Source organism: Lagenorhynchus albirostris, chromosome 9 (genome assembly GCF_949774975.1).
Source record: "Lagenorhynchus albirostris chromosome 9, mLagAlb1.1, whole genome shotgun sequence".
NCBI lineage: Eukaryota > Metazoa > Chordata > Mammalia > Artiodactyla > Delphinidae > Lagenorhynchus > Lagenorhynchus albirostris.
Window position 1 is genome coordinate 87,790,889 of NC_083103.1, and position 72,089 is coordinate 87,862,977.

The window sequence follows — 72,089 nt, forward strand, 5'->3', positions numbered from 1 at the left end:
AAATGATACATTAAACAAGATGGACTTAATTGATATTTACAGGACATTCCATCCAAAGACAATAGAATATACTTTCTTCTCAACTGCTCATGGAACATTCCCAGAGATAAACCCATGCTCATATGGTCACCTTATTTTTGGTAAAGGAGGCAAGAATATACAATGGAGAAAAGACAGCCCCTTCAATAAGTGGTGCTGAGAAACCTGGACAGCCACGTGTAAAAGAATGACGTTAGAACACTCCTTAACACCATACACAAAAATAAACTCCAAATGGATTAAAGACCTAAATGTAAGGCCAGACACTATAAAACTCTTAGAGGAAAATATAGGCAGAACACTCTATGACATACATCACAGCAAGATCCTTTTTGACCCACCTCCTAGAGAAATGGAAATAAAAACGAAAATAAACAAATGGGACCTCATGAAACTTAAGAGCTTTTGCACAGCAAAGGAAACCATGAACAAGACGAAAAGACCACCCTCATAATGGGAGAAAATATTTGCTAATGAAGCAACTGACTAAGGATTAATTTTCAAAATTTACAAGCAGCTCTTGCAGCTCAATATCAAAAAAAACAAACAATCCAATCCAAAAATGGGCAGAAGACCTAAGTAGACATTTCTCCAAAGAAGATATACAGATTGCCAACAAACACATGAAAGAATTCTCGACATCATTAATCATTAGAGAAATGCAAATCAAAACTACAATGATATCACCTCACACCAGTCAGAATGGCCACCATCAAAAACTCTACAAACAGTAAATGCTGGAGAGGGTGTGGAGAAAAGGGAACCCTCTTGCTGGTAGGGTTCCTACTTGTTGGTAGGAATGTAAATTGATACAGCCACTATGGAGATCAGTTTGCAGGTTCCTTAAAAAACTAAAAATAGAACTACCATATGACCAAGCAATCCCACTACTGGGCATATACCCTGAGAAAACCATAATTCAAAATGAGTCATGTGGGCTTCCCTGGTGGCGCAGTGGTTGAGAGTCTGCCTGCCGATGCAGGGGACACGGGTTCGTGCCCCGGTCCGGGAAGAACCCACATGCCGTGGAGCGGCTAGGCCCGTGAGCCATGGCCGCTGAGCCTGCGCGTCCGGAGCCTGTGCTCCACAATGGGAGAGGTCACAACAGTGAGAGGCCTGCATACCGCAAAAAAAAAAAAAAAATGAGTCATGTACCACAATGTTCATTGCAGCTCTATTTACGATAGCCAGGACATGGAAGCAACCTAAGTGTCCATTGACAGATGAATCGATAAAGAAGATGTGGCAATATATACAATGGAATATTACTTGTCCATAGAAAGAGATGAAATTGAGTTATTCGTAGTGTGGTGGATGGACCTAGAGTCTGTCACGCAGAGTGAAGTAAGTCAGAAAGAGAAAAACACATACCGCATGTTAACACGTATACATGGAATTTAAGGGGGAAAAAATGGTCCTGAAGAACCTAGGGGCAGGACAGGAATAAAGACTCAGACCTACTAGAGAATGGACTTGAGGACACAGGGAAGGGGAAGGGTAAGCTGGGACAAAGTGAGAGTGGCATATACATATATACACTACCAAATGTAAAACCCATAGCTAGTGGGAAGCAGCCGCATAGCACAGGGAGATCAGCTCGGTGCTTTGTGACCACCTAGAGGGGTGGGATAGGGAGGGTGGGAGGGAGGGAGACACAAGAGGGAAGGAATATGAGGATATATATATAGCTGATTCACTTTGTTATGAAGCAGAAACTAACACACCATTGTTAAGCAACTATACTCCAATAAAGATGTTAAAAAAAAAAATCTTACTAACAGCAAAAAAAAAAAAAAAAAATGGGGCATAAAGTCAATATTTTGTAATATACGTAAATGGAGTATAACCTTTAAAAATTGTATATATAAAAAAAGAATCTGCCTGCTAATGTGGGGGACTGGGGTTCGATCCCTGGTCCAGGAAGATCCCACGTGCCGTGGAGCAACTAAGCCCGTGCGCCACAACTACTGAAGCCCGTGCGCCACAACTTCTGAAGCCCATGCGCCTAGAGCCTGTGCTCCACAACAAGAGAAGCCACCGCAATAAGAAGCCCGTGCACCGCAACGAAGAGTAACCCATACTTGAAGCAACTAGAGAAAGCTCACACACAGCATCAAAGACCCAACACAACCAAAAATAAATAAATAATTTAAAAGACTGGGAGCACACCATTGTAAAGCAATTATACTCCAATAAAGATGTTAAAAAAAAAAAAAAGACTGGGAGACAAAACCAAAATTAGGTTAAGCAGCAATAGTGGGTTAAGATAAATGATGGAAATATCAGAAAGTACCTCAAATTTGGTTTCTTTAAATTATGGTCTAAAGGAGTTCACACTGATAGTGCATCAAAAAAGACACTTTTAAAAAAAAAAATCAGAAAGTTTGTTTTAAAATATAGCTATCTGGGCCTCTACTTCAAAAGATTCTGAATTAGAATTGGCTGGGGGCTGGGCAAAGTTATTTTGAACAAGCTCCACTGGTGATTTTGATGTACTGCCAGGTTTAGGAACCTCTGCTATAGATCATATATTGATGTTTATATATAATAAAAAGTATATCCTATTGTATTAAAGTGACATTCATTTTGATTTTTATCCCTAAATAAAAAACCTTTCTGAATTCTATCTTTATCTGAAAGATAGACTAGCTTTTAAAAATCGTGTACTCATAATTACAGTATTAACAGCATAGTACCTATATTTCCTACTGGGAAATATGGCTTTTTCATACGTACTATTTTTTAAAACCTAACTCTATATTAAAAGGATAGAAAATGCCACTGCTATTCATAAAGCAAATAATGGATTCCTTGTTTCCATAATAAACGTTCAAGAGAGTTTGTTCCCAATGGAAACTCATTGTTGCTGACTAAAAATCCTCTTGGGGAGGAAAAAAGTACCTTCATATATAATCTACATTGAGGATGCAAATTGTAGAGAAACTGACACAAAAGTATTTGCATTTAATCAAATCTAAAGCAAGTCATTTCAGAAGCATCACTACCATGTACAGAAGCCGTTCCCATCAGCATCAGGCTGACCTTTCCAGGAGACCAGGCTCCCTTATCAAGCAAAATACACCATTCACCAGAAATCCTACATTGCCATTAAGAAGGAAATTCACCAGAACCATCCAGAATGGAACGTGGTGAGTCAATATCAATGATTTAAAACTTTTTTAAAACTTTAATAATCCTAATGTTTATTTTTAACGTCACAAATGCATAACATAAAGCAAAGGACAAGAAATATCCCTAAGTCCAGCTAGAACATATACCGTAAAAGTATAAAAACACAGACCAGAGACCAACAACTTTGAACTCTTGGTAACATTTTCATAATTCTGTTGCATTTAATTATTAATTGTTGGGTTTATTTTGCTGTTTCAAGTTCATGGAGGTATGGTTTCTGAAAGATCAATTCTATTGAACATTATTTTTATAAAATGAGAACTTGGATATTAAAGCATTCTTTTCCAGTGTAGCCAAATTTTATGTTAAAAGTAACAGCTTCCAGTAAGCCCTCAATTATAAAGAAAGTGCAGGAGAAGAATCCACATTTATATAGAACTTGAAATATCTTTTATTCATGCATCTTGCTTTTAAGATTAAGGATGAAGGGCTTTCCACATACACATGGTAAGGAAGAGCTGTTATTTCATGAATTCAAAGTATATATAGATCTTTCTCAGTGTGTTCACTCTGAGGATACAAATGTTAGTGTCAACATAGAGTAAACCCCTTTCAGGAACAAATTTTAGATTAAAAAGTTAGCATTTAAATGTTAATAAGTGATGATAGAAGAAATATTCTTTAAACACTTTGTAAAGTAGCTTGAAAGAAAAATTAATATTTTTTAAAACACCACAGCTCCTCAAAGATAAAAAGAGCCATAAGAGCATCTATCTTCTGCAGTATGGAACTGGTTATGACAGAAGTGCTAAGTGTTTGGATCCAGCTCTGAGGCTTAAAAAGTGGAAGAGGGGGGTGGCTATTGGGAGTGGCTTGTGGATGCCTATGGTATGGGCAAACCAAACTGCTAGAAAATCCTCACATGTTAACTAATTTAGCCCCACTTCTTTAAAAGTTTCCGTCTTTATTTCCAGTGTAAAATTTCCTAAGTAGTATATATTAATTAATATATTGAACATTTCAAGATTAATTGCTGAACTTTCCTTGTATTTCCTTGTCTTTCCTTGTCTTTCCTTGTATTCCCCTAGAGGCGTTGCATAATAAAACTAGTAATATCATCTCCCCAGATCAAAAGTGGAACGACAAATGCTGAGCATCTAGTGGGTATAGATCAAGCACTATATTCCTACGTAGGGATCTGCCTCCTCTTGGGGAGAGGGTTCTCAGCCTCAGCAAGACAGGCTGAGCTGGGTTGGTGGGGTAAGGAGAGGGGTACCTACAGTCTCAAGGCTGTCACCTGAGCCAGACGGTGGGCCAAAGCACTGTATTGCCACTGGCCTGTCCAGGACCTCATTCTTGGCACTTCCCTGACCGGCAGAGAAATGGAACAAACGTAGATGCTGTTCACCAATAATCCAGGATGTTTATTCTGCTCTTTCTTAAGTGAGAGTGTGCCTGTATTTCATACCATGAGGGACCACAATTCAGAGAGACATCATCTATTATCTTAATTTTACCATTGTCTAATGATGTAACTCAAAATATGAATTGTTTTCTAAAGTTATGGGATTGTTTTTGTTTTACTCTTTTTTGTTTGTTTGTTTCGAACTGTCTCTTTATTCCCTTACCTTATGTAACAAGCACCTGCTCAGACACTCTAAAGAACTTAAAAGCAAGAAAATGTATTACAGAAACTGTCATCAAAAGTAGTAAAATAAGGTGCTTCAAATGTCATAAATATATTTGATATTTCATAACTAAAAACAGTTGAGGAATCGCCTACATTTTAAATAGCCAATTTCAGAATGTATGAGTTTGATTTGATGGAGAAAAGATGTAATTTTCAGAAACAACATTAAAGCAACAGCATCATTAAATCTACTGTGGGCCAAATCCTTTTTCAAAGTGAACAGGAATGTGGAGAGGGCATGACTGAGACAGTTTGCTGCGTGTACACAGTCACGATACGACAGCATGAATTTTTTTCCCAAATTCGAAAGGATAAATGATTCTTATTAATAAATTTGCTTGTGCTTTCTCTGCAGAAACACACGTCTTTGTTTTCTCAACAACTGATCTGAATGCAAGTTTGTATCTAGGGTATTTGAATAAAACCTCTTAAGCATCTCCTCACTTATGCAGGTGTGGATTCTTTAAATAGACACAGTGCACAAGGGGAAATACATTTGGAAGTAGGAATACTAGCAACATTTTTAAACTCTAAATATCACTCCTCTTTAAAAAAGGAGGATAGGGTAGGTTAAGGAACTTTCAGAATTCCCAAAAATAGGAAGAATAATCCAGGTAATAGTTTAAAGAGTTTTTACTAGGTTCCATCTCTTAGTTAAAATGTATTTTTATCCACCTTATATGCTGTGTAAAATGCATTTGCTGTTTTGTGTCTACTCCAGAGCCTGGTTTATCTCCATTGTCCCTGTTTTCTTACCACCCATGCTGAAGCCCCAGAGAAAGGGTTTCTTCCCCACCTCTTATGAAACTGCTCTCTCCCACATTCTAAAGATCTCCAGTTTTCCAAACCCTATGATATTTCTATGTCTTCATTTTCCTCAAATTCTCTAAGGCACTTTCTTTACCCCACAAGTATTTACTGAGCACCTACTAGGTGCCAGATACTTGACATCACCTCTTTCTCCATGCCTAATGTCTACAAGGCCTTTCCCCCTCCATCATTATTCCTCTTTCTCTACACTCCGTCTTTCCTTCATTTCCCTGTTGCTACCACTCTGCTGTGTCATATACCTACATCTCTGCCCCTTCCTCCCCACTTCTGCCCTGACCTTCCCTGTCCCCTTACTTTCCCTGGGCATCAGAACTATAGCCTTTTCCCAGGGCCTCTACTCCTTTCTGCTACAAAGTCTTCCTTGGAGAACTTTATTTCCATAGCTCTAGTTATCATAGTTTTATAGATGTTTCTTAGATGTACAGTTCTAATGCTGGTCAAAGTTCTCGTCTATCTATAGGATGATTTCACTTGATTAAGCCACCACAACCTCAAAGTCAGCATATTCAAAACTGAACTCTTCTTTCCACATCAAAACCAGCCCTCTTCCCTGCCTTCTTGATTTCTCTTCTTAATCATGGTAGTCTTTTTTATTGTGTGTGTGCATGTGTGTGTGTTTGTGTTCTTTTGAAAGAGACTTTTAAGATTCCTTAAATCTGCCCTTCCCTTGTCATTTCCAATGTTTCTGGTTAGCTTCTCACTGTTTTATCATTTTCCATCCTCTCTTCTTCCTCATCCTCAACCCATCCTAAGATGGGCCCTCAGATTAATCTTCCAAAAAAAATTCCAAATCTTCCTAAATACGATAAAGTCATAATATAGCCCTGGTCAAAAAGATTAGTGGTTTCCATCACCTACAACATAAAGTATAAATTTTTACCACCTGGTTTTCAACACCTTCAACATTTCCATTATTCTCAACTAAAAAAAAAAAAGGATACTTTCAGCAAATATTTACTGAAGGCCTACTAAGTGCCAGACACTGTTCTAGGCATTGGCACTTAAGATGTTTCAGTGAGTAAAAACAAGCAAATATTCCTACCCTCATGGAACTTACATTCTAGCAAGGAAGAAACAGACAATAAACAATAAACTTAATAAATAAGGAAATTATATAGGACATTATAACAGACAAGTACTACGTAGAAATAAAAAGGAAAATAGGATAAAGGGGAATAGAGATGTTTTATGGGAAGGTGTAACTTTAAATATGTTCTCATTGAGAAAATGACTTTTGAGCCAAATTTTGAAGGAGACAAGGGCATTTAGTCATGTGGATAACTGGAGGAAGAATATTCCAGATAGAGTGGACAGCCAATGCAAAGTCCTAAGGTAGAAGTGGTGTGGTTGATGCATTTCAGAAACTGGCTGGAGTACAATAGAGTGTTATGAGATGAGATCAGAGGTGTCGTGGAACAAGGTTATGTAGGACCATTGTAAGGACCTTGGCTTTTACCCTGAGTTAAATGGGGAGCCACTGTATGGTTTTGAGAAGAGGAGTGAGGCAATTGGACTTTCTTTTTGAAAGAATCACTTTGGCTGCTGTGTTGAGATACACTGGGGATGGGGGAAGAGTGGAAGCAAAGAGATCAGTTGGAAGGCTACTGCAGTATCTACATGAGAGATGACAGTCGATTTTACCTGGATATCAGCAGTGGAGGTGGAGAAAAGTCAGCAGATTCTGGCTCTATTTTATAGGTGGCACCATCAGGAACTCCTAAAGGATGGGTTGTGAAGTATGAGAGAAAAGAGAGGAACTAAGAATGACTTTATAGCTTTGGGACTGGGCAAACAGAAGGATGGAGTTGCCAACAACTAATAGGAAGGTTTCAGAAAAGCAAATATAAAGGGAAGGACAGAGTTCAGATCTGGACATGTGGAGTTTGAAATGTCTACTAGACATCAAAGTGAAGATGGACATCCACATCTAAAGTCCAGGACAGGTCTGGTCTAGGGATATCCATCTGAACTTCATCTATATATTGATGGCATTTAAATCCATTAACTCCAGTTACCCTCATTCCTTTCCCTTCCTACACATGCCTTGCTCTTTCCGACCTCTGCTTTTGCTCATGCCATGCCTAATGTCTACAAGGCCTTTCTCCCTCCTCCTAACCTATCCACATCTATCTGAATCCAGACTAAATCCCATCCCTTCCCACAAAATTTTCATCAATAAAGTATACTCTTCCCCCTCCCTTAATCCCTCACATGTGCATGTCTTATTTCTCTCACTAAAAGAAGATGTCTTTAAGGACATCTGTTATATGTTCTAAACTTATTTTGCATCCACTGTGGCATATAGCCCCACATTTTGCACTAGAGTCTGTGCCAACTGGTACATAAGACTGATTGTTTTATGGCAAAACTTCAGAAGTTTTGATCTGCTTATTTGCCATCTCATGAACTTTATCCATTAGTCACCATGTGCTTATTTGTTAAACTTATTTAGAATAGGTATATTTCCTCTAGGCTTTTTGGCATACATATAAAGCATAAATGGATAATTCAGATTGAAACCACCAACTAAAAAGCCCTTCGGAAAAGTGAAACCAAGACTGTCTGCAAACACACAAAGGATCAACCTTTGGGACTGGGCAACTGGACCTCTTCAACGTCCACCCCAATCTCCTCTCAGACCTAAGTCCACATCCACCATCAATCAGCCAGCTAGGAATGCCTAGGTTAGAGTTGTCCCCCTCTTCCACAGGAGCCTTATAAAGTCCCTACTCTTATGCATATCTTTGGTTCTCAGACTACAGAGAACATCAGAATCACCTAAAGGGCTTGTTAAAACACAATTGCTGGGCCCACCCCTAAAGTTTCTGATTCAGTACATCTGGAGCAGCACCTGAAAATCTGCATTTTTAACACATTCCTAGCCGATGCTATTGTTCCTGGCCCAAGATTCACACTCTGAGGATCACTGGTGTGTATTCTTACTTGGACTTTTCTGTCTGGCCTTGACTCCTGCCTTGTTCTGACATTTAGTGCCTGTGTCACTCTCCTACTCCAGGCTGCTGGAACGAGCACTAGAGATGTCTTAGTCACTGACCATACGACTGGGCCACCACCCCTCCCCTGCCCTTCTTTATTCTGGGCTCAAAAGTTTGAGAGCCAACTTGTGTCCTTGACCCCAATTTCTCTCTAGCTCTTCAAGATCTCCTTTCATCATTTTCTCCCTCTTCCCTAAATCTTCAGTCCCTCCCTCTTCCTGTTCAAATATCCTCAAATATATCCTATCCACGAATTCATTAAATAGATGTAAAAACATAAGCAAACCTCTCCTTGTCCCTGTAATTGTCTCCAATGATCATTCAATCTCTTGCTTCCCTTCCTCATTCAAACTCCAAGAAGAAATAGTCTCCCTCCCTTTCTCCACCTCTGCCCTTGACGTTATCACCTGGCTTCTAGGTAATGCTTCCAAAATTACTCTTGCTAAGACAACACCAACCACTGAATTGAAAGCAATGGATGTTTTGCTGTCCTTATCTTCCTGAACAATTCTGTGGTATCTCACTCTTTTTCCTTCTTTCTTGAAATCCCTTCCCTTGAATTCTACCTCATTCTCCTGTTTTATTCTGATTCTTCTCCAACCACTTCTTCTTCATTAGGGTTCTCTCCTTCTCCTCAGACAAGCCTTCAAATGTGGATGTTCCCCAGGCTTCCATCTTTAACCATCTAGTCCAGAGCTTCCCAACCAGTGTGTCAGGAATCAGTATTGTAGGAGTTCCCAGGATATTGATCTCAGCCGTTGAGAGTAGCCTGGTCTATTTATCCTAATATGCCAGATGCATAAGTTTTCCCTCAATGCCATTGTTATGACTCTACCTTTCAAACATTCCAAGAGAGTTCATTCTCTTTCCTGGTTTCCTTACTATCAACATTATGATGTCTCTGAAACTTATATACCCAGACCAATCCCATGGTGGAAGCTTGAGAATCAGCCTTGAATCTTCCTGCTCCTTTCCCTCCTACGTCTAAATAATTTCCAGATCTGTCCTCTCCTTGCCCTCCTATCAACCACAACTCAGACCCCACTATCTCTTGCCTGAATTATCCTAGAATCTTCCTGACTGTTCTCCCTGTGGCTTTGTGATTCTTAAATCTAAATCCACCTTCATACAGCTGCTAGAAATGTCTGTCTAAAATACAAATCCAACCACACTACTACCATGCTTGGAAGCCTCCAATGGCTCACTGCACACAGGATGAAATCCAAACTCCTTCGCCTACAAGAAACTTCATGACTGCGCCCTGATCATTTCCTTTCCCCAGGCTCAGTTTCTCCCTCCTTCTGTTCTTACCTCCAGGACTTTGCCCATGCTGCCCTCTATACCTGGAATGTTCTTACTCATTTACCATCATACACACTGCTTACCTCCGCTATCACATTGCCTTCCCTAACTCCTTCCCCACCCTCAAGAGAAATTGACACGTTCTGTGTTTTTCTGAGTATTCTATTCAGGCCTACTTTTTGTTGTACTTTGCACATTTGCATTATAATTATTTTTAAGTATTTCTCTCCTCCCACTAGATGGCATGTTCTTTTGTATTACCAGCTCTGACACAATGCCTGACACATAAAGAATACTCAATAAATTATCGATGAATAAATGTAGCCTCAGGCTTTTCCCAAAAAATAAGGCATCACACACAATTCTAAGTGCAGCACTTAGATTCCTTTGGAACAAACATTAAGATCATTTAGCTTTAAATTTGAGGCTGATTTGAAAGAGATACTTAAGCCTCTTTAATTAAAAGATATATAGACCAAATCCTGTCAAAATAAGACCCAAAGGATCAGTCAAATAACTTTGTTTTGCTGAAATCAGTTTGCATGTGGCTTTATTTGAATTGAATAATAAATTGTCTTGGAACCTAGTTTTTTTCTCTCCTTCATTTTGTACAGGAATTTTGTATTTAACTTGGTACTTTTCACAACATTTTCATATGCATATCTTATGTAACTCTGCAGTCAGTTTCAGAGAGATTATTAAACCCATTTTACAGATGAAGGAAACAGGGCTGAGAAATTGTGATTTTCCCAAGTCAGTGGCTAATACGTAAAAGATGGAATAGTGTTTCTTTCACTTAGCTTGGATCAGTTTCTGTCAAGGATCAGGAGATAGGACTAAATGACCTGTGTTGAAGCCACTTCAAATTCAAGTCTATCATTCTAATGAGAAAATAGCATCACAGTATTAACCCTGGACAGGTTAACCTACTTATAGTATCCACATTTGATTGTTACTATTCCATTTGCTTAAGTCCCAGGAGACTACAGCAAACGAGTGTATCAATGCGTGAGAGTGAAGCACACAGTAAAGATCTACTGGCAGAAAAACGATCCAAGCATACAAGTAACTCAAGATTTAATGTAAGTCTCAGTTGAATCCATTCTGAAGTCTTTGGGTATTTAAGTCCTATTAAGGTTAATTATCTCCCCTCTCCCTTTATCTTCTCACCAATCTCTCACCTCTTGAGTCTGATATTCTCCACAGCAAAGCCCCCCTTTAACTGGCACACACTATATAATTACTCTATAAGCAAGGATTCCAAGAGCTCTGTGAACTTATTGGCTGGCTACTTCAGCTAGTGGATATGAAATGATGATGAGTCCTGACTTTTTCATTTCTGCCAGTCATGAACTACCAAAGGCTCAGTTGGTGGGAATAATGCTGACCTTCATATACATGTTATTCTAAATCTGATAGAGACAACTTCTAAATGTCTTCTATATAACATGCAAAATCAGATTTAAACATCTTAGTAGGAGTTGTCTTAAGTCTAAAATCTCTATCTGACATCCTTGTCTTTATAAATAGCTCTGCTCTATACCTAAAATGTTTAAGTAGTTACACCCAAATCTCCAATAATGATTCTTGAATGGAAATAGCAGTTGGTTATCGAGTTATGTATATAATTACTCACCTGCATTGCTGGGGGCAGGACACGACAGCAGATGACCAGGAATAAAGGAGGCAACCACATACAGCACTGAGCACAGGGGCTGGTACACAGTGGGAACTGCTTCTTCCAGTGTGTTCTACCCAGAACGTCAGCACCATATTCAACACTGCTCCAAAGTCAAACTTCTGGGACTTGTTTCAAATGAACCAACTCCAGATTCAATTTCCTCCCATCTAAGAACATCCTTTATTTGCACATTTTTTGGCTTTCCTTTCTTTTAAACCACCTCCTCTCTTCTAGTTCAAATGGAGCTTAGTTGATAAAGAGAAATCTGAATAATTGGCTCCTTGTCTGTTCCTAGTGCCATGTTTCTCCTCATGCTTCTTCAGAATCATCTGGAATGTGAGTTAAAAACATCCATACAAATCTAGTCTCTTGAGAGAAAGAGAGGAAAAAAGAAAGAGACAGAGAATTCAGTCTACTCTAAGTGAACCATAGCGGCATGGATGTAACGTGGATTGCTTGGCCACTATTATGGCTAGAATTGTGAAACTTGCAAAAGTTCCAGGCATACTGTCAGTTGGGAAGATAAGAGGGGCAATGAGGATAACTTCATAGTCAAGGAACAGATAGTCTATCTGCCCCGTGTGAGGCTATAATTCCCTCCTCGGCAGCGTCACCCATACACACATACAGTAATAGGGCACTGTGCCAGATGGAATTACATAACAAGACAAAGAGGCACCTATCCAAATGGTGGATGGAAATATATTTTTTTATTAAAAAATTACCTAACACGATTTCTTACTTAAGCTCTGCGACTATCGAAGAGTGTGTTTTCTCTATTTTTTGATGCTTTTACTTTTTAAAAGATATAATAGTATAAACATAATTAACAATAAGTCATATTATTTGATTTAATTTTAAAATGCAAATTCCTGGTCCCTGTTCCATGTCTATTAACATAGAGTTATTGGTCTGGGGCCAGGGAATGGTCATTCTTAACAAGCTTCTTGGGTGATTTTTTTGCACATCATAATATAAGAAATTTACCACACAGCAAAGTGCAACTGTCAAAACCCCACACATAACCAAGGTTCTTATCTCTAACCAGATTAGAAGTTGCTGAGCTATTGCTACTGGCCCAGTGACACTGCAAATGTTATACAAAAGTGGGTACAGGAAACATGTGATACATGGTCTGTGCCATTAAACAGCAATGGCAGAGAGGAAAACACTTATACATTTAAAAAATAAAAGACCATATAACCAAGCACTACACTGAATGCTGAAGACAAAGGACCAGGCAGCATAGCCATGTGTTATGAAGATTGGAATACTATTTGCATAAGCACAGTTTAAAGTGCACTTCCTGTGTGTTATCTCATTCAATAGACACACTACTCCTATGAGATTGACGTTGACATCGTTCTCCATCTTACAGATGAAAAAGTTGAGAACAAAAGAAGGGAAGGGATTGTTTGCAAGTTGCAGTTAGCAAGTGGCAGGTCTTCTGACTGCCAATTCCATATGCCTTCTAAAGGGAAAAATCAATGTGGACTGGAGTAGAATCATTTCTGATTCATGCTGTCTTCATCGGTTTGGGCTGTCATCACAAAATACCACAGACAGCGGAGTTTATAAACAGCATACATTTATTTCTCACAGTTCTGGAGGCTTGGTGACCAAGTTCAGGTTGCCAACATGGTAAGGTTCTCGTGAAGGCCCTTTTCTGGGTTGCAGAATTCTCATTGTATCCTCACATGATGGGAGGGCATAGAGAGCTCTCTAGGACCCTGTTATAAAGGCACTAATCCCATTCACGAGGGTTCCACCCTCATGACCCAATTGCCTCCCAAAGGCCCCACCTCCTAATACAATCACATGGGGCCTTAGGATTTCAACATCAATTTGGGGAGGACACAAACATTCAGACCACAGCACATGCAAACAAAGGAAATGAAGGCATAAGAAAATATCATCATATAGAAAGGACTGGAAAGGTGCAAACCAGCTCTAACTATGGTTGCTCTTCTCAGGCATCAGGTACACAGGCAGTATGAACTCAGCCCTAACTTCCTGTTCTCACATATTACTCAGTGTCTCACTGCTGGTATCTTACTCTCGTCTTCATTTCAAAGACCTTTTAAATTTGGGTAATTAAATGCATATAGTCCCATTACATGGCTATTTGGACTTTAGGTATCTCCATGAATTGATTTTACTGTCTACTTCTTTCATCTCAACCACTATTCTAGAAAATCCCAAGAAAGACATCATATTAATTAATCACTGACTCTCAAGGACTTTTTCTGTCCCTGTGTCAAACACAACTCAACGAGCAGGAATCATGTAGAATCACATTACTGGCAGCACTTACAGGGCTCGAATGGCATGAGGAATACTGACACTCCTTACCCTTTTTCATACCAGTTCACTAGGTGACAATGAGTCTGATATCTTAGGTAAGTTTAGATAGGAAAGCCATCCTTAGACGTGTTCAAAATTTGCTACTGATAACATGGGTAATAACCAGTCAAAGGATAACTTGAGGAGATTGGAGGCCCTACCACACTGTTTTACCATAGATATTATCCTAAGCCAAAAACTGGACCCCCAAAGATCCTACATCAAATCCCTGAAACATGTGAATGTCGACTTAAATGGCAAAATATGTGATTAAGTTAAGGATCTTGGGTGGCTCTTCCACTTACCCTGGAAGAGGTGATCCCTAAATGAAATCCCATGTACTCTTGTTTTTTTTTAATGTGGAAGAATTGTGGGTTTTTTTTTGTTTTTCTGGGTTTTTTTTAACATCCTTATTGGAGTATAATTGCTTTACAATGGTATGTTAGTTTCTGCTTTATAACAAAGTGAATCAGCTATATGTATACATATATCCCCATTTCCCCTCCTTCTTGCATCTCCCTCCCACCCTCCCTATCCCACCCCTCTAGGTGGACACAAAGCATCAAGCTGATCTCCCCGTGCTATCAGCTGCTTCCCACTAGCAATCTATTATACATTTGGTAGTGTATGTATGTGTTAGCATACAGTATTTGTTTTTCTCTTTCTGACTCACTTAACTCTGTATGACAGACTCTAGGTTCATCCACCTCACTACAAATAACTCAATTTAAATTCTTTTTTATGGCTGAGTAATATACCATTGTATATATGTGCCACATTTATAAGAGGGAGTTTTGAGAGAGACGCAAAAGAGGAAGAGGCCACGTGACCAGGGAGGCAGATATCACATATCAAGGAAGGCAGGCAGGTAGGCAGCCACCAAAGCTGGAAGAGGCAGAGTGGACTCTCCCCTCGAGGTCCCTAGAGAGAGAAAGAATAAATTTTGGTCTTTTTAAGCCACCCAGGTGGTGGCAGTTTTTTCCAGCAGCCCTAGGAAACTAGTACACGGATATTATGAAAACTACATCCCCCAGATAAGTACTCTCTAGGAAGTGTCTATCTGATGCCCAAATTGCTGCTCTGTTCTTTATGACAGCACTTGAATAAGTTTACATGGGTTATGTTGACTCATCTTTACCACAATTTCTCTCATGAACATCTGTTTTCTATACCATGGAGTGTTTTTCACATTTTTGCAGTAGGAATCAAAGGAGAAAAAAATCCCTTGCATCAAAAGAAACTTTCAGGGCTTCCTTGGTGGCACAGTGGTTGAGAGTCCGCCTGCCGATGTACGGGACACGGGTTCGTACCCCGGTCCGGGAAGATCCCACATGCCACAGAGCGGCTAGGCCCGTGAGCCATGGCCGTTGAGCCTGCGCGTCCAGAGCCTGTGCTCCGCAACGGGAGAGGCCACAACAGTGAGAGGCCCACATACCACAAAAAAAAAAAAAAGAAAAAAAAGAAACTTTCACCAAATACTGGACTTAAAACCACTGTGTGCATTTTAGCCATAATCCTGTGGTTCCACAGCTATTATCATGGATATCTTTTTAAATAATCGTTTCCTCTTTCTTTTTCAAATTTTTCTGGGTTATTCTTTACTATACTATCGACCAGATCATTAAAAATATGAGCCACTCACCAACATCTGGTACCAAAAAATATGTATTTAGACTTTTGATGTAAGTTTATGTTGCATTGTTTTCAATTACACTATTTCAATGACATTCCATAAAAACCGATCATTGAAAATTTTAAATAATATCACAAAATTCGGTGAGCTCTCAGTTATCTATACTAAAATTAAAAAGAAGAAGAGGCAGTAAGCCTAATGGCCACAATTTTTCATTTTGTTTTGAAATTCAATGAACAATTTGCAGGCTATTGAACTTTCTAATCAAATTTTTCCCAAGCTATCATAAAGATTCATTTAAAATCATTGACTATAAAACAGCTGCATGAGGGAAAAAATTCTAAACTTGCTAAGTAGGAAATGGAGCTCAGTAACCCAAATTTGGAGTTAAAATTTAGTAGTGGAATGGGGGAGTTCAGTGCAATATAGGGGGAATTAAGAATAGGCTTAGCAATCAGGGTCTGATATTTAATCTATTTTACTGGTTTATGGACACCCTCATAGCTATTCTGCTCTGCTCATTCATCAAAATGCTAGAGTGAGGAACAATAAGGAAATAGATATGAAAGTGATTTTAAGTTAATATCCTACATAAATATGAGGAAAAGCAAGTGACGATTTCTGGTTGTTCTTAGAAGATCCGAACTGAGGGAAATGTTGAGGAGCAATATCCCAAGTGGGAAATATATTTGCATCATATCAACCTTGAATTATACATAATATACATACACAGACCAAAATCTAACTATTTCCACTTGGCATGATTCTTTTTATACTAACCTTAAAGCCATACTGTCAGCTAGGTGTCTTGGTTAATCTTTCCTAACTATTTTTGGAAGTAAAACATTGTAAGCACAGAAAGAAGCGTGACAATAGTACATACTGATGGAAAAAAACTGGAAGAACTGAAGGTTAATGGAAGCCATATAGTGCATTTATGGCATAAATTATATGAAAGTGTTTGATCTTCCTTGGGAGGTCAGTGAACTCTAACTGTAGAACAGATGCACATTGTCCAGCTCCATCTGTAACAACTGTCTGTCTTTCCATCAGGACTGCTAGTTAGAGATTTGTTTTGTTCCATATCCAGCTGCTGTTTTGTGGCACCAATCACATGTGCATTTCAGTTATCACCGAGTGTAAACATGATGTCCATATCTGTGATTTGCATTTGGAGTTCTCATGAAGTATTAAAAAATGAAAGTAGACAATTAGAAACTGTATATTACAGCATCTCAAAGTTTCTTTGATTTCCCTGAAACTTTGGAAAACACATCTGAGACTCCTCTTCTGCACCAAAAGGGAAATTGCTGCCTCCTCAGTCTGTTTGAACCCCCTCCTTCTGGTTGTCAGTGGTCTCTGGCAATTCCTTTCTCCTCTCTGGGCCTCAGCATCCTTGTCAATAAAAGTAGAGTTTGATTCCTCTCATTTCAGTATTCAATTTTAATACTCAAACTTTAAAAAGTTTATCCCATCCCCTTATCTTCTTTATTATTCATATTTCAAATGTTCACATCTCACTGCTTATGATTTGAAGTAGATCTGAATCTCTGAGAACTAGCTCATATTCAGGCTGCAGCATCCTTGAGCTGAAGTTTCAGATCACTCTGTCATCTGGGAATCTTCAGCACTTAGGTTCACAGAATTTTCTCATCTAAGGCACAGGCAGCATAGCATGATGAAGAGTATGGGCTCTGGATCAAGATGACCTGAATGTACTACCCAGCTCTGCCATTTGTCAACTGTATGATAACTGTAAAGGTACTTTAATCTTGATGTCAGAGGAAGATAATAATACGTCCCTTGCAAGGTTAGGTTTAATATGTCAAGAGCTTTGCACATGGTATGTGTTCAATCAATACTAGTGCTATTAAATACTGCAGTGAAGGAACATTAGAATTCAAGTGATGTAAGAAATTCACTGAGCTGAAGAAATGTACAGTCCAGCTGTGGGAGAAAGAATTATACATGAGGATTAAAGACCTAAATGTAAGACCAGAAACTATCAAACTCTTAGAGGAAAACATAGGCAGAACACTCTATGACATAAATCACAGAAAGATCCTTTTTGACCCACCTCCTAGAGAAATGGAAATGAAAACAAAAATAAACAAATGGGATCTAATGAAACTTCAAAGATTTTGCACAGCAAAGGAAACCATAAACAAGACCAAAAGACAACCCTCAGAATGGGAGAAAATATTTGCAAATGAAGCAACTGACAAAGGATTAATCTCCAAAATTTATAAGCAGCTCATGCAGCTCAATAACAAAAAAACAAACAACACAATCCAAAAATGGGCAGAAGACCTAAATAGACATTTCTCCAAAGAAGATATACAGACTGCCAACAAACACATGAAAGAATGCTCAACATCATTAATCATTAGAGAAAGGCAAATCAAAACTACAATGAGATATCATCTGACACCAGTCAGAATGGCCATCATCAAAAAATCTAGAAACAATAAATGCTGGAGAGGATGTGGAGAAAAGGGAACACTCTTGCACTGCTGGTGGGAATGTGAGTTGGTACAGCCACTATGGAGAACAGTATGGAGGTTCCTTAAAAAACTACAAATAGAACTACCATATGACCCAGCAATCCCACTACTGGGCATATACCCTGAGAAAACAATAATTCAAAAAGAGTCATGTACCAAAATGTTCATTGCAACTCTATTTACAATAGCCTGGAGATGGAAATAACCTAAGTGTCCATCATCGGATGAATGGATAAAGAAGATGTGGCACATATATACAATGGAATATTACTCAGCCATAAAAAGAAATGAAATTGAGCTATTTGTAATGAGGTGGATGGACCTAGAGTCTGTCATACAGAGTGAAGTAAGTCAGAAAGAGAAAGACAAATACCGTATGCTAACACATATATATGGAATTTAAGGAAAAAAATGTCATGAAGAACATAGGAGTAAGACAGGAATAAAGACACAGACCTACTAGAGAATGGACTTGAGGATATGGAGAGGGGGAAGGGTACGCTGTGACAAAGAGAGAGAGTGGCATGGACATATATACACTACCAAATGTAAGGTAGTAGCTAGTGGGAAGCAGCCGCATAGCACAGGGAGATCAGCTCAGTGATTTGTGACCACCTAGAGGGGTGGGATAGGGAGGGTGGGAGGGAGGGAGATGCAAGAGGGAAGAGATATGGGAACATATGTATACGTATAACTGATTCACTTTGTTATAAAGCAGAAACTAACACACCATTTTAAAGTAATTATACTCCAGTAAAGATGTAAAAAAAAAAAAGAATTATACATGAAATAAGTGATTAAAAATTAAAAAATGGCTTTGGTTTCCAAGTGCCAGATGCATAATAGTGACCATCAGTGAACAAGATGGAGGTTGAAAAGGGGGAGAGCAGGGCGTGGACAGGATAGATGGAAGAAGACTTCTTGGAGGAGGGTGAGCCTTGAGCTAAGTTTGGAAGGAAGATGGTAACTCAGATGAGCAGTGAGGAGGGGTAGAGTCCAAACAGAACACGAGGCCTGGGTGATGGTCCAGAGGGAGAGGAGAGACTCTGTCTGTGAAGTGCAGTGGGTAGACCCACTTGGTGCATAGGGTAGAGAAGTGAAGAGGAAGTCAGGAGGCCTGGCCTGGGACATGACCTCTCAAAAGTTAGTTTTAGTCTTGCCTGCTGAGGTCTCCCAGACACTCCCCTCCATGCCCAGAGCCTCCGGCATATTTATCTGCTAAAATACTTATTACACTGCACGATAATTGCTTGTTTTATTAAATCTCTCCCCCAACTGGCTAATTTCTTGCTATTCCCATTTTTTTCCTTTTGGAGCCTCCAGCCCAGGAGAAACAGCAGTGGGGTAGAATGGTTAAGAGCTTGTGTTTTGGAGTCTGACAGAGTGAGGATCTGACTCTATTGTGTCAAGGTGATCGAAGTTCTCTGGACTTCTGTTTCATCCTATGTAAATGGAGAGAGTGATACCCACCACAGATGTGTCATGAAAATTAAATTAGATAAGGTATAAAAAGCCCCTGATACGGCTGGTACATGGCACATTGTAAGTGCTCAGCAAATGGCAGCTTGTATGGCTTTGCTAGTACCTGGAGTGTGGTAGCATTTGATAAATGTTACTTATCGTGCAAGTGTGCTGAGCAAAGGCAGACACCCACAGTTGGTGGTGAGCTCCGAACAGCAGCCTTGGGAATTAGATACTTTGAATCCATTACTACAAATTCTAATAGAGTATAAATAAATCGACCTGGAGAAAGGCCACTGGGTAACTTTTGTAAGTTCGAAAAATTGATTCACTATGAGTCAATGAAACAACAAAATAGTGGAAGTGACAGTTAGCAACTTTGTTTTTATTCTGACTCAGCAATACCACCCTCCTCCATTCTGCGGGTTGAGATGGCTAGAGATGAAGCTCCAACTTGGTGCATTTCATTAAGATAGATTCAACTGCTCCCATCCTGCAGTTCTAAATCTCCAAATATGTAACCAGTCTTGGATAACAAACCACGTATTATACTTACCCATCGTGGATGACTGTTTTATGAAAACACCAACTTCAAACGGCAGGAAGAAGGAAATAGAAGTCTTAACATTTTGATCAGGATTTGCTGTCAATTTACTGACCTAACAAGTTACTTTTTTAAGCCTACATTTCCTCAATTACAAAGGATCATATAATTCTATGAATGATATGGGTGGGAGGGGACCAGTACTCACTGTGTTTTTGATGTGTCTCCCTTATCCCCACTGGGTACAGCTGCTTATCTTTCTGCCTTGCTAGATTTTCCCGACCCCAAAACATGTTCGACCCTACCCCCGACCTGAGGGGTCTAACCAAAGCTAAGCTGTATCCCTTATTTATTCTGAAAAAGATAAATCATATTTCCTCTAGTTTGACAAGAGTTTGCAAATTGAGTTTGCAAGGGAAATAGGCAACAGAAAAATCACATAAAGCACAAGAGCAATTATGTGGAGTGCAAATATTCTACACTGGTATCTGGTCAAAGATTGGCATGGGTAGGACAGTTGCGGTGACTTCTGAGCCTGAGTTCCCTTCCATCACCTCAATTTTCTCTGGGGTAAATAAGAATTCTTAATGATAATAGCTATCATTTACTGCTAGGCTCTGAAACAGAAACTTTACAAATATTTTCATTTATCCATTTGAAAGTAAATTTCACTTATCAACAAGGAACACAATAGCCCTAAGAGGGTGACACTCATACCTATTTTTCAGGTGACAAAACTAAGAATCATGTAGGAATCAGTGGAGCTTAGATTTGGACCCAGGTCTTTATTTTACCCAAAGTAGTATTGCCTTCTTAAGGTTACATTTCTGGCCCAAGGAAGGGCTATCTTAGGAATAACCACTTTGCTTCGGGTTCTCTGCTCAGTGCTGAGCTCACCCTTCACACTCCATACATTCTGTTGGCCCCATCATGCCTTCGTTCCCTCTCAACCATATGTCCTCATCCCTGTCCGTCTCTGCAGCCGTTCCGTAGACTGCTCAGATGATGCCACACCCAGCCCAAACCAGAGCCAGGACCTTCCTCTCCTCTGATACCCGGACATCTTAGAAGAAACTGGACACAGAAGTTCTCAATTTCCTTCTAGAACCTATCTCTAGCTCTGTCCCAGAACCTGCTTCCAGAGTGTAGTTTCTCTCTGACATTCCCCACCACTCGGGAACCCCTGTTCTCCTGAGCTTTGGATGACATCTAGCCCTCCCTGTAAAAGAGGAAACCATTTCCGGAGCCAGAGTCCAAGCACACCACACCGACCTCGCAGAAACCTCTCTGCTGCTCTGCTTGAGCTCTCTAGGGTCTGCCTCGGCCAATCCATTATACTCTGACCTCTTCTTCTTGCCTGAATCTTATAGCCCTGCTCTGCCTGTTGCTGAGGTGTGATTTCTTTTCTGAAAGTTGCCGAGTTGACCTGAGAGGTTGGTATCACATGGCTTGCTCCTGGGGCAGGATGTAATATGTCACTTCTCCCACTCGAGGAGGAGGAGACCATCTCAGCTCCCTTCTGAAGGCTGGAAAAGATCCCCGAGACCAGGGAAATGCAGAGCTTACCAGCTCAGTTGACTCTGCTGATACACCTCTTAGGTGCTCTCGCAGCCTACGTGGTGTCCAGCACTCTCTCACAGTTGCACACACTAAAGAATCATATGCATACTCTGAATAAATATAATAACCACTAAGGAAAGGGGAGGGCAATTTCCTTCTGCTCTTACCCTCTTATGAACAAACGGAAAAAGATGGAGAGAGAAGGAACCACCAATAGTCTCATTTCCTGGGCAGTTTATAGAATTCCATGCTAAAGACAGATGGAAGCCTTTACTAACATCAGAATCTAATTTTAATCAAGATATAACCCCCAAAGCCTCCTAAAACTTGGACAATTTTATACTGTGCTACTTCTCTTTGATATTCTAATGGTGGTGCTAAATAACAATGAAAAGCCTCAAAGAAAGAAAGAGGCAGAAGGTAAGTAAGCCCACACACTGCTTTAGTATAAGTATAAGGACTTGTCAAGGTCACAAAGCTAGTGAATGGCATAGGCTGGATTATTTAATCCATGCTTTAAATTTAGGCAGTTGGCCATATATAAGTTCAAAGAAGAAATCACAGCCTTTGCAGCCCTCACTGTACTTGCCAAGTGTAAAAACAGAGCACATGTATGTTCTGTTGACTCCATCGTCAGAGGCATCCGCAAGCTCTGAAGGCACAGGAGTGCAAATTATCTGTACTACTGCTATTACAAGAAATCCTCATGCTCTTCTATTATTTCTAAAAGTTTACCATAAAAGTTATTTTTCATCTCTTCCACTTTCATAAAAGAGCCCTTCCTACAATGTGTTCTGGCTTTAGTAAGAATTTTGTGTTTGCCTGGGCACAGCAAATGGTCATCAGATGGCCCAAAGTGTATCTTTCTGCTTTGCTAATGTTTTAGTTTTCTTATATATATATATTTTTTTATATTTTAGAAGTACGCATGCTCTTTGTGTTTATCAAATTCTTAGGAAGACTATAATTTTTACTTAATGAGTACATCTTGCTTGCCCTTGCTACTTTTTTCTGAATTGCCAGCAGAAGGATCCACTCATCTGTAATGTTTGCACAGTTATTGATAAATGGAATCAGTGTCTACCCTGGGAGTGTCCCCCCAAACCTTTCACTCACTCTCATAACGCAGTGCCTTGCATATTGCTTGCTAATGTTGCCAACTAACCCCCTTCCTGAGCCCAGAAAGAATTTAAAAAGAAAAAAAGCATTTTCTGAGCTGGCAATGCCTTGTAAACTCCAAATGCCAATGTTTTAATACATAAGTACATATTATATCCCTGCCATTCATTTGAATGAATGTTTTATCTAAAGCTTTCAAAATGGCCCATTGTCTGACTTTAATTAGCCCACGGTCCCGCCTGTTTGGAGAACTGAACTGCATTTCCAGGGCTGTCCATGTTCCCCACCCAACCACCTGCTCCTTCGCAATTGCAGAAATTTAAAAATAATAATAATAATAAAGGCAAACCTTCTGCAAGCACCTTATTTTTTCAGCTGTCTTATTGATTCTGTAGGGTTTTTTTAATATCATGAAATCTAAAACATTTCCTGGTGGTGAATCCTTTCACACAGCTTGCAAAAATAATCAGATTTTGCAGTGAAACAGCCATGGCGTGTCCATCTGGCAGAGTTGAAGTTCTGCAGATTCTGCTCTGGCCAAAGTTTACAGGACCATTTATTAATGTGCATCCCAGTAGCTCCTGTTGTTCTAACTTAGCTACATAAATACAAATAGCATTCCAAAGGCACACCAAGACCCAGGGGTTAAATTAAAAAAAAAGTGTTTCATTTTGTAACTCAAGCAACAGAAACCACTTTCCCACAAAAGGCAGCCTGGACATAATTTTGTGCCAAGCAGGAGAGTTTTAACAGTAAAATTTCAAGAAACTGTCAGAAATCTGGAATTCTGTAAACAGTGTTACTTTCCAAAGGGCATAAAATAGTTCATATACCAGAAATGCAAGACACTTGGAACCACAGTTGTTTTTTTTTTATTTGAGATTTACAATAAAGATATGACTTAAATTCTATTTTTAAATTTTTATTAACTGGTTGTTTCAATTACAAAAGTAACACATGATAAAATTTCAAATATAATAAAATAATATAAAATAAAAAATAGAAGTCTACTGACCTTCCCTGCCTACCAATCCCCTCGTTCTACTTCCCAGGGTCACCATACTGAGTTTTATGTGCTGTCTTCCAGAATTTCTCTATGATATTTTATTAGAAAGAAATTAAGCTGTCGCACCAAGTTAATGAACATAAAATCTTAGATATTTACAGGTACTATTACAAAAATGCATAAAATAATGTTCTCATGGTGAATTTCTGTCCCTCAAGAGAGAATTTAAACAGACCTTTTTTAGTCTTCATTTCACTTCTATACATTTGAAGGCACTAAGCAAAGCACTTCATCCTTTCATGTCTCCATCTATGTCAATTACATAGTCCCTGCTGTCACCTGAAGTGGTGACATTGCAAACAAGGTGCACAAATGCAACTCTTTCTTTGTGAGATAAATCCCCTATAATCTAGGCTTTATAGATGCAAGGTAAATGTTTTTAAGGATATATGTTTCAATATTCCTTCCTCACAAATTCTTATAGGCTTTAGGATTGGACCTACACAATGCCCTATTAAATCACTTAAGGATGTAGAGTTTTTTCCTCTGTAAACAGGGCAGTATGAGGGAGACATGCCAGGCCCCTCTTTACACACGGGTATCAGTGGGGAGGATGGGGATAAAGAAGAAAAGAGAGAAAGAGCCCTGGGAATTGGTACAACTGGGACAGGTGGCCAGCAGCCCTTAGCACCCACAGGGAGAGTATCAGCTCTCGCCAGGCTCTAACACAAAGCCAAATAGAGGTGGATATAAATGTCCCCTGCTGGCCTCCTGAAACCCCGCCCTACTGAGGGCTCCTCAGACCTGTATCACTGGATCTGTTCAGCTGCAATAGCCCATATACTCACCCCACCAACAATTTCTGACCTATCATTTTCAGCCCCAGATTAAATTTCCTAGAATGCCACTTTCAGCACATCTACACTGCTAAGAACCACCTAAAGGACCACTGCCTGCTACTGGACAAAGTCCAAGCTCCTCAGTCTGGCTCAGAAAAGCTTTTTATAACCTGACTCCTGCCCCCTCCTCCAGCTTCTCCCCAGTTTCCCTGTCTGCACACTTCCTGCACACATTTCCTTGTCTCTGACATGCTGTCCACACATTTGAGCCTTTGCTTTCCTCCCCAACAACAATGCCCCTTATCCTATCTGCTTACTGATTTCTTTTCATCCTTCAAAAAGGGATTCATATATCACCTACAGTATGATACGTTCAGTCATCCCTCAAGATAGCAACTCGCCTCCACCCCTACCCTCATCCTAATCCCAACCTCCTCCCCCTACCTGCACTAAATCATGGTTAGAGTAGATCTAGTAGAATCCAGCCTATGCCACTCACTAGCTTTGTGACCTTGACAAGTCCTTATACTATTAGTTGCCAATCTGTAATCTAGAGATAATAACTTGGTTTCGTTGGTTAATGACAAGGCTTTAATGAGATAATGCGTGTGAATCTTTAGCATACTGCAGAGCATATAAAGCACACAAATGTTAGTTGTTACTAAAAGTGATGAAACACATATGTAAAGTGCCTGATACAGAGTCTGGCATGAAATAGGTATTCATAAAATGCTAGTCCTCCCAACCCTTGTTTTTATTACTGCACCAATTACATATATATTTGTGCAACTCTCTTCTTTTTGAAACTGTGAGCTCCCTTAGAATGCATGCCTTATTCCTCTTTGTATTTCTGGGAATTACCACAATCCTGATACATAGTAGGCACACACTATATTTTTTTAAGATTTTTTGATGTGGACCATTTTTAATTTGAATTGAATTTGTTACAATACTGCTTCTGTTTTACGTTTTGGTTTTTGGCCTCGAGACATGTGGAATCTCAGCTCCCCAACCAGGGATTGAACCTGCACCCCCTGCATTGGAAGGCGAAGTCTTAACCACTGGACCGATAGGGAAGTCCCCACAACATATTTTTATTTAATCAATTAAGTGAAACTTCTGCTCTGGGCAAACCAACTTGCTTGTTATTCCTTGAAGAAGAGCCATGTTTTTCCATATCTGTGCTTGGTTCACAAAATTCCTTGCACCTGGGAGCTTCCTTTCTCCTCTGCATCCTCTCATCTTTCAGTGCCAAATTCAAATCCTTAGCACATTGATTTGCCCCTTTTCTCACTTCCAGAGTATGTAGAGCATGGACCATGCACCTGGACACTAGGTACATACTGTTCTGTACCATGAGTTACTTTTTCCTGGGTATGTCTCTATCAGTTACTTATTGCTGCATAAGAGCCCACTGAACCTTAGTCATTTATAATAATGATTTATTATTTCTCACAATACTGTGGGTTGGCTGTGTACTTCTGTGCACTCATGCAGTTGCATTCAACTGGAGGTCCAGCCTTGTCAGAAAGTCCAGGATGTCTCCTTCCATGTCTGGCAGCTGGTGCTAACTGTCAGCAGAGTGCCTGGATTTGCTTCCACACACTCACTCATCCTCCAGGAAGCTAGACTGACTTTTTTTTTTTCTTAATACATTGGGGTTTTTTTTAATTGTTTTTAAATTTATTTTTTGGCTGTTTTGGGTCTTCGTTGCTGCGCTCAGGCTTTCTCTGGTTGCAGCGAGCGGGGATTACTCTTCCTTGCAGTGTGCGGGCTTATTGCAGTGGCTTCTCTTGTTGTGGAGCATGGGCTCTAGGCACACGGGTTTCAGTAGTTGCAGCACACGGGCTCAGTAGTTGCGGCACATGGACCCTAGAGCACGTGGGCTTCAGTAGTTGTGTCTTGCGAGCTCTAGAGCGCAGGCTCAGTAGTTGTGGCACATGGGCTTAGTTGCTCCACAGCATGTGGGATCTTCCCTGACCAGGGATCGAACCTGAGTCCCCTGCATTGGCAGGCGGATTCTTAACCACTGTGCCACAAGGGAAGTCCTAGAATGACTTTTTAAGAGGAAATTGTAAGTCAGAATTTCAAGCACACAAAGGTGAAAGCAGCAAATCCTCTTGAAGTTTAGACTCTGAAACTCACACAACATCACTTCTGCCACATTCTATTAGTCACAAAACCATCCCAGATTCAAGGGGTATAGAGATAGACTAACTTGTCAATGGGAAGAGCTGCAAAGTAATTCTGGCCATATTTAATCCACCACAAATGGCTTATGTCCCTAAGTAGATACTAATCTAAGCCCTTGTTGCATTTTTTCTAACACCTGAAACATTCAGGATTGTGCCTAGATTATCAGAGATGCCCGGTAAATATCTTTGGTTTGGTGGAAGGGCTAGTGCACAGAACCTACTGGTTAAAGGAGAATAAATTTGAGAGTCAGAGAGTTTGGGTTTAAATCCTAGTTCTGTAATTTATTAAATAGATAATTTGGGATACATTACTTAACTGCTCTGATGCTTGGTTTCCTCTTTTGTAAACTTGAGATGATAATATCTACTTTATAATAAGATAACATCATATAAAGCATCTGGATGCTTAAAACTGTAGTTCCTATTCATTATGAAGTGTTTTTTCTTATTTATGATTAAATTACTATGTATCAGTAACTCAGATAACAGGTCCATAAATCAAAACCTCTTTCAAACTTTGCAAAACTAGTAAGATTTATTAGAACAGGTATGGTATAGTTTAGTCACTGTATAAAATTTCACACCAATCAGAATGCCCCAGTTCTACTACATACTTGTCACATTAACTAAGGCATCTAATTCTCTATGCCCATTTTCTTCTGGAGGAAGAAGGTATTCCATCCTAACACAGGTGTCCATTTAAAAGCTAACAGCATTATATCTGGCATTAACTTTACATTCATTTCAAAGTTGGAGGAAAATCACATGACTTATGGTGGGTCTCAAAACAGATATTAAAAGATGGTTTTAAAATGTTCAGTATTTCATCAGTTCCACCTCTCTCCCAGCCATAGATATGATGACAATGAAAAACTAAATATACTGTGAATTCCTTGAAGAAGGATCACAGCTATTCACAAGTGGCTATGATTTTTATTTAAGCATTAATAGCAATATATTTAATTTTAAAGAGACACTTTCAAACTATATAATCAGAATTTTTTAAATATACAGCAGTGTGAAAAGGCTTATGCTACCTGGAGCTCTTTTCCTTAGTACATTTGAAAATAGTCCTTCAACTAGGTTGGCATCTAAAAATATTATAGGGTCATAAAAATGACAATAAATGTACTGAACTCCTAATCTTATCACTTTACTACCATGGTGACCTGTTGGTTCAAATTAACTCATTTTCATGGAGGGGATTTGGGGGCAGCTGTGAGGCTGCTGTGTTAGCTACAGGAAGTTGCAGACTGGCAAATTTCATTCAAATGTAAACCTCTAAATTTGGCTACTTGGCATTGCAGGATCCTGTTGTTTGCAGTATGCAAAATAAAAATTATATACCATCTCGCTTGGTCAAAATTTATGGGCTTTTCGATATTAATTTCAATATTACTTCTGGAGAAATAGTATGGTGAGATGCAACTGCGTGAATATAATATCTTTGTTTCTTTTTAATAAATTTATTTATTTATTTTTGGCTGAGTTGGGTCTTCGTTGCTGTGCATGGGCTTCCTCTATTTGTGGCGAGCCGGGGCTACTCTTTGCTGCGGTGCGCAGGCCTCTCGTTGGGGTGGCTTCTCTTTGTTGTGGAGCACGGGCTCCAGGCGCGTGGGCGTCAGTAGTTGTGGCGCATGAGCTCAGTCGCTCCGTGGAATGTGGGATCCTACCAGACCAGGGCTCGAACCCTTGTCCCCTGCATTGGCAGGCGGACTCCCAACCACTGCACCACCAGGGAAGTCCCAAATATAATATCTTGAACAAGGTGAAAAAGAATGTGTTTTCCCTTCACATGAGCAATGATAACTAGTGTGCATGCTGAAGGCTCATGTTTTAAGCTGTCCTTTCTCAACCTATAAATCTGGGACGCCAGCTCTAAAATCTATCCAGTGAAATCCTTCCCAGTCCCAACATAAGCCCTTTAGATCTCGTCTATGTTCTGTGAGACAAACTGAAGTTATGTGTTATCATTGCTTTTTATATTACTTATCCATCTAAATATTTCCCAGGCCACCATAGAGAGCACAGCACTAATTACAGCTATAAATAATTAAATGGAAATGTTTTATATCATGGTTGTGGGTCATAAGAGTTTGTTAAAGGGGTCAAAATTCATCAAATTTTTTGCTTAAAATTTCTGAATTTTATTATAGGTAAATTATACCTTAATAAAGCTGACTTCCCCCCAAAAAAATAGAATATCCACTGAAGGACTAAATAGTGTGTGTGTGTATATATATATATATATATATATACACACACACAAACACACACGCATATATATATGCAGGGTAGTTTTTTTTAATTTATTTATTTTTGGCTGTGTTGGGGCTTTGCTTCTGTACGTGAGCTTCCTCTAGTTGTGGTGAGCGGGGGCTACTCTTCATTGCGGTGCACGGGCTTCTCATTGCAGTGGCTTCTCTTGTTGCGGAGCACAGGATCTAGGCGCATGGTCTTCAGTAGTTGTGCCTCGCGGGCTCTAGAGCACAGGCTCAGTAGTTGTGGCGCATGGACTTAGTTGCTCCGCGGCATGTGGGATCTTCCCGGACCAGGGACCGAACCCATATCTCCTGCATTGGCAGGCATTCTTAACCACTGCGCCACCATGGAAGCCCCCCCAGGATAGTATTTACACGCAGGGAAATACAAATCTCACTAGTTCTTTGTGAGCTTTTATATAATTATATGATCTCTCTGAATGTCCCTAAGTCTCCTTTATACTAATATTTTAAACTATGAAGTTTTCTGACTTTTATTTTCAAGTTCTGAAAGCTCTTGGAAGGCAGTATGCTGTGGTAATTAAGAAATAGGCTCTGGAATCAGAAAGTTCCTTGTTTGATCCCACCCACCACCACTAACAACAACCCTACCTACAGGGGAACCCGAGTTATTTTCTCTGTTTCAATTTACTCATCAAGATGAAAATAGCATTACTTATCTTTTGGGGTGGTTGTGATAATTAAATGTTAGTAGATATAACACATTTGGTCATGTGCCTAATGGTGTGCTTATGAAATTGCTACAAGTGCGTGCTTATGAATTTTATTTATAATCTAAATCTCTGCTGGAAAATGTTGGCAGTCATAGAAAAATAAAAAGTTAAAAATAAAAGCTGCTGTGGTTAAAACAGGACAGTATCTACTTCTAGCTTTAATACTTAGGGATTTGACTCTGTTTCAGATAGTCAACAGTCTGGAGGTGGGGAGATTTGTACCCAAAACAAAATGGAATCCTGCATAAAACAAATTTTGCTAATTTGTTGGGCTGGCTGGAAGTAAGGGAAATCACCAAAGCTAGGGGGTTTGGGGCAGGGGGTGTTGGGTTGAAGGTTAGCATGGAAGGTGGGGAAAATGTTTGAGCAGAAGTAAGGACACAGAATGAAGAGAAGTTGATCACACCAAAAAGGCAGATTCTCCTAAGGAAGGGTGTTCAAATTAGCCTGATACATGAAGACTGGTTCTTGAGCTATTTTTGCCAAGATTGGGGAGCTGAACCTGGGACAGGGAACCTGGAAGGGAGCTGCCTCCGAAGAAATATAAGCATAACTCTTCCGGAGAAGCACAACCTCAAGTTAGAAACCCAGATTTTCACAGATTAAGGTCAACCAGATATGAGTTTCAATCAAAGATCACCAAATGCATAAGGAAACAAGTCAGTAAGAATGACAGTCAGCATAAACAATAAAGTTAAATTCTCAGGACTTTCAGATATTAGAACTACCAAATACAAAATAAATAATAACATAATACATAATGAACATTCAACAAAAGACCAAGCAAAATTTTTTAAAAATCAATGGAACTTCTAGAAATGAAAAAATATCTAATCATTGATATAAAAAAATTTCAATGTTTGTGTTAAACAGTAAATTAGCTACAGTTGAAGAAGGAATTAGTGAACTGGATGTAGAGCTGAAGAAATCTATACCCATCTATCCCAAAATATAGAACATAGAATCATGGATATAGAGGAAGTAACAAAAAGTTAAGAATATATAGGGGATAAAAGTAAAAGATTTAACATACATCGAAGACCCAGAAGGAGAGAATACAGATAATACAGGCAAGGCAATATTTAAGTAGAGGATAGTTGAAACTTTTCTGAAAGACATGTACCCCCAGCCACATGAAGCACACCCTATACAAGCAGAATATATTTAAAAAATCTACCCCAAGGTAAAATAAGATGGACTTGGAAAACCATAAAGACAAAGGGAGTATATTAAAAAGGTAGTCAGAAAAGAAAGAAAGATTGTTACAAAGAATAAGTTTAAGGTTAATAGCAAACTTCTCAACAGCAGTCATGGAAGCCACAAGACAATGGAGTGCTATCTTTAAAGTGCTGACAAAAGAATAACTGTAAAGTTACAATTATGAACCCCAAAATATCTTTTAAGTACAGGGAAAAAGAAATTATATTTTCAGATAAATAAAAAACTGAAACAGTTTACCACTAACACCACCTACAGGGAAGGAATTTTCTAAAGGGTTATTTCAGAAGAAGGAAACTTGAATCTAGAAAAAAATTTTGGAGGACAGATAAGCAAAGAAAATGATGAACATGTAAGTAAATCTAATACAGATTTACTTGATAAAATGATGAAAATAATTATGAAGTCTAATGTGTGGAGGTTTAATAAAAAGAAACAAGCTAAAATACAAGAAAATACATACTCGTGTAAATTAGGAGAGGAGCAATAAGAGTTAATGTCCTAAGGATCTTGTCTGTCAGTGGGAGGTTTAAGATACTGTTTGTAGGGACTTCCCTGGTGGTGCAATGGTTAGGAATCCACCTGCCAATGAGTGGGACATGGGTTTGATCTGGGAAGATCCCACATACCGTGAGCAACTAAGCCTGTGTGCCACAACTACTGAGCCTGCACTCCAGAGCCCGCAAGCCACAACTACTGAGCCCGCGTGCTGCAACTACTGAAGCCTGCGCGCCTAGAGCCCGTGCTCCGCAACAAAAGAAGCCACTGCAATGAGAAGCTCGTGTACTGCAGTGAAGAGTAACCCCTGCTCTCCGCAACTAGAGGAAGCCTGCACACAGCAAGGAAGACCCAATGCAGCCTAAAATAAATAAATTATTTTAAAAAGATACTGCTTGTCATCTTTGTTAAATACGCAGGTAAAATTTTATGACTAACCATAAAGAATGGAAATAGAGTGTTTACTTTCCACAGCAGGTAAAGGGCAAAAGTATGCAGGAGAAACAAACACAAGAGGCTTCTTTTCATCAAATAATAAATAAAATCAACTAGGCTAGTAATTATGAAAGCTTTGTAGAGTCTTCAGGTATTAAAATTGGGTTGGAGTGGGAGGTACAGTGCTGGCAATTCCACAGTAATAATTAAAACTGGGCAGAAGACGAAGAAGGGGTATAAGAAGACTGTTGGTGGCATTGGTGGTGGTAGATGGTGGCATTGGTGGTGGTAGATGCTGCAGGGGCTGTGTTGGCACAGACTGAGTTCTGTCATGCCTCAGGCAGAGGCCAGGGCAGAGCCACAGCAGCTGATGAACCAGTGCATGGCTGACAGGTGCCGATACTTCTGTCCATCAGGTTGGGCATATGCACTGCATCTCACAGAAGCCTTCCTCCTGGCCCCAGCCTTGGCCAGAGCAGTTTAAGGGAGCAGGTAGGGAGGAAAAGATGCAGGAGAGCAACAGGACATCTCCCCAGGCAGCACCCAGGACAGCTACCACCCCGCCACACCCTGCTTACCCAGTGAAGGAGGCTGAGGCAGAAGCCACAGGGAATGGGCCCTGGCACAGGCCTCGGAGGAAAGACCCAGATGGACAGAGCTGGAAATCAGAGGGAAACAGTGGATAACATGGGCCCTGGCAACATGGGAAAATGTGCCCAAACACAAGTGCTTCTACAGTTAATCAGTAACTCCTTTCTTTCCCATATAAGAATCACAGTACCCTGACCTACACCCATCTCTGACCCTGCATGCCCACGAGTTTCCTTCTGCCATTTGCCATTGTTAACTTATTAGGGAGTTTGAGATTAGCAGAGGCAAACTATTATATATAGAATGGATAAACAGCAAGGTCCTACTGTATGGCACAGGGAAATATATTTAATATCCTGTGATAAACCATAATGGAAAAGAATATAAAAAAATATATATGCATAAATGAATCACTTTGCTGTACAGTACAAACTTACACAACATTGTAAATCAACTATATGTCAATAAATTAAATTTAACAAAAAAACAAAGTGTTAACTTATTAAATAGGAAAACATGTTTAGAGGAATATACCATAGATTTGAAGAGACATAAAAATGCATCTGAGTGATAATAGCTAATACTTACATCCTCCTTACTCTAAGCCAGGAACTATTCTAAGTGCTTGACACATAAAATCACATTTACTCTTCATATGCCCAAGATCACACAGCTAACAAGAGGCAGAGCTGGGATTCAAACACACACTCTGGTTCCAGAGTCTTCACTCTCAAATACTGTGCTACTTCTGAACGGTTGGAGGACATTTTGCCTGAAGAAGATACAATTCCAGTTTGGGGTTATGGATGGAATGTTTGCACCCCACCCCCATAATTCATGTGTTAAAGCCCTCATCACTGGAAGCAGCCTAAGTGTCCATCGACAGATGAATGGATAAAGAAGATGTGGCACATACATACAATGGAATATTACTCAGCCAGAAAAAGGAACAAAATTGAGTTATTTGCAGTGAGATGGATGGACCTAGAGGCTGTCATACAGAGTGAAGTAAGTCAGAAAGAGAAAAACAAATACTGTATGCTAAGACATATATATGGAATCTAAAAAAAAAAAAAAAAGCCCTGATCCCCAGCGCGATGGTATTTGGAGATGGGGCCTTTGGGGAGGTAGTTAGGTCATGAGGGCTTTGCCCTCATGAATGGGATTGGTGCCCTTATAAGAAGAGACACGTGGAAAAGATGATTTCTCTTTGTGCCACATGAAGACACAGTGAGAAGACAACCAACTGCAAGCCAGGATGAGGGCCCCCAGAGAACTCGACCTTACTTGCACCCTGATCTCAAACTTCCAACCTCCAGAACTGGGAGAAATGTTTGTTGTTTAAGCCACCACGTCTATGGTATTTGTTCTAGCAGCTCAGACTGATTAAGACAGTTGAGAAATGATGGGTTATCTTCAGATATTTGAAGAGCTATGTATGGAAGAAGGGTTTACCTTATTCTGTATGGACCAAGATTAGAATTAAGAACATGACTCTTTTCAGCCTACTTTATCACAGCTGGAGGGCCCCAAAGAAGAAATAGGCTTTCTCAGAGGGTGCTAAGTTCTCCACCACTGTAGGCTAAATGCACCCAGGGCTGATAACATGGAGAGTATGTCAGCCTTGAGTGGTAGTTGAATGAGACTCTCTGTAAACTCTCTTGCAACTCTTGAGAGTCTGTAGGATCATTAGGGTCAAGACTAAGTGTCCAAATCTGAAGAACTAGATGTTGAGGACTCACCTTTTACAACAGCAACATTGTTCCTGGGTATCTTGGAGCCAGAGCTTGCATTTGTATATCTTAAGACTCTACACACCTGGATACTCTTCCTTCAGCACTCAGCTTAAGCATCACCTCCTCCAGGATATGTCCCCCATCCCATCCCTAATACTGGCTTAGGTGTCCACCTCAGCCCACCTTACTTCTACAATGCCACTTCTCACACTACACTGAATTATCTGTTTCATCATCAGTCACTCCCTGTATTAGTGTCCTAGGGCTACAGTAACAAATTACCACAAATGGGGTGCCTTAAAACAATAAAAATTTACCGTCTCACAAATCTGGAGACTAGAAGTCCAAAATCAAGTTGTCGGAGGGCCAGGCTCCCTCAGAAGGCTTTAGGAGAGCATATTTCTTTGCCTCTTCCTAGCTTCTGGTGGTTACTGGCAAACCTTAGTGTTCCTTAGCTTGAAGTTGTAGCTCTCAGATTTCTGCCTCTTTCTTCAGACTGCCTTCTCCCCTCTGTGTGTGTGTCTCTGCGTGTCTCTCTCCTCTTCTTATAAGGACAACAATCATATTGGATTTAGGGCCCACAATCCTCCAGGACGAACTCATTTTAATTTAACTAGTTTCATCTTCAAACCTTCTATCTCCAAATAAGTTCACATTCACAGGTTCTGGTAATTAGGACTTCAATATATCTTTTCAGGGGACATAGTTCAACCGACAATATCCCTCAGCCTCCTATGCTCACTAACCTGCAGGATCTTTGACGCCTATTTTTATTCCACATATTTTTATTGTGTCTATGATGGATCACACTCTGTTCCAGACACTGAGAACAAGTCACAGTCAAGGTCTCTACCCTTAGTGAAACTTCCATTCAACATGGAGGCAGACAGCTTAAAAAGTGGCCATTCAATGTTAAAACCAAATACAAACATATTCGTGTGTGCATGTATGTATGTATTTATATAAATCTTTGATATCTATTTGATGAAGGATATTAACACAAACAGTAAAAAAAAAAAGATAAATTATTTCATCTAAACTGTGCTTTTTGGCAAGTTTATCAGAATCTAAAACGTTGGTTTCTCTCTGTCCCTTGTTTGTTTTCTGGTATTGTGTTCTTAACTCTCATTTGACCCTCCCCTAAGCTAACCTCTCCTAAAATGTTTCTTAGTAGCAGAAAATAAAGCTTGTAGAACGTATTCCTAAACTTTTTTTAAGTTCAAACTTGCAACTAAAGAAGAAAACACTTGTGCCCCCTCTGTCTTCCAGGGCAGTGTCAGCTCTACTCAGCCTCCGTTTGGCCCGATGCCAGGTGAGTATTGCAGTTCAAGGGGCAATTCCTTCTCTTTTGAGCAAAATCAGGCATTTAGGCTTCCATTCTTTCATAGCTGCCTTACAGCACTTGCAAAATTTTGAAGCTTTAAAACATTTATTTTTAAAATGTAATATCAGGGAAAGCAGACCTCATTCCTGAATTTGGAACGCATTCCGTCCAGCATAAGTTTATTGGGCAAAAGCAATATCAATTAAGCCCTTGACACAGTTTTAAAATGTTTAAGATTCTGGCACTGTGGTCTGATAGATTATGCACATGCTTCAGAACAGAAAGAGAAAGACCTGAGGGCAGGTAGAATAACAATTATTTATTGGTGCTTTCTATATGCCAGGCACTTAGTTAAGCATCTTACATTCATTTTAATACATATGTCTCATTAAGTACTCCTGTTGGGATGGAATAGGAGAATTCTTAATAATAATTTGGGGCACTCTCATATGTGTGTGTATACACACGTAGACACATACACACACACACACACACACACACACACACACACACACACATGTTCCTTCCAGATCCCAAACTCAGAAGGGCATACGGTTTCTCACTAATTTTGGTAATCTTCAGAGCTGGAAAAGGGAAAGGGGTAAGAGCAGGAGACGATCCCACATATCTGAATGTCTCTATGCTGTGTTTCCCAATCATATTTATTGTCCCTGGAATCTGGTTGTATCTGCTCCATTCTACAGAAGAAAATTTCTGCAGCCTCTGTTATCATCTAGAATTATTCTTCCTCTTTTTAGGGAGAAAAATACATGCTTAAAAAGCAAAGGGTTTTTTTCTCTGTATTTTTTTATTTGGAAATTGGAAATACAGACATGAGATCCTGGAAGCCTTGTTTACTTATTCTTCATTCTGTTCTCAGCCTTAACCACTACTGTGGATATAAATTCCTGGCATGAAACGAAACCTTATTTATTGGTATTAATTTTCACTTGCACAGATGTTTTTTCTGGAGAATTATGCTTACGATGAAACCTCGAACTGCGTCTTTCAAATTCATGAGCAGATTAGAAGTTTGGGGCTATAGAATTTAAGATGAAAGTGGAGTGAGTGGAATTGTGCTTTAAGTTTCTACAGGGAATTTTGATTTCCTCTGAATGAATGAATAAATTCACATGTAATTGTTGAACACAGTATTATATGACTGGGTTTACAGAAAATGTGTAGGACCTAAGCTCTGCCCCCATGGAGCTTGCAGATGGATTGGAAAGAGGGCTGTAACTCAGGAGAGAGAGTATCGAGCATAATACGAAGTGCCACATCAGGTGGCAGGGGCCAAAATGCTGTGTCTGGAGAGTCATGTATGACTGAGTCAGTGTAATAAGAAGGAGGGTCTTGATGAGTCTGTCTTCTCTCCCTGTGGAAGAGTGGGCAGGGTGGGCAGGGACAAAGCTCAGAAGCGGTCCACTGTGTTTGGGAAAGGTGACAAAGACAAGCACCCGCATCATCCTCCCAGCTCAGCCTCTTTGTGACCTGAGGGAGTAGGTCTTAGCTAATTGGATCACACCCACCACCAGCTGGGAAAAAAAAAAAAATCAGTTTTACAGCCCTTGAGTCTATGCTCCTGACCATGTTCTAAGTGATGAAGGGTTTCCTGCTACAACTGAGCTACGAGATCAGAAAGTCTTTAGCAAACACATCTCTTCTCCTCTGGGACTATTTCACTGGCCTTACCTTAAATGAGATTCTTCTCAGTTTCAGCCTCTCCAGGTTTCCACCAAGGGGAGCTTTCTGTGCCACGCATTCCCTTCTCTCGCTTGCAGTGCCCAGGTGAGCTGAGTGAGAGACTCAACGTGGCCACAAGAGGGCAGCAAATAACACCAGACTCATCAAAGCCAGAGAACATTTTTTGTGGTCCTCTAACTTTGCTTCACAGAAGCAAAGCAAGCAGCCGTTTCTGGTGCCTAATAGGTGCAAGTCACGGCCAGCGTACAAAAAAATTAGAAGAAGAGTACTGCCTGCCTCTGATTTGGGGCGGGGTTATTGTCTCACCTTATCTAGAGATGCTGAGTCTCACATAACATGTCCCAGAAGCAGCCTCTTGCAAACGGTCCTGTATCTATGGGGACAGAGCTCAGAAGCTGTGAAAAAGATACTTCATTAGATGAAATGTAAATGCCAAGGGCTTCTTATTCTATCTCCTTAAGCCCAAAGGGATAGAATAAGCACAGCGCCTAGCACAGCACCTGGCACATTGAAGGTGCACAAGAAGTGAGAGACACTGAACAGTTACTGCTCCATCTAAAGTGAACTTATCCCCAAAGGCAGAGCGAACTTTAAATGTATGAATTATTTGGGCTGGACCAGTTAAAAGAGGTAATGCCGCTATATTTAATGCCTTTCAAGACATTTATCTATTTAAATGTTGGCCTTGGCGTCAGGCCTGCGTTGGAAATACCATTTCACACGTGGAGAGACCTGGCTGCAACAGAGATGCCTTGACTTCCTCCAAGGAAACAACTTTTGCCCGTTTGTTTTCCCCTTGGCAACAGGCTCACCGGTGATGTCAGGTTACTATGGTGTCAGGAGATCCCTCCTAACCGACTCGGACTTCCACAACAGTAAACAGTTCGCAAACAATGCTTGCACCCGAACTGTGGCGAAGGACATTGCCTGCGAGTCCTCGGCAGGGCAGGGCCACCCGGCCCACCTGGACTCCTACTTCCCGGAGCTCTACGGGGACCACCGCCCCACGGCCCTGACCCCCAACAGCGGCTCCTTAATCAGCGCCTCACCCCTGCCACAGCTCCTGCCGCTGCCCTTCCCCAGCGAGCCTGCAAACTTCGTGCTGGTGAGTATGCAGAGGCTTAGTTTAGGGGGTCACTAACGTCGGGGCTCCCGCGGCCCTGGCCAGCCTATGTGCTTAGCAACCAGGTCTGCTGGCCCCGGAGACCCCCGGGAGGCTGCTCTGCGCCGCCCCGAGAGATGCCAGGATCCACGCCCAGGGAACCCTCCTCAAAGATCCGTGCCAGCCACGCGGCAGGAAGCTCTATCTAGGGATTTGGGCGGGGACGACTGATAAAACAGGATATATATCCATTTTGTTAATACTCTACCGATTGTGCCAGATGTTTCCCCGTTATTCCTCCCGTGCATAAGGAAAGAGCACTGAAGTTACCTCGCAGACAGCGAGGCTGTCAGCCAGGGCAGGCGCATCAGGACTCCTCTCGCCCTCCCCCTCCCTGCCTCTCCTCTCCCACGACATTTCTACCCTCTAGAACCTTGTTCTCTCGCAGTCCTTCCAGAGATGAGTTCATAAAGATGAATGAATACTAGTAAATTTCTTATACTGTAAAGCCCTCAACCACAAAGTCATGAATCTCTGGAGATGGGATTTTAGACAAAACAGGCTGTGGGAGAGTAGGAATTAACATTATTGAGTATCTACTACAGCCAGGAACTTTTATGTGCACTTGTTCATTTAATACTTGCAACAACTCAGGGTATAGTTATTAAAGCCCTATCTTACAGATGCACAAAGTGAAATACTGAGAATCAGGAAGGTAGTAAGTGGCCCAGCCATGAACTGAAGCCAAATCTTTCCAGCTCCAAGCCTATGAGGCTCTACCCCCTTGCTCACTGAGGGCAGGTAGCCTTCCTAGCCCTCTCAGAAGCCCACTGTGTAGCTTAGGGTCTACTCCTTCCAGGAGTAAATGATGAAACGCTGTCAAAATGTTCATTTTATTATCTTCACATTTAATGTTTTCTGGGGAAAGGACTCTCTCTCTCTACACACACACACACACACACACACACACACACACACACACACACATCTAATTCTAGAGTAAGAAAGGAACTAAAACTCCCACTGCCGATGTCAAACACCAGAGGGGAGAGCTGCCTGATAGGGAGGCTTTGGACAGCAGAGGGAGGACACCTAGTCTGCTTTGGAAGACATGGGCCAGCAGCACCCTATGTTGGGAAGGAAATCTGCCCACGTCAGACCATCACCTAATGACTAACCCCAGTGACCTTTCCATCCTCCTCAGAGGGACTCATGGGAGCAGATGGTGCCCGAAGGCCTCGGCCAACCAGACCCCGTGCCGGCCGATGCCCTGCAGAGCTTGGCGCCCAGCACAGGCTGCCTCTCCCAGCTAGAGTCGGGGAGCACTGCCCAGCACAGGAGCTCCGGTTGGGCGGCCCCCCTAGCGGGGGTTCAGTCCTACTCTCTGCACACACTGGAGGATCTGTACCACATGCAGGGGTACCCAACCCCATCCCCCTACCCCTTCACCTCTTTCATGACAATGTCCAATGACCCACCACCCAAGGTGGGGCCCTTCTCCCCGGACGAGGGGGCAGACACCTCTGTCCTCCAGGACCCTTCTCCATGGACCAAAGAAGATGGAAGCCTGGCATGGGGGGCATATGAGTGCCGCCGAGCTTACTGAGGATGCCAGAGGACTTCTGTGCTTTTCTTTAAGTCAGTGTCTGTATTCGCAGACTGTCGTGGTGTGGCGGCTCCTTCAGAACCGGATTTTCAGGATAAGCCATGGTGCCACCCTTTGTTAATAGATGATGATGGCATTCACTTGTGATCCTCCCCCTATAACCCCACTGAAACACACCACAACGTGAATTCAGTGTGTCAGGGACCATATTCTACTTAGACAGCCTGACAGAGGGGTCTCTGGGGGAATTTAGTAACCCATTATGTTCTGAATGTTTTGTTATCTTTGAAGTATCATTTTTAGCACTGATAGTTTTTTTTCTTAAATTACATTAAAAACTTCATGCAGATCATAAAACATACCGATTTCCCTCCAGTTTTTCTTAATTATGAACTATGTGTGTTCTTCAATAAAAGAGAATGCATAGGATATAATATAGATTAGGGTGCATAAAACAAAACTCATTTTATATCATGTGACTTTATAAAGTGTGAAGCATTATATGCATTTATCCCCTTACGGTGACTTGCAAATAACAATAACTTGCAGGTAACAAATGTGACACCACATATAAATGCTTTATTGTCATTAAAATGAGGTCAGGACACTATGGCTTCATAAATAACATGGTTTTGACTCTGCACTAAAGCCCAGGATGTCCAAAAATCAGGCTAATCCAAAAAACAACACAGACCAAAGACTTTCTTTGATCAATGATAGCCTTAATTAAGCTAGACATTGTCTCTCTGATGGAATAAACTGACAGTTATCAGAATGCATTAGCAAAATGGACATTCTACGATCAAATAAGAATGCATGCATTGTAAGGAAAACACAGAGAGCAGTCCTGGGCTGTCGGCAAGAAACAAGACTACAGAACACCAAGAAGCAAAGGGTCTTTGGAGAAGGACATGTTGTCAGGTCCTTTGACAACATGACCTTTGAAGAAAGACCTTGTTGATGGCTCACCGGTCAGAAATATATAGCTCTTACTATGTATAAATGAAGAAACTGACATTTGAAGCATCAGTCTATCTCATGTAAGTCTGACTGGTGTGGACTTCTTTGGCAATTAAATTCCCATAGTAATCCCCACCAAGCAGTGTGCCTCTCTGCAGGCCAAGCCCATCATAAACACCTTGCACACACTTTAACTTTGCAAAGTGTGAGTCAAGGCTCACAGGTCACACCCACAATCTTCTTTTTGTCTTCCTACCACCTTCCTTTCTTTGTTCTCTTCACCACATGTTTCTGACCCATCGGGTCCCTCCTGATGCAGTGCTTTTTCCCTCCACCTCCTGGGGGTCCAAAGCCCCTCAATACAGTCTCCGTCACATCCTCTGTGACAGGGTTCCATGCTCTAGGTAGGAGTCTAGAAAGTCAAGTACGGATATTAATTCACATTTAGAAGTGAATAATTGATATTCTTCCTTGTCTAGGCCTTCAAGGGTATATATTCTGGTTGAGCAAACACACACATAATTTGTGGAGTTCTCAAAGAAATACTTGAATAGGAGCCTTCTTTTACCTCACAACCTTCATCCCCCTCCTGGGACAGCATCCCTGGAGAAACAAACAAAGGAGCATTCGTGGTCCATAGATGTTGGGCTGCACTCTCCCGGGTCCCCTGCCTACTCCTTCCCTCCCACCACTCCTTTTCACAACCTGATCTTTACTTTGCTCAATATTTGCTCTTCAGTGGAAGGGGACAGCTTCTACCATGGGAGAGAGCTGCCCTTCTCAAGTCTGCTGAGACTGGAGACCTTAGTCCTGGTTGCCAGCATCTTCGGTAGAGCCATCTGTCATCCAGCCTCACTCATACCTGGACGGCAGGCCCCACATCAGAAGGAAGAGATCTGGCCCTCCCTGTAGATGCAGGGTCTTCACAAGGAAGGATCTCAAAGTCACTTTTCTAGATTGGTTGTATAAATTTTATAATAATTACAGTCATCTACTGCTTACCATTTGTTACTAAGTAGCATATAACACAATAATCATAAGTTTATGTGTAAGTCATAAATATGTGTTCCTATAACTTCAATTTTGGTTTAATTATAACACTAAACGTTAGGCATGCTTATTTCTCTTAGTTTGCTATTGTCTATTCACCTATTATGTTCATCTTCTCACAACCTGAGGATTCACTGGCTCTCAGATAAGTAGAGCTCAGTGACCAGTGGTGTCTACATTCTTCTTAGAGCATCCAAGCCCTTTCATAGTGTTTGGCAAATTTAATTTATAAAAAAGGAGACACAGGCCCATACTCTGTCTAGTATCCATTTCAGTTCTCTAGTCTAAAGGATCAAGTGGAGTGGGGAATGGTGCTAATAATTTCCAAATGGTAAATGACTTTTAAGAATTCTATTTAGCTTGACAGTGTTGCTATATTGCATGTATTTTAATTTGGTTCTGTTTTATTGTTCTGGGAATTTACAATACTTTGTAAAAAGTGAAACCAAGATATAAACTTATGCTAGGAAAATGAATTATATTTCCCTGTCCCATTTCCCATTCAAGTACTCTCTATTTCCTACCACATGCCAGGGACTAACTGCACCTTTATGTAAGAATGCAGAATGCCAACATAAAGATTATACATGTTCTCCTCTCCCTCTGCTTCTCAAACCTGCTCTTCCCAGACTCACAGCTTTCCTGGGGAAGCCAGAGAAAATTTAAGTGTTCAGGTTCAAAACACCATTTCTTTCAGGTCCCTTAAGATTTAAAGTAAGCAGAGATGGTGATGTCAAATTCAAGCTAAGAAATCTCCCTAGAGGATAATGTCCAAAAAAAGTGGAAAGCAAAATTTTCCCATGTAAAAGCTAAAATATAGGCAATCCCCCCATACATCGCTAAAAACAGATACTATAGTATGTAGTTGAAACTGTTTGTACTTCTCTTACAATGTTATACAAACCCCAAAGAAAGAGAGAAGAAAACCACAGCTTTACCTCATTTACTTAATAACTGCTTTTAAATCAGCGTTATGACTTGCTACAGCTCAGTTAATAATACAATATGATGGCAAGGGGAAGACTTCAGTACTAGAGTACTGTACAGAAAATTCTACAAAGGGAAAAGAATTACTAATCCCAATAGTAAAATATATATTTGCATACATACATATATATCTATATACACGTAAATATAAACGTATATAAAGGAATTACTAGTACCTCTGTGATCCATTTTTAATATGTAAATCTAAATAATACATTCACAAGAAATAAAACATCAGGTATATTTAAAGAACTGAAACAACAATTGATGTCCAAGGTTTAAGTCACATTACATTACAGTCATTCTACCAACCACACATCAAAATTATACTCTTTCTTTATGTTCGATCATGAGGTTCTGTCTAAAGTATCCTCACTGTTCAAAACAATATTACACTGTTCATCTTAGACACCATATTTGATGACTACTGACTCTCGAGAGGTTAACTGCAAAATCGTACACTCTGGCTAAAGAGGATTCTCTAACTAAACTCATCAAGGGAAGGACAATTCTGTGTCCTCAGCACCTGGCTTAGTGTCCAGCAAGTTGTAGGTGCTCAGTAAATCTCTGTTAAGTTGAGGGAAAATTATACCACAAAGATGAGTAACAACTTAGACCTCAACACTATGGGTGACAATTCTGATGTATAAGAAAGTCCTCACCATGCTTAGGATTTAACTTAGTCATACACTTTGCAAATCATGACAGTACTGGCTATTGAGTTGTAGTGGTAATATATTTAAGATGACTGATTTCATATTTTTAAATGTCTTTAAGAAGGAAAATTACTGAACCTTTGAAGTAGCATAGAAAAATGTTTATATATTCATTTAGTATCTATGTAGACTATAAATATTGCTAAGAATTCTTATAAATAAAAGTTATTCAGTGTTTGGTATTATCTCTGGTGTGATAAAAACACATATGATAAATAGATCAGGAATTAGAATCCCTAAAGATCAGGTTAAATAAATAATAAGAAAATCTTCTATAATTATTTGTAAATGATGACACCATGTTATATTTGATCTTTGCTATAAAAGTGTCCTCTAATCATAATCTCTGATAAACGTGTGGGTTTGCAATATGTAATGTCATTGTCAGTATATTACAAGCCAAAAGGAAAAGAGAGTGAAAAAAAAAATTTACAAGTTCCAAAAGGAAGAAAATGTGGACAAATCAAATAGTACCTAAGAATTAGCTTTTCAAATTGGGAAAATTGATAGCCATCCCTGCTAACCTTCTCTCTTAACCAAATATCTTGAGTGGATAATCTAAAAGCTTAAGGCTTAATAAATTAATTTAATCATAAATGAAATATCACTTATTTCTTAACGCTGATAATATATTCACAGGCTTTTATCACAGTAATCTTTATGTTTTTGTATGTCTCAAATGTTGCATAATAAAAATGTCTTGGGAGGGTGGGAGGGAGGGAGATGCAAGAGGGAAGAGATACGGGGACATATGTGTATGTATAACTGATTCATTTTGTTATAAAGCAGAAACTAACACACCATTGTAAAGCAATTATACTCCAATAAAGATGTTAAAAAAATGTCTTAAGTAAAAGATGAACTTTTCAAGCAGAATCTGATGGTATCTTCCATTTAAATGATAAACTATCAAATGCTCATTCCCCAAGGAAGTCTCTTAATGTAAAAACTTTGGATATATTTTATGGGAAGAGACTGACTTACCAGAAATCATTAAATAACCTTCATCTAATAGTCTTCCTGGTCATTTTCATATGGACCAAACATTCACATTGGACCCAGTAAATACTTGTTTCCTCCATGTTTTTGGAACTTGATATTTCCCACAAGGTTTGGTAACAGTGTCCCACAGTCAGAATGACAAAAGAACTTTGCATTAATGAAGAGAATTTAGAGCCACAGTCAAATTTGGAGGGAATAAACTCCCTCTTTTTCTTCTACTGAAAGTCTTTTCATATTCATGTGTCATGTGTGTCTAATTTAATAATGTCTCCTAAATATAATGTTCTGCAGTGTCATTTGCATACAAAAGCCTGCCAAAAAATTTCAGTTAAAATATTCGGTTTAAAACTTTTTAAAAAATGTATTCTATTCCCATTATTCTGGTACTACAGGACTTTAAGAAGGCCAAGGACCAACTAAAGGGTTTCTGAGATCCGTGGCTCAGAGATTTGAAATACTATAACATATGAAGAACTAGAGAAATTACAGATGGTGAACCTTAAAAAGAGAAGGTTTGCAGTGGGGGTGGAAGGGGACATGATACCTTCTTCAGGTTTAGTCCTCGGCCTGGTCAGAGCAGATCATCAGTATATGCTTGTGGAATGAATGAATGAATGAATGAACAAATGAATGAGCCAAACAGACCTGTAATGAAGGAGCAGTGGTGTGGACATGGGAGAACAGGTATTCCATGTTACTCACCAAGCAGTTGATGACAGAAAGCATGACTATCAGTCTGTATTTCTGGTGCTTGGCACCAGGCCTGGTACATAGATGGTGCTCAGTTAATACACCGCATTGGATTTTGTCTCAGCCAATTATATTTAAAGCAGTCCAATAGTGGAACAGGCGGCCTGACACACAGTGAGCTCCCACTTCCTCTGTGGGCTGGCAGCTCAGCCAAGTGGCGGAGGGAGCCTGGGCCGGACAACGACCGTCAGGAATGTTGGAAAAACACTCCAAGTCTGTCTCAGTCCCTCAAAGACCCCTTCCAACATCCAAACATCTGGATCCTATGTTATATTTTGAAGCAAGTGAGCCTGTTAAAACCCACAACATTTTCTTCAGTATTTTATTAAAAACCCGAAAGAGATGATCAGGACCTCAGGGCAGACAGGTCACTTGAAGGTGACCATGACCCCAGCAAGAAAGAAGAGTTTCCAGTCTGAGACGCACAAACTGTCATAAGACTAATTAGCAGCTTCCCCTCCCCTCCAGTCAGCCTCTTCTCGGGGTTCCGGTGACCCCAGTGTTTACAGACCACTCTCCAGTCAGTATCTGCACTGCCCCAGCCTCCCCACACACCCCGACAGTAGAGCAGACAGGACACGCTGTCCACGAGCACAGCTCTGACAAGTGCGTTTGCATGTCTCACAGGCAATATTTTCCAATGTCAGTCACAACGCACTGGTGGGTCATTAAATTATATTAGCGACTCCGAATCAACATAGATGTTTTCATGAATAGAATGAGATGGAAAAGATGGAATAGAAATTTTCAGGATATCTCTTATGCATAGGTGTACATTGTTCCATGAAAAGTTTGTTTTGTAAATATATAAATATTGTTATAGATTATAGTATGTGAACATGTAAAATGAATTTCCTAGTGTGGTTTGAAGTCCGAAAAGTTTGAAAGCCTCTGCTATAAAAGGTCAGGAAGACAACAATGTTAATTAAGAGTAAGGGTTTAGCATCTGATTTATCAAAGTTTGACTCCAATCCTGCCATGTGTGTGCTCAGTAATCTTGGTCATGCCGCTCAGCCCTCTGAGCCTGTTTCCTCATCTGTGACATGGGGAGGCTATACCATACAGTGCCTGACATGCAATAAACACTCAATAAAGGACAAACTCTAAAAAGTCTATGAGGAACATCCAACTCCATGGGGCCTCAGTGCTGAGCCGGTTGTTTCAGGCCTTGTGACACACACAGCCCCACAAGGAGGGTTCACAGGACCCAGTTTAAGAAGAACCCTCCCTCACCCCCGCAGGTGTGGCGTGTGGCTCTTAAATACCTGTGCTGGGGTTCTGCAATTATAGAAACAGTGGCAACGAAACTCCTTATTGTTGAGCTAAAAACTGGGGGGCTTCTTTCTCAAATCAGGGCTCAGGCCTAAGGAAACCCAGTTTTCTGAAGTTGCTGGCTAGCAACAGCACTGGAACATCCATCCCAGGAGCAGGGGCCAACGCAGAAGCCCCCAGAACTGCTGTCCTTCTTTGGGCAGAGGCTTCTGGAGGAAGGGACAAAGAGGTCTTTGCTGTCTCTACAGAGCCCATGACTTCCAAGGAGCTCACCTCTCACTCAGCCCTGCCTGCCTTCTCCAAAGGTCAGCCAATCATCAGCACCAATTTCGATGATGTTGCCAAGGGCGCTCAATGGCCTCCTGTCATCCCTGTCCACTTCCACATGAAAGGAGAGGTTAGGAAGGAGACTAAGCCTGAAAAAATGAGACAGCACCCCAGAACATGGGAAAACAGACACACACAGAGAGCCAGGGAGAAAAACAGCAATGTAGGTAAGAAATAGAAAGCAATGACAAGAAGAGAGACAAAAAGAAAGAAACTCAGAAAAAAATAAACACAAAGGCCATAGAGGAAGATTTTTTTAAAGCAAACCAAAAAAGAAGTATAAAACAAAAAGGAGGACGAAAGAGAAAAGAAGTTATGGAAGAAGTTATGAGGACAAGAGACTGTCCCTAATTCTACGCTGCTTTGCTCACTGTTCCTTCAGAAGGGGGCCGTGCCCACACATAGCAGGACAGGGAGAAAGAAATAGGGGCTCTCTGAACTCCCAGTGTCCTTCGCCTCCTCATGAGTCTGGTCCTGAGTACATCAGGGAAACTCAGGACACAGGCTCAGTGCCTTTGGAGAAAGAGGCTCCAGAAGCTGACAGATTCCAGCTGGGCTGGGGACAAACACACACCACACCTACTGCCAGGTGCCATCTCAAGTGTTCCCAGCCCTGATTCCCTCCCCCAGAGACACAGCTTCAGTTGCCAAGCAACTCTGATCCATCACAGACCCTGGTGTCTTGTCACTCTTAGAGCCCCTTTCTTCCATTTCTGTGTGCTCCTTCCTGCATCCAATACATTCCAGGGCATTCGGGTATTTTTCTGGTGGCCTGAGGGGCTCAACTCCACCTCTTGCATTTCAGAGAATTCAGAGAACAAAGAACAGAGGCCTATAACCATTGCCTGTCCTGGCAACATGGAAATGGAAAGGTAGCCCCACCCTGCCCTCTCTTTGGGGCCAGGAGAGGATTTGGCCTGGCACCCACTCCCTCTCTGGACCACTTGTCTTCTCAGCTTCCAAATCACACAGAAGAGGTACAGCAAGTGGTTGGAGAACTTAACCCAGCACAATCCCTGGTCATTTGTGAGGGGCTTAGGCCTGGACCAATGAAGCAGTTGACTTCATATCCCTCCCACCTCTCACCCAAAGTGTGAATGCCTGACACAAATCCATATCCTTTCAGCTAGAATGAGCAGAAGCCAAGCTTATCATTTCTCTCAACACACGCTCCTGCAGCAAAAAGGCAGGAATGGCTCTAGAGGGATAAAAAGGAGAAAAAAGGGAACTTCATAGTGAAAAAAACACCAGCCTCAGAAACTCTCCAGAAGGTGAAGCCCCACAGGCATCCCCAGCTCTGTGGGGAGGAGCAAAGGGTCTTAACAGGCAGGCATTCTGTACTGAAACCCCAGTGTCTGGGGCACAGACAAAGAGCGGAAGAAAGGGGAGGGAAGCCAGCACGTGGCCAGGCGGGGCCAGAAGGAGATGAGGCGCAGAGCTGAGGCCTCTGCAGGCCTCCAGCCTGCAATCTGGGCCCAGAGTGACTCCTTGCCAGGCCAGACCTACTGGCTGCCATGTTCACTCCCCAAAACCTGAGATTTTCTCTTAAAACAGAGACTGAAGAGATGGAAATCAGTCAGCCCGGCCAGCCTGTCTCAGGTGGTCATGAAGGGCACCCTAAGTCACTCAAGGCTCCCAGAGCTGCCTTTGAGGCAGAAATACAGAGCATCTTTGAGGACTCCTGCTCTGTCTGTGGGAAGGTGGACAAAATGCTCAAAATACAATAAAAGCAAGGGCCAGGCCCCAAAAGGGTCTCACCCCCTGTTTCTGTGGACTCTCTGTGGGGTGCCTGTGTGCAGGATTTCTGCAGAAGATAGTCCATTTTGTTAAGCCTTTGAATATTCAAATTGAAAGTATCGCGCAATCATTGATTGTCAAATCATGGGTTTCTAGAGGTTTTAAATACTTGGCATGAGGGGGAAAAAACTCAAACCTATACCCGAAGGTATAAAACATTAATTCTGTTTGTCTCCTGCTCCAGGAACCTGGGTGCAGCTGGATGCTTTGTGAAACTTTAAAAATGTTGCATCTCTGCCTCTCCCCCTGCACAGGAGCCCTCCTAGGCGCTGAGCCCCTGCAGCTGCAGCATCCAGCCACCAACCCAGCTTCTGCTGACCACGATGTCGGGTAACTCGGCTTCTTGTCCTGGGGTAGGGTCACGAGGGTAAGGGGCGTTTTGATCCGGGTGTATTTCCACGGCTTTTCCTGCATGGAACAGAGAGGCACAAAGTCAGGGCATGCAAGTAGGAGCCCGGGATCCGGAGAGGGCACGGGCCACGCTGTGGCCGCTCCCACTCCACGCCTGGTCCCGAGGGCAGAGGCCCACAGGTCCAGTTGGCCGCTGTGGCGTCCGCGTACCCCGGTCCACCACCGGTCCTTTCACTTGGTCATAGTTGTGACCCTCGGACTTCCCGGCGCGGACTTTGTGCGCCCAGCAGCGGCGGCGGGAGCTAGAGGCTCACGGTGAGCCTGGGACTCAAGCCGGTTGAGCCGGCCCGCGCAGAGCTGAGCCGTGGCGGTCCCTGTGCGGACCCCGGGCAGCACCCGCTGTCCGCGGGGACGCGGACGCGGCGAGGAAGTCGCAGGGAGACGCTGGATCGCGGACAGGGCGCGGCGCCCAGGCCCTGCGGGCCAGACGCGGGAATCCTTGGGTCTGGGCGACGAACACCGCGACCTCCTTTCCCGGGGAGAACTCTAGCTCCCAGGATCCGGCCCGGGGGGCTCCCAGCTGTCCTGCTGCGGTCTCCGCAGTGACCAGGCGAGGCGCTGGCGGCCCGGCCCTGTCGCCGGGCGCCCCGGCTGATCGCGCGGCCCGCCCCTCCCCGCGCGGCTCTCCCGCGCTCACTCCAGGGTCGACGTCAGGGCCGGAGTCGCTCCTGGGATCCCGCGGCCACCCCCGCCCGCAAACGCCCGCCCAGCCCGACCTACTCACCGCGGCTCCGCGGGGCCCGCCCGGGGCCGCGGCTGCCCCGGCTCCCGGCGCGCAGGACGCCCTCCCCAACGACCCCTAGGGCGCACTCGGCCTCTCCCGCGAGCCGGGCACCCAGGCCCGGCCCCGCCAGCCCCAGGGGCGGCCCCTTCCGGAGGGCGGCCTCCCGGCCGAGTGCGCGGTCCTCAGCCGCACCGCACGCCTTCCCCAGCTCGCGCTTCGCGGACTCGACTCGGAGTCTTCGGGCGCCGCGGAGAAATGCCTGCCCCAGAAAGGGAGGGGGTGGGGAGAGACGGGAAGAGGAGCGAGCGGGAGCGGAGACTAAGGAGGGAGGAGGAAAAGATGGAGAGCAGGAAAGGCGAGAAAGGGGGTGAGGGAGAGAAGGCAGAAGAAAAAGACGAGAGGGAGGGAGTTCTCGGGCCTGGTCCCTTTACTGAGGTCAGTCTGGCGAGTCCCTCACCGACCCAAGGACAAGGCTGGCCAAACCCACCTGCCGGCTGCTTGCCCCAGGGCTGGCTTCCAGGCCAAGGGCACGTAGAGGTCAGAGGCTCCCCAGAAGCCACGTCTGCCCTGGCGGAGAAGGAAGGGACTCAGAACTTCCACTGGCGTGGGAGTGGGGTGGGCTATGTCAGCTGCGGCGACGCCCAGCCCCTCCTCAGGTTCTGGTCTGGGAGAGGTCTCCATCCTCTCCCAGACTAGAACCCTAGGTTCCCCTAACTTAGCCAAGGGGTGAGCTCCCCTAGACTGGTCTCCACATTTCTGAGCAGAAAAACCTGTGCTATTGGCCTAGGGATAGGGCTCAGCCTGGGGCAGGGAGCCCCACAGATTTCCATAGGTTCTGTTTCCACTGGGGCCCTGAAACCTGCCCACGGTATCTCTTCATCCTTTCGAGTTTGAGAAATTTGAGTTTCTTTCCCATCTGTCTTTTAGCGTTCTCTTTGCATTCTCCAGACCTAGAGATCTGGCCTCAGGTGCCATAGTTTATAAAGAACCCCCCCCAACACCCCAGCCTGACACCCAAACCTCACACTTGACCACTGACTCGGTTGCCTTTCCCCAGAAAAACCTAAGGTGTATCAAGGTGTCCGGGTGAAGATCACAGTGAAGGAGCTGCTGCAGCAGAGAAGGGCACACCAGGCAGCCTCGGGGGGAACCGTAAGCATAAACCCTTCACTTCTTCCCAACTCATGTTCAGCTTCATTCAGCCCTGTGTCTGGGAAGGTGTAGGAGGCCACCCTAGGCCCCAGTCGCCATCCCCAGGCCTGGCCTTCCATAGCTGTTCTTATAACGTCTGTGCCCACCTTCATCCCAGTTCACCACAGAAAACAACAGAGAACAGCTGGGGCATGTTGTGGAGCTCAAGATTTGGGGGAGCCCATCCCTCACTGATCATAGTTGAGTATAAGAGCATGTTGGTCCAATACAGGGAGAGAAGCAGCCAGTAGGTAAGTAGGTTGTTATTTTGTAGGAAGACAGTGTATGTGCCCTCACATACGCAAAGAAAATCTCTCCCAGAAACTTCCTTTTAGGGAGCCCTTCAAGGAGAGAATCTCCGTGGAGCATTCCCCGCCACCTCATTCTTCTGGAACCCAGCCTCTGAGGTCATTGATCTGTAAATCACCAGGCACTGAAATTTCCCAGCCGAAAGGGGCCCTGTAGCCTCAGAGGAGACAGCTTGAAATATAGAACCTCCTTAAGATGTAATGAAGCCTTGAGCAGTTCCAAGTTATCACGCGATCGAACTGGGCACTCATAAGGGTACCCTGCCATTTTATGTACATCCTAAAGCAGAAAGTACTACCAAGAGTGCTCAGGGCAGCAGCAGAACCAAATAAACTAGGTGGGGTTATCCTCCAAGAGAGGGCAATTCATTGCTGAGAGCCCTTGATCACACAGTTGCCTTTGGGTTGGTTTGGGTATGAATGTCGGATATGAAGGACAGAGCCCATATTGCCGGTGGTAAGACTGGTCCTGTCTCCAGCTTATGGGCATCTGTCGCACAACAGTTTTTGTGTCCAGTGCTGTTTGTGTGCAATGCCTGCCTTCATGAAACTGGGCCTTTTCGGGAAGAGGCAGATGCGGTAGGGGTGATCAACACAAGTTTTAGAACCAATGGACTGGGTTCAGACCTCAGCTCCTCCATGGCGTGAAGCCTCGAGCAAGTTACTCAGTCTCAGTTTCCTCATCTTTAAACTGGAGATAATGGGATTTTGTGAGGATTAAATGAGTCACTGCACATAAGCACTTAGAAGAGTGCTTTCCACTTAGAAAGTGCTCAATACATGTTAACTATCATTATTATTATTTCCAAAAAGCAGCTAAAATAAAAGTACAACCAGGGATTGAAAGCCAGCTCTTCAGTAATGTTCATTCACACCCTTTGCTCAGAGTTTTAGAGTTCTGGTGTGAGCTTGCTGTGATATGGCACGTACAGCACAAATTTTACATTTTCTGGATGTAAAGTCAGTACCTCCACGTGTAGAATTTCAGCTAACACCATAAAACTTCCTTCCATTTGTACAGGGTTTTCCAGTGGTTCTTTTAAAGCACTTTTGCACACTCACTATTTCTTTTAATTCTTATGACAACCAGGGGAGGTAAGTTGATCGGGGATCTGTATGCCTCTATTACGTCTAAAGGTCAAAGCCTTACAGTCACTAATGGTAGAGCAAAAAGTGGGACTAACATCTTCTTGTTCTTAATATTTAAAGAAACTTCCCACCCAATGGCTCTTAAAATTCATCTTTCTGCAGATCCAGCTGTGCTGAGCAGGAGTCTGATAGCCTCAACCATCAACCCCTTCAGTTCAGAGATTATTATAAAATTAATAAAACCAGGAGCAAGGGAACTGCGAAATACTGCTGGTGCCAAAAAAAAATCATCAAGACGTTCCTAACAAAATGTAATCTTTTGTTAAGGAGCTTTGGTACCTGGTAGAATTCTGCACCAGCTGCAACCTGCACTGCAATTGCCCACTTGCACATGGCAATTTTATTACTCTTGGCCTCTTACAGGTTGGTTTGGCCACTGTTCCCCTGTTAGCTAGCTGCTGGAAGGAAGGCAAGTCTGAAACATTGCACTTGTGTATCTGACCAGTATCTGTTCCCTGGAGCAGTCTGACTTAACTGAATTTTCTGAATTCCTCCCTGAGAAATAATCAAGCAGTACTTCTGAGCCAGTGCCTTTCAGGAACACGCAGAGCAAAGCCAGCCCTACTTTGCTTTCTGGAAGATTTTATCCACCCAGATCCTCACAGACATGGAGAAGTAACACAGAGTTGATTTAGTTATGATAGCCAAATGTAAAGTCTCTCACTGGGCACCATCAGAAGGATCTAGGATTCTAGGAAAGCTGTGAGGTATACTCAGTAGGCAGGGATGGCAGGTAACAGGACATGGTGTATGCCTGCTTCTGGTTTAACAGAGATCATCTCCAATTTGTTCACTGCTTTAAGGATACCTCTGGGAAGCGTTAGAGTTAACTTTATCAAATATATAAAGCAGGAAGAAATGTATCGTAATTTGCTATAAAGTCAGAGTAGCATCCACAATTTGAAATTTTAAGAAGACAATCCTGAATGGAAGTTATAGATTGAGACAAACATTAGGGTCTCAATGCCAGGAGAAACACGTGTATGCCAGATTTGTCAGTTTGATTAAAAAACTTACTTCGGCCAGATCAATTTACAAACAGCCCTACACACATACACGCATGCACACACAACTCTTTTACCTTTAGGATAAAGAGAAACTGGAGTTAGTACTTATCAAAAGGCATAATTTACCCTTTTTTACCATTAATTTTTTTAAACAGCCTTGATGTATTTTTATAAATTGTAGATTGTGGATTTTTGTGCTGTTTGAAATCTAAGAGAGAGGAGACTTTGTATTCTTGCAGCAAAGTAGAAAGTGAACCCATGACTAGAAAGATAATATCAAGTAGGGTATTGTAAACATACCTGAGGGAGATAACCTGGGGAGGCCTACAAACAGACCATTCGGGGGGGAATGGGGTTAACCAGAGCTCTACATTGAAGCCGAGTTTTTAAAACCCACTCCTTGCAAGTGCTTGAGCTTAAGCTGCAGCCAAATATTTGCATAAAGAACTGGTGAGGGATTCCAACTTCCTGGTTCATGATATTACAGCATGGATCGTTTTCAAAATTAACACCACCTCCTGTTTCAGCAGCGGCTGACTGTGCAGGCTCCCAGCGGCTCAGGGTACAGGAGTGAGTATACCCTGTAAACCAGGAGAGAGGCATGCTGAGCTCTGCTTCCCAGCACAGATTCTCAGAGCAAGGCTGGTCCCTTTAAACTTTAAAGCCACCACCTGAAATCTAAAAAAAAAAAGAAGTCCTAAATTACTCAGTTAGTACAATTATCAATTTAACTGGAAGACACAGGCTGCTTTACTTTGAATAGTTAAAAGGAACAGTCTCATAAACTTCAGGTATTTAACTATCGTAGTGAAAAAAAGCAACTTTTATAGAAAATAGTAAAAAACATACCGAGAGGTGAAATATTTCCCAGCCATTAACTAGAATGTAGATAGGCTCCAGTTCACTGACTACAACTTTAAGAAAGTATTCTCTATTTTAATATTTCATAGCTAGGAAGAACATGTGACTATTTTTAGCTATCCAGGATTAAGCTGCCAGATAGTATATGAAATTTTTAAGGAAAATGATTGACTAAGTTACGGACAGTTGGGATTAAATAAATGTTAATCCTTATTTATTTTAAATTAAATAGTTTAATAGAAAGGCTATTTACTGTGTTTTCTTGCACTGTTCATTTATGTCATATAAAAATCATTTAAATTAATTTTTATCAAAATTAACAACCTGTATAATTTAAGTGGGAGATATTAGAAAAAAATCCCCAAGCAAAAATGAAAGTTGAATCCAAAGAAGATATAACATTGGTTGTATTTCACAACAGTGAGTTTTTTTCAGAAGAAAGAATCTGGCTTACCTTAAGCAGAAGGCAACACAGCTCACGTCAAAATGTCTTAGATTTCCCTTTAAAGAACTTTTATTTCACTTTGCTTTGTGGTCATCTTCTTGCTTTGGCAGCTGTCCGGAGGCAACAGTGTCCACCTTTCAGACCCAGTCCCACCATCTTCTGCAGGTCAGTAAAGCCAGCCTTACAATTCCCTCAAAAACTCTTCCAAAAGTCCATCTCGAAAGGCTTTCAGTACTTGATTCAGGGGTTAGGATAGGCACCACCATTTAATTGGAATCCAACCAATCAGAAGGTGAAAAAAGGCATGGTGACTCCAAATACAAGCCCAGCAAGGAAACAAGTGCAACATTTTGTCCTCATTTCTGAACTGTCTATTCCCTGCTACCTACTCTGCTCCAAGAGCTTGTTCCTCACATTAGTTCCAGGTCCTTGTCTCCAAGTAACTAAACCTGATTAAAAGATCAGAACTGTTTTCAGAAACCTGTTATCTTTTTTAGTGTACTATTAGATGGAATACAGAACATCCCGAGGTCCTAGAATAATGCCTTTGCTCTTGTTTCGCTTAGTTTCTAGCCAACAGGGGCTTCCCTCCCCTTCTTTTCTCTCTTCCCAGAAAGCAGTTCAAACAAGTGTAAGTTTTCTCAGCCCATTACGAATAACTCTATTACATAAACACTCCTACCTATGCCACTCAACGGCTCAGAGTTTAAGGAGGTCATATATAAGGCAACCAGTGCTATGGGAGCTCCCCACTGAATGTGCCACTTAACCTTAAAGGAGCCTCGAGACTTCAAAAACTCCAGTGTTCTGTCGTTCCTCTGATGGACACACTCTAAACCTATCTTCTATGAGCATTTAAGGGTAATAATCAGAAATGGGGCCTATTAATACTGAAATGGAAAAGGGAGGGGTTTCAGAACTATTCTTGTTTGGTATTTAACATATTAATTCCATGATCATGTGTAACATGTTCACTAAGGAAACATTTTGCTTTTTGTAATATAAAATGAGCAATACTAATCTGTAGACATTCCTGGTTTCTCTATTTATAATATGCATTGCCATTTGTAATACTCCTCAAAATTTAAGTTACTGAGTAAATGTGAAAACTTTTGGAAAGCAATTAACCCTAGATCAAGAGAATTATTTCCCATGGCATCAGAAGTTTTCTTAAAGTCTCAAACAACACTACAAGTTACTTCTGAGAGATGAGGATCACTTGGACTGCAGATAGGGGTGGGGTGTTGGTGCTTTATAGTCTAAGAGAATGGACAGGGGAAGTTTGAGCTTGACTGTGACAGTTGGACAGAAATGGGATCACCATTGTTTTCTTTTGCCCAGGCCACATTTACAGCCAGTTTCCACATTATTAACCGGATTCATTTCAGTGGACTTGAATTCTCTAAGGCAACTAAAAAATCCAGATTGCCTGCCGGCTTACTTTTCTCGAACTTCTTAAGCTCCCTTTCCCCCTAGAGGTAGTAAATATTCAGAATAAAGAACAGAACTCCATTCAAATCTGTAAGTGCAATTTTTAAACAAAAATCTCTCCTTTTCCTTTTTCTTCTAGGACAGTATTTTGAGCCTGAACCAATTCCTTCCACACCCAATTATTTCCAACCCCGAGAATTTTCCAGTTGTGTTTCTTGTGAAGAAAATCCAGGCTTCCTCGACCAGATATTTGATTCCTACCTTCAGACAGAGACACACCCGGACCCTTCGCCCAGTTCCATGCAAAGTACTCCACACTATTTCCCAGACAGCTTCCAGCCTGCCCCTTTCTGCTTTAACCAGAGCCTGGTAATTTATCTCTGTTCTTTACAAAACCTATTATTGTTTACTATGGGGCAGAGAGTTTGTATCATCTCGTGAGAAATCATAAAAACACTATCAACAAGAAAATCATCCAGGAAACAAGCAAAGAACCATTTAAAACTCAATGGAGGTAGAAATAGCCACACACTGAAGGGCAAAATCCTTTGGATACACACGTAATTATGATTTCCCAAGTCGGCTACGCCCAAGTACTTTTGGTGTGTGGCCATAAAAAGAGGTTTCCCGGCAATACTCGTTTAATGTCTTTAAACTGTAAAGTTCAGAAATCTACTCATTGGAAATTACGGATTTAAACAATGGCCCTTGGATTTTTGAGTTCTAGAAATTAGAATTAAGGCTGTTTCAACACAGTACAAACTGTCATCTGATAAGGGATTTTTTTGTTTTATTCTGGCATTGAATTGGCTCTACTAACTGGTTGTTTTGGTCTGGTACAGGCACAAGAACTCATTTGGGTCTGAGATGGTTGGTAAGAAAATGAAGTCCTAATAGTTGAAAACATTTGGATTGTCTGTTCTTCATGGACCTCAAATGTTTTAAAATGTGTTACCACTTAAAATGGAAATAAGGTGTCCATTGGTAGATACCAGTTGTTGAAGATGTCTTTTAGATACTCGTATAGTTTTTTTAAACCTTAGAAAGTAGTTTTTTAATGTAAATACTTTTTTCTTTTGGTTTATCAAAAGTCCGTGTAGGTATCTGACTAAATTTTAAAGGGATAAGAAATTAACTCCACAGGGTATGCACACAGGGCCCCAGTCATTCACTTCTCTTCCAGCTTCCAAGTTAGGCTTTCTCAGTAACAATTGTGGACCTGCTTAAGAGGAAGAAGAAAGTACCTTTCTCTGCAGGGGTCAAGACTTTAGCGCCTGTAACAGTAGTTTCGAGTCTTGGAGTCTCCCAGACACTGGCTCATTGAGGATCTCGGTTCTACCTGTGTATGTTCACCTTGTTCTCCACAGTCAAGGGTGTGGAGAACATCCAGGGTGCCACCTGCAGCTTCTATCGTGGCACACAGCAGGATTTGATGCGCAAGTGATGAAGCACAATGGGATTTTGTGGTTTAAGAACAAAGCACGCTCTAAAGTATGCTTATAACAAAGAAAGCCAGTGAAGCAAGGCAATTTATTGTTGGGAAAGAAATAGGTAAGTATAGAATGCGGTGTCATGAAATCACGCCAGCCAGCAAATAAAATTACTTCTGCAGACTTGGGTTGGGTTGGGTGTTTTGTTATGCTTTTCTTTTTTTTCCCCCCTAATGTTCTTCCTCTGAGTTACTAAATCTACTCTATTCAGTTCTTTTAATTCTGTCTAATTTATCAAGCTTTTTGTTCCTTGGTTTTCATCTCTCTAGACCCCAGGATGGCCTTCGGATTCCTCCACTCTCTCTGGTTCCTTAGACTACAGTTACTCTCCTGCTCAGCTACCTTCATATACTCCGGAGAATTACAACTCTCCCCCTTCTCTGGACACCAGAAACTGTGGCTACCCCTCGGAAGACTACTCCTACCCTCACCTGCCCTCACACACCCAGTACAACTGCTTCTCCTCTGCCACCGCCTCTGTCTGCTGCTGTGCGTCCTGCGAGGCAGAACACTTGGACACCTTCAGAGCTTCAGAGTGTTTTTCTTACCCCAGCACAGACTATGTGAACTTCACTCCCTCAGCAGCAGCAAGCAGTGATTTCTGTAGGAGGGAAACAAACTGGGACATCTGCTATAGTTAATAGAAATCACATTAGTTTGGAACATGGCATGCATACATCTATTTTTTTACCACCTCTAGATGACAACTTAAAATATGCAACCTGCTAACAAAATATCACAGGCGCAGTTTACATGTCACCATTTTCGATTTTCTAACACTAATTTAGGCATTAATATGAAATTCAGACCCAGTCATAGTGCCACTCCTACTTTGTACGCTTACAGTTAAAATTGTTGTAGGGAATATTCGTTTTACTTTCTGTGTAATGAACAAATTATAATTTTTTAACTAATAAATAATTTTGTATTATTAAAAGTTGGCTTATTTTTTTTTATTTTCCAATACTCATTCCCCAGTTGATTTGAGTAATATCAACTAATTCTGGAAATCACTAATTACTCTTCAGTATTTAATCTCACTTGTTCATGGATTGAAAATTATTTTAATATCATGAGGTGCCTTGGCTCCTATGGAGACAGAGGGTAGACACAGCTATGATGGCTGAAGAGGGACAGTCAGCCTCACCGCTAGATGAGAGTGTACGTCTTGGGGCAACATCAGAGAAAGACATTTATGAATCATTAGTTTCTCATATCTATCAGTAGTCAGTGGAAGATTAATATGACCAAAAAACACATCTTACCTACAGCACTGTTAACCTGTAGATATTTCATTTCCAAAATCCTTTTTTGTAAACTTTCGGGGCAAATACTTGATCTTTCTCTTGAGAGCTACCATGCAGTCGATGTACCAAAAAGGTTAGAATTCTTTGTTACCTTCTATTTCTGAATTTTTGCTTTAGGTCTTTAAATAGGCATCACTCGTGTTTACAGATTGATTTGTAGGATTGACCATGTTGTTTACAACTGAACTTCCTCTGATTGATCTATTTGAACAAGGCCAACTGTCTTTCAAGCTGAAGAGGAGTTACTTAAGCCATCTGTGCTAGACTATACTGTTAAATCCTGTTTGCAGAGGGCATTAAGGCACAGGACTTCAGCCCTGCTGTGAGGTTTGGGGGACATTTTCCTCGTCTTGAGGTTCAGCACAATGGCAGCAGTACTGGTACCATTGGTACTGGCCACAGCTACCATTTTCTGAGCCCTTCCTGTGTGTCAGAATTGTCTAAGGGTTTTCTCACACATTTAATTCTCTCATTTAATCTTCGCAACAACATTGATAGCAAAATGAGGAGTGTGAGGCTCAGAGAAGTTGTCACCTGCCCAATGTCACCCAGCCAATAAGTGCCTGAACTTGGGTCTGAAAAACACCAAGTGGTGCTTCCTACTCTCCACTGGTGAAAAGTTTGTCACCACTTGTGAAAGACTGTGCAGGAACCTGTGGAATCATCCTCCATTAAACCCCTGTACACACAAAGCTGTGTTCCCAGCTGACCACCAATAGTCAGAGCTCCCCAGACGGGTCGAGCTGTCCACAGGATACAAAGATGCCGAGCACAAGAGCTGCTAGAGTCCCCCACTCTGGGGACTGAGGGGAAGAAGGTGACAAACTGCTACCTCAGTGGGTTTCTTTTGATCAGGAGACAGATTTGCTTTCAAATTGACACCGTAAAATTGTCCCCTCACTGGGGACTCTGCTAAGGCTTGGGCAAACAAGACGAGTTACAACCTGCCTCATGGAATAGATATGCCAGGGGAACAGAACAATTACTGCCTTTCTGAGACACCAATAAAACTAAATTTTTAATAGTTTCGAACTAAACTGAAACTGGCCTGTTGTCAACAAACATCTGTTCACACAGCCCAAAGCCCTTGCATGCCCTGTGCCCCACCCCCAGCAGCTGTCCCAAAGGGACAGAGAGCAGAGAACCCACAGATGTCCAGTGGTTGGCACCAAAATCTCTCTTTCCTGGATGCCATTCTTTTTTTTTTATTCCCCACTTCTATCCTCTGCCTTCTGAATTGGTGATCTTGCAGCTCTAACAAACAGAGAGCGCTTCCTACCTCCCTGTTTCTTGTTCTTTTCTTCACATGCCCCTGAGGTTTTCCCTAAATCTGGCATGGAAAAGGATTCATTTAAAAATGTGAGACAAGAGCTAATATCGCTACTGTGCATTATGACGAATATCTCCAACCTTAAAATGGTCTTTAAGACCTTTGCAGAAATTTGGGGCAACAGATCACCTGGCACATGACAAAGTCTGTCACAGCCCACCCAGTCTCTTACCCACTGCAGCTCACACAACAGCTCAGGAGCCCCGCAGCAGCAGTGGGACAACCTAGAAGGCTTCTCATCAACAGATGCCTGGGAAGCTGGGTAAAATACAGGTGCCTACACCCCAGTGTGAGAAAGCATGATCAGTAAGCCAGTGGTGAGGCCCAGGCATCTGCATTTTTAATGTACCTAAGTTGATTCTGAAAAGCACTTGAAAAACACTGATGTATTCAATGTCTGGATTGTTCCCTTGTAGAACCTAGAAGCACAATAATAATAGCTTACATGGACTAAGCTCTTTCTATGGGCCAGTGACGTGAGCATTATCTCGTTTAATCTTCAAACAAGCACACCCGATAGATACTATTATGGTTCTCATTTTTCTCAATGATAAAACTGCTGCTTTGAGAGATGAAATGACTTGCCTGAGGTCACACAACCTATAAATCGGGATCACAGTTCTCCAGTTCAGGTTACCTGATGCCACAGTCAGAACTTCCAATAGTCTCAGTGTACTTTTCATGCATTAGACCTGGAGACATAATCTATTTGGAACTTGATCTTTTGCCTTAAAAGTCATATATGTATCTGTACATGTATATCTGTAGCCAGTTCCTCACACCTCAGAGGCATTTAATAAGATTACAAATGGAAATTTAAATGAATGAATCGTTTTGTTATTCAGAACCATTAGAGAGATCAATAGAACAAAATATCAAGTGCTTACTGTGTGCAAGATGGATTACATGCCTTCAAAATCCAGTCAAATGTTTGAAAGAGGGTGTGATTTTAAAAATCTTAAACGGGGGAGGATGGGCGTGGACTGATTTTCAAATTCTTGGGAAATTTACATTAGGGGTCAAGCCTTGAAGGCTGAGAGAGATAAGACGAGACAAAGTTGAAAGCAGTAAACCTTTGGAAACTATTACCTCAAGCTATGGGCCAGAGCGGTGACATTTGGCAGCTTGCCTAAGACTGCAGGTGGACATCAGAAAGCAAGGCACAGATAAGGATAACTGGAATGATGGGGCCAGGGCAGGAACGGGGAGGGAGGTGGTGCAGTGCTACTTTTTGATAGAAATTGTTTTTTAAAATCATTATTCATTCCAGAAAGATGAAGGCTACAATGAGTTCGAATCAAAGCCAATGAAAACTCTGACTATAATAGACTAAAATAAACACAGACTTACAATCGTTTCTAAATCCTCAAACCCTCTGTGATGCCTGCACAATGGTGGCAGGGCTGCTCAGGAAAATTAACCCTCACACTGCCTCCCTTCCTCTCACAGCTAAGGGGATGGGGATGCCTTGCCTAAGAAACAAGATTTGGTCCCGGGTGGGGGGTATCACAAAGCCCAAGTGACTAGATTTTAGTGTGGCAACGGAGGGTGGATTCGGGACTAGGTGCTTTAAAAGGCAGGGAAAGTAGACCCATTTCTTCTGCTCCAACAGGCCTCTGGGCAAGATGTAGGAGCTGGAAGATGAACAAATCTGAGTGGACACAGCTCTGCACAGTAATGAAGCTTCAAACTCATTGAGGGCAGGAACCTGCATCCATTTAGAAAACAGTTTCTCTTGCTTAATATAGATAAATAACATACAGTTGGGTCTTGGAAAATGTGTGTGTGTGTGTGTGTGTGTGTGTGTGTGTGTGTGTGAGAGAGAGAGAGAGAGAGAGACAGAGACAGAGACAGAGACAGAGACAGAGACAGAGACAGACAGACAGACAGACAGAGACAGACAGAGAGAGAGAGAGAGAGACGTTCATTCATTGCCACCTGGGTGATCAGCAGGAAAGAAGAGATATTCACTTTTAACCTGTCAGGACTAAACCTGTCAAAGCTCACACGGGGCTGTCCTATCGAGGCCCACTTCCCTCCCTCCATGTAATTCATAGTTGGATAAGCCAGATTTTGAGAAGAGCTCTGCTGGGGGCTACTCAAGTCCTAGGATTGCTCTGATGACCAGAAGAGATCAATTTGTGGGTAGGTGACACTTTTCCTAAAGGTGGGTAGGGTAACAATTTCACTGTGGTTGTGAAAAGAAGGGAGTGTTCTCTGAAAAGACAGTTTGTCAGAGGGCAGAGGATCTAGCATAAGAACAGGGGCACATCCTTAACTGGGCTCCCCGTGAGAGGTTTAAGTTTGACGTGGTTTTCTTTCAGACGGTGAGCACAGTGCCATTCAGCATTATGTCTGAATCCTCCCCTTCCCACATTATAATTCTTACTGGTTAGCCCCCACTGGCTCAGGAAAGTCTGGTTCCCCATAGGGCTTTGGGTGGAAGTACAGAGAATAAAGTGAAGAGACTTTAAATGGAAGCCTGCCCGATTCACCCCTATCTGCTGAGACCCGTGCGGAGTTGGCAGCATCTAATGCAGGGGCTTGTGGCCCAGGGTGAATAAGAAACGACCTGCAGCCAGTGAGTGGTGGCAAGAGTATCACAGGGAAAGGGCATCAATTAGTAGCAGCAATTCCAAGATCCAGCTAGAGGATGACAGTGCTTGGAAATGAAAGAGGCTAACAGACAAGGGGTAACTTTAGGACAAATAAAAGAACGCCTTTACACAGTGGGTAATAAACTTTAAAAAATTACCCCTACAAGTTGAACATTTAAACAGTTTCAGGAAGGGGTTGAGATTAATTTGGCTGATAATATTTCAGGGCTGGAAAGGGACCCAGACATCATCTACCTCAGGAGTCCTCAACCCTGGCTGCGAATTACAATCACCAAGGAGGTTTTAAAAAAACGTTGCCATCCAAGCCCCAGACTAATGAATCACAATCTCTGGGGTAGAATTTGGGGATTAGGATTTTTTTAACTCCATATTTTAAAATTACAGGAAGTTGCAAAATTAGTACTTAAAGTCCTATGTACCCTTCACAGAGCTGCCCTCCCTGGTGCCTGACATCTTAAATAACTACAGTACAATAGCAAAATCAGGAAGGTGACATTGGTACAATGCTGTTAACTAGACTACAGGTCTTATGCCGTTTTCACCCTTTTCACATGCATGCATTTATGTGTCATAGATGTGTGTGTGTGTCTATGAAACAAGCATTCATATGTTTTAAGAACTTCCCCAGAAGATCCTAATGCAGAGTCAGGGTTGAGAACCAGTGGTTTTGTCCAACCAACCCTCATTCCACAAGTGAGGAAACTGAGTCCAGAGGGGCAAGGTGACTTGTCCAAGCACACGATTCTCTTTCAGGAGGGAAGTTCTTTACTGCACCTAAAGCTGTTACAGGTCAACAATGAGCTACTGAGAAAGAGCTGACAGAGAGGGGGAGCAAGAGGTAGAAGGGACACGTGACTAATTGCTTAGGTCCCCTTAAGGGACAAACAGAAAATCCAACCTCTGGTAGCCCTTCAAACCTCATAAGGTTATTGAAAGACGTTTTTTAAAGTTTCATAAAAAGCATAGGCCCTGGGCTTCCCTGGTGGCACAGTGGTTGAGAGTCCGCCTGCCGATGCAAGGGGCACGGGTTCGTGCCCTGGTCCGGGAAGATCCCACATGCCGCGGAGCGGCTGGGCCCGTGAGCCACGGCCACTGAGCCTGCGTGTCCGGAGCCCGTGCTCCGCAATGGGAGAGGCCACAACAGTGAGAGGCCCGCCTACCGCAAAAAAAAAAAAAATTGCATAGGCCCTGGCCAACAGAAAACCTCCCCCACCTTGATTATTATTATCAGGGAGTTCTGGCCTGGAGGGATCTCAGGTCTGGCATCATGTGGACATTCTCATATCCTTCAACCTTTTCTCTGTGTGGCTCCTTTTGCTTGCTTCATGTTGCAAAGGGACTGGCAGTGGCTGGGACACATAGCCAACCTTGTTCAGATGACCTCCTGCCATGCTCTCTCTGGGGATCCGTCTTCCCATCTCCACTGAGGCATTGAGCCAGGTGGTGGAGGCGATCACCTACTCTCTCTGGGGCTCTGTGTCTCCATTGTATGTGCATTTTGGCCTGAGGAAGCCACAGGAATGTCTCCTCCTTCTGTAGCAGCTGCTCCTACACAGAGATGTTACACAGTTTGACGGAACTGCTCTGTCCACCAAACATGGCACAGCCGGGGGAGGGCACGGAAGGTGGCCCCACGCGGGTGAGATGGGTCCAGCCTGAGCACCTCCCCTGCCTGAGTAAATCTCTCTACGGGCCACCCTTTACCTGAGACAGAAAAACACAGCCAGGACATCCATCTAAACTTTAACTGGAGTCTGGCCCCAGGGCAGCACAGTGGGTTGAGGGCTTGCAGAGATGGGTGTGGCAGATGAGAACCCTGGGGCTCCTGTCCCCCGCTCTCCGCCCTCCTGTTTGGCACACGCCAGCTGAAGCTAGTTTGAGCTGGGTCTGAGGGGCCAGGCTTGTCCAAGCAACTTGTTCTCTGCCACAGGCTCAGCAAGCAGAGGTAGACTCAGATTGCAGGACAGTCTCCCTGCGGCTTCTTTCAAGTTCTTCTTCAAGAGTTTTAAGCACTCACTCAACGAGCTTTGTGAATAAGAAAATGAAAAGGCTGAAGTTTTCTCTGTGTTCCCAATGTTTTGCAGGAAGGATCAAAGCTACGATGGGCTTGGCTGCCCTTTCCTAAGACTTCCTCTCCCTGCGGTGGGAATGGCTGGAGGAGGGCCCCCACCCCATCCGCTACAGACCTGGCTGATCACCTGGAGGAGGTTACCTGGGGAGGACGAAATGAGCCTCCTGATCTGGGTAGCCAAGCGGAGCCTGAGCCTCTGTGTTCCTTCCCACCCCTGCAACGGAAGAAAGGAGCATTGGCTTCTGTCTGTCTCCTTCCTGCAGCAGGACGAGGGGAGTGGGAATCCAGCTCCCCAGGCACAAAGCAATACAGCCCAGACTTACAGTCTTTCGAGCCAGACAGTCCTGGGTTTGATTCCTGGTTCTACCACTTATTTCCTCTGTGATATTGGACAAGAGCCTTAACCTCTCTGGGCTACAATTTAGTGACCAAAGCACACAAATCAATGGAGTAAAATATACTCATTCAGAAAAACTCTTCAAAATTGGTTTTGTCCTGGGAACAACTTATGGAGTACTATTTTGTTTTGTTTTGTTTTTTTGCATTGATCAAAAGGAGCTCATATAGTCCAGGGGATGCAATGTACAACATGAGAAATATAGTCAATAACATTGTAATAACTTTGTATGGTGACAGATGGTAACTAGACTTATTATGGTGATCATTTGTAATGTATAGAAACAGAATCACTATTTGTGCACCTGGGGCTAACAGTGTTCTAGGTCAATTATATTTCAATTAAAATAAAAAGAGCTCAGGAAGTTGGGTCACATTGCATGGCCAGAGCATCCAAGACCTTTCCAAATTCTCTAAGACATTGAGACAAGAGGTCATCATGTCTTGGAGAGTGTGAGAGCATCATCAGTGTTACAGGGGTCTGAGAAGAGTCACATTCCTTCCTTTGGAAAAGACTTCCCTAACTATCTGGTTTTTCTGCTCTCTCTGCACTTTAGGAGAAAATCATGGTTTTGCTGATTTCAGCTGGTCACCCCTGCAGTTAGAGATCCCCAGTTACTTTGTTTCTGCTAGGTCACCTACCTGCCACTATCTCATTTGGTCCCCAAAACCAGCCAATAAGGTAGGTATTGTTATCCCATTTTATAGGTAAGAAAACTAAAATTCAGAAAGGTTGAGCCAAATGCCAAGCCAATAAGTTAAAGAAGCATAATTCAAACCTAAATCTGTCTAATCCCATAGCCTATGACCTCCTTTCCCTAGGAAAGGCCTTAGGTGCTTCTAGAACAGAATTCTCCTGAGGTTCACACTACTGACCCACTCTTCATCCATGGACAAGTCAGCGCTATCCATCAGCAGAATGAGGGCATCTCTGATTAACAACAAAATGCTGAAATGGAAAGCTGTGGGGTAAAACATGGTACAGAACAGAAAAGGAGCTAAGAGAATTTGATCAGATATTATCATGGCCTCTGCAAAGAAACTGCTCCAGTACAACTCTGTTTCAAATGATGCCATGGAACTATTATTTTTAATGTCCTAAAGAAAAATCAAAAGGCTCCTTTAAGAAGCATCCTTGGGAAGAGCTTGGAGTTTCTGGGCTGTCCCACATTCAAAAGACATTTATTGTGCAACTACACTATATAAAACACTGCACCAGGCACTCTGCAGGTGGAAAGGTGACAAAGATAGCCCCTGTCGACAAAAACTCACAATACCGTATGAAATTCTCTCCAAAAAAAAAATCAGAAGGGATGCAAATTGAAGTACCACACCAAAAAACTGATAGAAATAGGAGTAACGTGTATTGACCCCAAGTAGAAGTACTGAATAAGTGGTGGCCATCTTTGTTCTTTTCTCTAATAAGTGCACACAGGTGGCTAAATGCTTTTGTTGAGTGATTTTCAAGGATCTCATCCTGTGGAGTGACCCAGAAAGTCTCTAGGTGTTAGAATGAGAACAGGTGATGTTCAGTGAATGAAGTACTTGAGGTGTGCCCAGGTATTTGGATTCAGGTAAACGTCACTGTTCAACAGAAATGTTTTTAAATGGTTAGTTCTTATGAGCTAGTCATGGTTATCAGTTACATCATGATTGGTTACATATTTTTTAAATAATAAAAAGTTGTGTCCCTTTAGAAAAATGGGTGGACTGAATTATGAATCAATTAGCTCTGTCTTCTACTCTTGAGAAAAATCCAACTGCTTAGGTAACATAGCCATAGGCCAAGGCTGTGAGCCCAACTCTCTTCATGTGCACATGGGTCACTGGGGGCTCTTGTTAGAGTGGAGACTGGGCTTGGGCAAGTCGGGTGCGTCTGAGACCCTGCTGCCAGATGAGGCTGACACTGCTGGTCGGCTGGGACCTAACCTATGTGTTTATGGAGTTAATAAACTCATCTATAGGTATTTTCAGTGCCTTGCTCAGCCACACTCTGAGTAGCAAGGGACCAAGATGCTTATTCACCTGGTGGCAGCTACACGAATTGTAGTAATGGTGTCCAGAAGTAAAGAGTACACATTTTAGGGCTAGTCTAATGGGCCCAAACATATAAACCAGAGGCGAGCAGCATAATCCTCCTGTGATGACTTATTAATCTGAGAGTTCATTATCGACTGGATATCCTCACTTCAGGACCTGAGGGCTTTCCAAACTTGACACTATACTTCCTTTTGGAGGCAGTACAATATAGAAGCTAAGAACATAAACACCAACCAGAGTCACCCCAGGTTTGAATCTCTAGGCACATAAGTTTGTCTAAACTACTTAAACCTTCCTAAGCTTCAGCTTTTTCGTGAGTAAAATAGGCATAAAAATAACACTTGCTTGCCTCCTAGGATTGTTTGCAGACTCAGCAAGAATGTATACGAAGCAGCTAACCAGGTGCCTGGCAGTTAGCCATTTACCTTAAGGTTTCAATTAAACCTTCCACGGAGACTTCCTGACCCCAACTCTCATGCACCTCTGCATTTTGGTCGGTCTCTAGCCATGAAAAGCCAAGATTTCACCCTTAAAGTTGGATAATGATATATGCTTGTCTGCAGTAATATCTTACAAGTAGAGTTGAACAAATTCATTTTCTTATTTTGTGTTATTTTTTCAGACAGATTGGGTCAGACACTTACAGCTCAGATATTTTTTGGTTTTTCCAGCCACTAAGGATTCCTGTTGCCAGCAGAGGAATAAAGAAATGCAGAGAACAAGGACCTTTAGACTCTCCTAGTTGCTGTCCAAGACCTTTTCTGCTGCTAAAAAAGAGTCTGTGCAGTGGAGACAAGCAGCTGAGGACTGACACTGGGCTGACGACAGGACATGCCATCCAGGGCAGAGACAAGCCACCACCATCTACTAAATCTGCCCCAATAGAGCCACAGCCCAGGAAAGTAGCCCAGGAGGGCTTGGGGAGGGAAGGCGGCGCTCCTGCCTTGGTCTCTGCAGTGGAGTCACAGGCCAGGAAGGACACAGCCTCACTGAGAACCACACTGACAAATGTTTCGAGACAGTCCTTGCATATGCCAGATCGGGGTGCAAGTTCAGTCCGTGGTCCCTGGCCTCAGGGAGCCCACGCTTTTGTTAAGGAGGCAACATTGTCAGGGGTAGGGACCAAATCAATGCATCCAAACAAGGACGGAGAAAGGCTGGGGAAAGAGAGAAAAGAAGAAGAGGAACAGAAAAGGTTAAAAGAAGAAGGGAGAGAGCAAGAGAGTGAGAGTGAGGGGAGGAGAGGGAGAGAAGGAGAAAGCAAGGATTCTATTCCTAGCATGTCTCAAGTGCTGATTAAGAAGAAAGAGAGGGCTTCCCTGGTGGCGCAGTGGTTGAGAGTCCACCTGCCGATGCAGGGGACACGAGTTCGTGCCCCAGTCCGGGAAGATACCACATGCCGCGAAGCGGCTGGGCCCATGAGCCATGGCTGCTGGGCCTGCAGGTCCAGAGCCTGTGCTCCACCACAGGAGAGGCCACAACAGTGAGAGGCCCGTGTACTGCAAAAAAAAAAAAAAAGAAGAAGAAAGAGAACAAGCATGAGGGTGCTAGCACATCCACTGTGGGATGCCTCCTGACTCTTCCCAGAAAAGGGAACGACCCACCGCATAAGCCAGGAAGAAGAGGTACACACTCAAAGAGAGACTGATGGGCTCGCCAGCTTGTGGTACTGGGAAAGGCAGAACTGGGTTACCTTGGCTTCAAGGAAGACTTTGAGGCCTACTCTTGGTCCTCTATTCCCTTCACTTACAGCCTATGAAGTAGGGAGTGGGGAGGACGGGGAATTACACTCACCTAGAGGCTGGAGGGCTGAAGCGAAGAAGTCAGCCAGCTCCCGAGCCCCAGTCTCCAAACCTGCCAATCAAACCACTATGTCTCATATATACACCACCAAATGTAAAACCGGTAGCTAGTGGGAAGCAGCCGCATAGCACAAGGAGATCAGCTACGTGCTTTGTGACCACCTAGAGGGGTGGGATAGGGAGGGTGGGAGGGAGACACAAGAGGGAGGAGATATGGGGATATATGTATATGTATAGCTGATTCACTTTGTTATAGAGCAGAAACTAACACATGGTTGTAAAGCAATTGTACTCCAACAAAGATGTTAAAAAATGAAACACCACCGCATCTCCAGCTCTCGGCCTGACTCACGCAACCATTAGCTGCCTCTTTTTTGAACCTCAGCTCCCCATGTGGAGTGGGGATTGTCTCTCACTCTCCAAGCTGGGAGCTGGGCAGGTTAAGATCAAGCAGAGGTCTCAGAATCACCCGCAGCCTGATTTGCAGAAATCTGCTCCTCCTGGCCGAGTGCCATCCATCATTCGGTTCCTCTTCCGCCCTGCTTGCCACTCGGCTGCCATGTGCTCTCGTAGAGAAAACAGTGCTAAGGTTGCATCCACAAAAGCCACAGCCTCTCCTCCAGCCACTGTGAATTGTTCGTTTGCTGGAGGAAAATAAAATTTTTGTTTGATCCACGGGTCTGCCTCCTCTAAGGGGTCATTCTACTTTTTGAAACTCAGAAAAGAACCCCGACTTTACCAGAACTACCTTCACCCTCTCACCAACTCTACATTGTGTTCACCTGACTGAGACTTTAGAGGTGTAGGCTGGTCGACCAGGTTTTTGAGAATAAAGTTGATTTCAGACTGAATTGATCAAAATCAAAACCCCAGGCCAATCTAGACTATTCTTTAGTGACTCTCCATAAAGCCAGACCTCCCCTCCCCAAAAATGTCTTTGTAGAACCACCTTGTAGTCCATTTTAGGGCTTTTTTAGCAACAGTCATCCAGGGAATTTTTACAATCCCCTGAAACAGTCAATCTACCCTATCTTCTCCATGTTGCAGACCGATGGTGCCTCCTATAATTAGCCAACTTCTCATAAAATGGCAGGTTTGGGGCCTGAGATTGTTCTCAGAGATACACTATGCAAACATGCCGTCGGTATCACCAGAGGACAGGAATTTTGTTTGGAAAAGCACAGTGATTAAGAAGCCAAAGGAAGAACTCAAGGTCTCAAACTGGACCACTGGCCTAGAACTTTTTCGAGAGGGTCCCAGGGAATCTAGATGAAGTTTTCAACACATGAGGCTCAAGCCTGTGTGACACCTTGTTCTCACGCTGGGTTTCTTACACAAGTGACCTCGGGCAAGTCACTTAAGTGATCCGAGCTTGTTTGCTCAATAATAATCGTCATAACGCCAACCTCACAGGCTCTTGTAAATGCCAAGTGAAAGAAAGTGTAGAGGAATGCAGCCCTCCTGACATGAGAGGGGGCTGAGAGAAGTGGAAGAACTTGCCGCAGATCACCTGAAGTTTAAACCCAAGCTGCAGCTTAAACCCAGGTGCATCTGACACATACTGTGTTCTTTCTCCGCTGAGCCCCAGACATGACGGACGAGAAACGTATACATGCATTTGCACGTTATGATCACTATAGCTCCCTACTGGGTGATGCATTTGAGCTAAACTCTCCTCAAACCCAGTTCCAGCCCAACAGAGACTTTGTAGGGGCAAAGTTTTATCACAATCACACAGCCTTTCTGAGCCATCTGGTGAAGCACAGGATTTCTGCAAGCACAAATTCCCTCACACAGTTGAGCACTGGAAGCTGGGGCTCCCCCGAGTCTGCACAAGCGAGACACTGTGGCAGCCTCACACCACACGCTTGTGTTCATCCCCACGCACTCCCTTCTGAGCATGATTTTGGAGCTTAGAACTCTCAATATTCCAGAAGCAGTGATTACCATTAAAAATAATGATTATTAACTTGATGGAGCACCTAGGAAGGTAGGTCAGGGTCTTTATAATATTTGATATTCAAACTGAAACTGAGCGCAGGAATTTTTTACCATTTCCATTTTGGGTAAAGGAAGCTGAGACCTAGAGAGGTTAGGTGACCTGCCCCAGATCATACAGCCAAGAAAGGAGGGCAGGATTCAAAGCCAGGTCCTCTTACCCCAGAACCACGCTTCTCCCAGTATGCAGTATGTCTCATTGCCACAAAGGGCAGCAGCCAAGGCAGCGCACCCTGGCACCCGCTCCCGCATCGCCAGGCCAGACTCTCAAAAATGCAAAAGTCGCAGGACAGGCAGCAATGCAAATGCACACACAGCCCAAAGTGGATCTACCCTGACAGGCAACCCAGGTGGCCACTTGGCCATGGAATGTGCCCAGCCTGATAAGAAGGCAAATGCCTGGCACCTTGTGGAGCCATGACACAGGTCGGGTTTCACTGCTGGACTGTGGCAAGGTAGGAGCTGTATGTGGTCTCCACCTGCCAGGACTGGCTGGCACTGATGCCCACTGCCTGTCGGGAGTGGCAAGCCCAGCGGTGGGTCCCAGGCAGAACTTCTAGTGTCT

The 72,089-nt window shown here is 42.5% G+C and overlaps 2 protein-coding genes across 2 annotated transcripts; both read left to right on the top strand.

Moving 5' to 3' along the window:
* The first annotated feature begins 7,255 nt into the window (after positions 1-7,255).
* Positions 7,256-40,084, top strand: POU2AF2 (POU class 2 homeobox associating factor 2). The gene is given in 6 exon segments (XM_060160880.1): positions 7,256-7,352; positions 10,964-11,014; positions 11,017-11,072; positions 35,618-35,660; positions 38,183-38,481; positions 39,683-40,084. Coding segments are annotated over 6 exon segments (948 nt in total).
* A 10,251-nt stretch (positions 40,085-50,335) lies between these two features.
* Positions 50,336-58,817, top strand: POU2AF3 (POU class 2 homeobox associating factor 3). The gene is made up of 5 exons (XM_060160881.1): positions 50,336-50,447; positions 51,138-51,232; positions 55,152-55,206; positions 56,612-56,841; positions 58,232-58,817. Exons 1-5 carry the CDS (start codon positions 50,336-50,338, stop codon positions 58,601-58,603), a joined length of 864 nt encoding a protein of 287 aa, XP_060016864.1. The 3' UTR covers positions 58,604-58,817.
* Positions 58,818-72,089: the final 13,272 nt, after the last annotated feature.

Bases quoted from the DNA above. Each gene is read 5' to 3' on its own strand.
- POU2AF3 (XM_060160881.1), top strand. From the start codon at position 50,336: ATGCCTGCCCCAGAAAGGGAGGGGGTGGGGAGAGACGGGAAGAGGAGC. The intron at 50,448-51,137 runs GTGAGGGAGAGA...GCCTTTCCCCAG, and splicing joins CAGGAAAGGCGAGAAAGGGG to AAAAACCTAAGGTGTATCAA. The intron at 56,842-58,231 runs GTAATTTATCTC...TCATCTCTCTAG, and splicing joins TCTGCTTTAACCAGAGCCTG to ACCCCAGGATGGCCTTCGGA.